Raw genomic sequence first — 72,089 nt, forward strand, 5'->3', positions numbered from 1 at the left:
TAGACAAAATAAGGAACAACTTTCATGTTTACCATTTCCTCAAATTCCCAATGCAACAGGACCCAATGGAACAGTAAAGTTGGGTCACAAAAACTAAAAATTCTACTCTTTTGGTTTTAGGTTTGGAAATGGATTTGGTGGTTAATTCCAACAAGTTTTAAATGTAAAATGTGGTACATTGGGGGTGCTAAAACCAATGTACCTATTTTCAATCCAAAAGTCAACATTTTTGTTGACCAATGAGGTGAATAGTGACACCAAACTTGAAATTCAAAGTTTAAAATTTAGAAATGCATCTAGGGAACTTTAAATTTCAATTGGCAATTAATACTAGCAAATATAAAACTCAAAATATGGGATCTTGGTGTAATTAGAATTAATATATCCATTAAGTATAAAAAAGTCAATATTTTGGTTGACTAGTAGGTGAATAGTAATCAAAATGATTAGTGAATTAAGATGAAAACCTAGAACCAATTCTAAGCTTAAATGCTTAGAATTGTATGACAAATGTAGGCTATGCATCCTAGTCAAAATTGTTAAAAAGAAATTAAGGCCATAAATTTAAAATCCATGAAATATTCATGGATTACTTGAAACATGAAAAATAAGTCACCTAATTGATGTGAATAGATAGCTAGGGCTTATATGCCCATCACAAATGGAATTCATAAAATATTAGTAACTCAACTTGAAATATAAAATTTGTAATTACATAAGTAGATTCTTGAATGTATAAATGAGAAAGGAAAAATGTTTTAAATACAATGGTACATGTGAACCATTGTTTAGAATTGTGATCAATATGAATAACATAATGAATAAATAAATAAACCATATTAATGTATAAATGAGACATTAGTTCTCATTATTGTAGAAAGGAGGAGTATTTTGAGTAAAATGGTATAAAAGGATAATTGATGTGAATTGTGATCATATAAATGATCAAATGAATGTATGAATTATAATTGAAATTTATCATAAAATAATAAAGTCATAAAATACAATATATTAATATTTAATGATATTATGTGCCCTTGTATTGCCTAGACATGTGTGTCAGATTGGATAGTTTGGCATGCCAATAGGGTATTGTCTTAGCAGTACTGCAAAAAGGCTTTATGCCTGTATTTATGGTTTTGTGCCCGTATTCATGGCTTTATACCCGCATTCATGGCATTATGCCAACATTCATGGCTTTTTATGCCTGATTATGTGATATCATGGCTTTTTAGCCATACTGACTGCATACGTGGTTGACGTTCTGCGTCCCATGGTATGACGGTCCGAGGCACCGCGGTGTCCAGTGCCAACGACCCGTTATCCAGTTTAGTCAGCCTGTCGTAGGTTACTTGGGCAGTGTAATTTATTAAAATAAATTAAGACTATTAGTAATTAAAAATATTAGAAATCAAATAAATGAGTTAATAAGACTTCAAAAGAATTAGTTACAATTATGAAATGATCCAAACCACATAAAATTTGTTAAGTAAAATGATAAAAGAGTTGCAAAAATAGGTATAACTTAACTAAATATTTTAAATGTACCTTCTATTGCCATATAAATATAATCTGAGTATTTTTATTAATTCTGTATGTTGTACATTATCACTTTGAATTTTGGAATTAAACGCTTCCAAAGCAAAACAAATGAGAACAAAAGATAATTTATGTTAGACACATTGTATTAAATTAAATTGATTCTTAAATATTCAAATTATGCTTCTTTCTTTCTTTATTTGTATATTTCATTTTCTTGTTATATTATTGCACCACTAAGCAGCAATGCTTAGCGCGATGGATTTGTTCCCTCGCGCAGGTACTTTGACTAAGATTTTTGGAGTCCAGATCTGCAGAAGTGGCTGGAGTATTCAAGGTTGTCACCTCCTCAGCAATGCATGTAGATAGGGCCCATATAGATCATATTTTGTATTTTGTATAAAATGCTAGATATTGCATTATAATGTAGATTAGGAATAGGTAATTAATATAAATGCGATGTAAATGAATAAATTAGCTCTTTCATATGTAATTAGTTTATACATCATGTAAATTATGAAATTTTGTAATTATTTTGTAAATTATGTAAATTAAGGAAAGTTGAAAATTTTGCTCATTGAATTTGAGAATGTTTACATATGAATTGAGTATGAATGGAAATGTATGGAAATGATTATGAAATTGAAATGTATGGATGAGGTTTGAAATATGAGAAAATTATGAGAATGATTGATGAGATAATTATGATTAGCATGGATAAGATTTTATTTTGGAAATATTATTGAAATTTTCAAACAGGTAAATAGTAAAATACGTCAACTGGTAATAAAATAGGGGAAACTCCGCTGGTTTCTCCGATTTAAAAATAATTAATATTAAAATATAATGAGATCAAATTATGAAAGGAATAAAGTAAGATAAGATAGGGTGCTCCGGCACCGAATGTAGCACACTTTGCTCGGCTACACTGTAGTCGGGTGAGGGGTGTTACAAGAGATGTAAACAGGACACTAGAAATAATTTCTAGTGTTCTTAATTCAAGAGATTGATGGCTAATCTCTTTGAATTGATGAGAGATGAAGAAGAATAGATGGAGAGCCTCAAAATGGCGTGACAAAGGAGGAGTGGCTGTTGGTTGTATTTATCTTTTTCATAACAATACTTATATAGCTAGGTTAACACATTAAACCCTTGCCACATGTCACCCTTTGATTAGCTCTAGGTTTAAGTGACCCAATCACATTGTGCCAAGTGTCAAACCTATATTTAATCTTGATTTTAATCATCTTACATGATTAAAAAAAAACATTTGGCAAACTTATGTATAATTCCATGTGTCACTATCTCATGGTGCCACGTGTCATACTGTGAAAATGACCAAAATGCCCCTGTGTCTAAATTTTGAGTTCTCAACCCAAAATAATTATTTCTCTTCTTCTAATCAATTTATATCAAATATAAATTAATTAATTAATCTCTATTAATTAATTTCTCATTAATTAAATTCATATTTAAACACTTTAAATAGAAATTTAACTTATACTATACATCCAATAATCTAGATTTGATTTTAAGTTATGCTAGGGACTTTGCAATTTAATTGCAAACCAAACCTATTTAATTAATCAATTAAACTCTTTAATTAATTAATTAAATCATATTGAAATAGGTGATAACTTGTATATGTGTGTGACTTACTAGGCTCATCACTAATTGGCAATGAGACATGATATCAACTCTTAATATCATCAGAACTCTTTCTTACCATATATGATTTCTCTAAATCATTTTATGCATCTCATAGACCATGGTTAATACCTAGTATAGCATGCTATGGCCACCCAATTAGTAATAAGGTTTACCTTAAATGAACCTATAATCATATGTTACCATGCACTGGAATCTCTCTGTTACAAAATCCCAACTCAAACTGGAGTCATGGTTTATATCAAACTCCATTTGCTATAAATATTATGTTCTCTTTTAATTCTAGTTCTTGATTAAAAAGATTTTCTCATCAGAAACTCTTTTCTGAATAAATCTATCTGTCCTGGCCAGGAACTTGAAACATCAAGAACAATTAAATGAACATAGGATTTTATCTCTATTTACTTAGAGGAACAGATTCCATCTTGATCAACACCTACCTCCATATATAACTAGTAAGAGCCTACACATGCCCATATACCCATACACTGTACAAGTATGAAAGCAGTATCAAACTCAAACTACCTATATACAAGATAACTGTGTTATCTCAGGTCTAAAGATTATATGCATTGATATGATTTATGACAAAACATTGACAAGAGTAAACTCCATGTGCTTGTCATAAGTGTCACTGGTTCGACCTACTTATCATTTATAAGTGCCTATCATGTTTGTCATATGGCATGAGACTCACCATTCCATCTTATTTATATCTCATATAAATAACTTGGTAACAAATATGAATACAATCTTTCTGGATAAGTCATGTCCTTATTATGAAGTATCCTTGATTGTGAACCTATTTATGATACTTTGTACTAGAAATACTGTCACTCATATTCTTAACAACTTAAGAATAGAATTTCTAATAAAATATCAATGGACCTTTTCTATTACACATAAATATATTATGTAAACGGAAAAGTAAAAATGCTTTTTATTAATAAAATATGTACAAGATACATACTAAATAATATGCTCTACGGCATACTACTAACAGTCTTTACTCGAAGTAAGTAAAGTCAGGATTGAAGCTTCAATCAAACACCGTTTTAACTCATCAAAGCTTTCCTGACATTTATTAGTCTACTGAAATTTCACATCTTTCTGATGCAACTTGGTCAGTGGAGATGCTAACATGGAGAATCCCTTCACAAAAAGACGATAGCACCTGGCTAACCCATGAAAACTGCAAACTTCAGTGACATTTCTGGGCGGCTTCCAGCTAAGGATAGCTTATACCTTGCTAGGATCCACCTGGATACCCTTTACATATATAATATGCCCCAAAAACGTAATCTGCTTCAGCCAAAATTCACATTTCGACAGTTTGATATACAACTGTTTCTCCCTTAAAGTCTGTAATACTATCCTTAAGTGCCTGTCATGTTCCTCTGCATTCTTTGAGTACACAAAAATATCATCAATGAACACCATAACAAACTAATCCAAATATGGCCTAAAGATAGCGTTCATCAGGCCCATAAAAGTAGCAAGAGCATTAGTCAACCTGAATGGCATCACCAAGAACTCATAGTGGCCATACCGAGTCCTAAAGGCAGTTTTTGGAATACTCTGCTCCTGCACCCTCAACTGATAGTATCCCAATCTCAAATCAAAATTAGATAATACAATTGCATCCTTCAGCTGATCATATAGATCATCAATCCATGGTAGAGGATATCTATTCCTTATGGTCATCTTATTCAACTGTCTGTAATCTATACATAGGTAAAGAGTACCATCCTTCTTCTTCACAAATAATACTGGTGCTCCACAAGGTGACACGCTAGGGCGGATAAAACCCTTATCTAGCAATTCCTGTAATTGCACTTTCAACTCCTTCAACTCAGCAGGTGCCATCCTATAAGGAGTGATGGAAATTAGATCCACACTAGGCATAACCTCTATTTCAAATGGAATCTCTCTTTTTGGAGGCAATCCAGCCAATTCTTTCGGAAAGACATTCAAAAAATCACATACAGTAGAAATATCTCTTAATTTTGGGCTCCTTACTTGGGTGTCTATCACATGGGCCAAATATGCTTCACACCCCTTTCTAATCATCTTTCTAGTAAGTGCAGCTGAAATGATGTTGGATGGTAATAACTGCATTTTCCCATGTATTACTCCATTTGTGTACTCGGGAAGACCAAAGGTAACTATCTTCAACCTATAGTCGATCATGGCATGATGCCTGGCTAACCAATCCATGCCCAAGATGATATCATAATCTCGGAAGGGCATCTCAATAAGGCCAGACAGAATTGTATATTCTTGGATCACCAAAGGACAATCCTTATACAACCTATTTACTCTGACCTCCTGACCTAATGGACTAGTCACTAGTACATCAAAGTCCATTTTCAAGTAAGGAATAGTAGCAGAACAAGCAATGCTAGCACTAACATATGAGTGTGTGAAGCCAGGATCCAACACATAAACAGCTTGTTAACAGATGGAGAAGGTACCAGCCACAACATCTGATGTCTCAGCCTCATCCCTCTGGCATATGGTGTACACCCTGGCTGGTGCACCACTTTGCTTTGGTTAGATCACTGTGCCCTGGCTGCCAGAAGTGCTACCTCTACCCTTGCCTCGCCCTCTACTAACTGTTTATTATCCTCTGGAAGCAAAACCTTGAGCAGACCCGTCAGTGTTGGTAGGTGGCCCAGATCTGCGGGCACTAGTGCAATCTCTAGCAAAATGCCCACTTCCACCACAGTTGTAGCAGGCTCCTATGGCCTTATAACATACTCCTCCATGTGTTTTGCCACAGGTTTCACAGTTACGGATAGGAAAGGAACCCTTGGATGTTTGTTGACTAGATCTAGGTGGCCTCTGCCTTTAGAATCTTCTCCTATTAGATCCTCTATTACTTGGTCCCCCAAAGCTCTTTCTCTTACTTGAACTACTGCTAGAAGCTTGACTAGAAGTCTTCCCACCCTTATCTTTTTCCTTAGTTCCCTTTTTAATAGCCCTTTCTGACTCAATTTTTTCTAATTCCAGAGCTTGAGATATCAATTCTGATAAGTTCTCATGTCAGAATCCAACCACTTGCAGTCTTAGACTCGGTCTCAATCCGACTTCAAACCATTTGCATCTGTCCTTGCTGGTGGTGAGTAAACTCTCAGCATAGTGACTCAGGCGAGAGAACTAGCTCTCATACTATACCACTGATAAGTGCATAATTTATTAATTTTACTCCCATCACATTTAGTGTTTCTAGTGTGTTTTTATGCCTAATTCAGTTTATTAAAGTATATTTATCATTTAGGCATATTTTTATATAGTTGTTGGAATAATTGTGTTAAATGGAGAAATTTCAGCATTTGACGTTTGCTGTATTTTTCAAGTGTTTCTAAAGTTGTGGTCTCTAAATTGAGTGATGTTTAATCCATTAAAAAGCTAAGATAGAGCACTACAAATGATAAAGAGGGACCAAAGCCCAAATCAGTCTCCAAAATTGACAAAATGAGCTATGGATCTATTGCAAAAGCCTAGACTTAATGTGTCACGACCAATTTTAGTTTTTATTTTGTATCTGGAGTTCTAGACGACCAAATGAAGCAAGCCTAAGCCCAATTGAAGCTTAAGAGCCACCTCTATAACTTCTATGAAGGGCTGGAAGTGAGATGAGGCCGTTTTAATTGTAAAAAATGGCAATGAAGTCGTCATTATGGGCTGGACTGTCTGTCAGAACCAGTCTCGATTTTTAGGCTATAACTTGGGTTTCAGACCTCAGATTTGGGCAAATGAGTACCCGTTGGAAAGCTAAGAAATAGGGCTACAACTTTCCTGAAGAAGGCAGAGGCAGATTCAAAAAGGAATTAGCTGAAAAATGATAGTGATTGCAAAGCTGCCAATCTGTCTCTTTTGAATTTCAAAACTTTTCCAAGTTTGGCTCTCAATACTGAACCTAAACTAAATAAGGTTAATAATTTTGTGCTTCCTCTATTCCCATGCAGGTTGGCTAAGACTAAGAAAGAAAAACAAGAGAAAGAAATTTTGGAGACTTTCAGGAAGGTGGAGGTGAATATACCTTGATGCAATCAAACAAATCCCCAGGTATGCTAAATTCCTTAAAGAATTATGCACTACAAAGCACAAGTTGAGGAATAATGAGAAGATCAGTGTGGGGGAAAGTGTGTCAGCATTAATTCAGCAGAAATTACCCCCTAAGTGTAAGGATCTAGGTTCATTTTCTATTCCCTGCAAAATAGGTGATTCTAGATTTGAACATGCAATGCAGATTTAGGAGCATCTATTAATGTTATGTCAAATTCAGTTTTTCAAACTTTGAATTTGGGTCCTTTGAAAGAAACCAATGTCATTATTCAGTTAGCTGATCATTTTAATGCTTACCCATTGAGAATAGTTGAGTATGTTTTGGTACAGATTGGAGAATTGATTTTTTCTGCAGATTATTACATTCTGGATAAGGAGGATAGTGCTCTCACATCAAAGTCAGCTTTGATTTTGTTTGGAAGACCTTTCCTAAAAACTACGAAGACAAAAATTGATGTGGATGAGGGTGCCTTAACTATGGAGTTTGATGGAGAGACTGTCAAATTTAATATCATTGATGCCATGAAGTATCCTGCTGATGATCATTTTGTCTTTTCTATTGATGTTGTTGATATATTTGTGCAGGATGTTATTGAGTTAAGCATGGAGGATGAGTTAGAAAGAAAATCACAATTGCATGAATTAGAGGAAATTTGCCTTAAGGCTTATGAGAATTCTAGGATCTATAAAGAAAAGACGAATGCATTCCATGATAAACTAAGGAAGTAGTTTGTGATTGGGCAAAAAGTTTTATTGTATAATTCCATATTGAAGCTGATGCTTGGTAAGTTGTATTCTCAATTGATTAGACCCTTTGTTGTTACTAATGTGCTTCCTTATGGTGCAGTTGAAATTCAAAGTTTAGGAACTAACAAAGTGTTCAATGTGACACCCCTTACCCGTGTACAGTATACCCGAGTAAGTAATGCCACACGGTGTACCGGCACACTCTAATATACCTTAATTAATTTATATCATGCTTTTGAATATAATTTATGAAATATAATTTATTTAAGCCATTTATCGAAATTATTATTTATTTGGGGTTCCGAAAATTTTAAAGAAAATCCGGCAGAGTACCGGCTAAAAATGGAGAAAACAGTTCTTCGGAACCTGTGAAAAACACTTCTTATATTCATATTCAATCATCTCAACTCCATTTATCAAAATCTCAACAATTTTCAATTTCAGTTCTCAATCATTCATCTCATTTGATAGTCATGTAACAGTCACAGATCAATATTCACTTTTCCATTTACAAACACAAATTTGCATTATTTACATGAAAATCAAAATACATTACATAAGTTTCATTTACACAAAGGAAAATAAAAATCAATTACAAAATACCAAAATGAAGCCTAGTGTCCTACCAATGCACTGTAGACGGTGAGGTGACACGGACACTATCTGAGCGTGAACTGCCTTACCGAATCTGTGGTCTACTGGGCCCTCTGTCCAAATCTTCAGTACCTACGCGTTGCAAAAGTGACACGCTAAGCATAAAGCTTAGTGGTGCCAATAATACAAGAAAATATAATATGCAAGTAAAAATAATAATTTCCTAGCTATTGTGTTCATAAGAAATGAATAATTACTAACTTATTGTTTAGTCGAGGGCTAATTACGTTTTATGATATTAACTTCTTCATGCATTTTGTTAATTATTTCCTTCATGATCTTGAGCTTCTTTGTATTTTTGTAATCATTCCTGATACTTAATTTTCGTATTTTCTTTAATAATCAGTTCACAGTTATACTTTTCCATGCCCAAGTAACCTATCTTTGGGCATCGATCGATAACGGTCGTTGGCTGGACATCGCGGTGTCTCGGGCCGTCATACCATGGGACGCAGAACGTCAACCATGTATGCAGTCAATATAGCCAAAAGCTATGATATCACATAATCGGGCATAAAAGCCATGAATACGGGCATAAAAGCCATGGATACGGGCATAAAGCCATTAATACAGGCACAAAACCTTTCCTTTCGCAGTACTGCTAAAACAATACCCTATTGGCATGCCAAACTATCTAATCCGACACACATGTCTAGGCAATACAAGGGCACATAATATCATTAAATGTTCATAAGTTTTATTATTTCATTTTATGTTCCAATTATCGTTCATAGTATTTTAATTTTATTTATAGTAGAAGCATAAATCTTCAAATCTCATTTTTATATAATTTATGCATTCATCATACCATTCACGTTAATTGTAATTTACATCAATCGATTTTCATGTACCATTTGTACATCGAAATATTTCCATTTCTCTCATGATGAGAGCAATTAACCCATTTACACATCCATGTGATTCATCTAATCGTTACAATATTTATATGAATTAGTATTCACATTATTACCTCTCATGTACCAATTTTTGTACAAGGTATTATAATCCTATTTGAAACAAAGACGTAAATCCTAATGATAACTTTATCTCATTTATACTCTAAACAATCCATTTGTGTTAATTACATTTTATATTTCAAGTTGTATTACTTATGTAATATGTGTCATTTTGTTTACTATTCACCTTACTAGTCAACCAAAATGTTGACTTTTTCATACAAAATAAATTTATTGAACCTAAGTTCTCAAAGATACCACATTTTGCATTTAAAACTTGTTGGAATAAGTCACAAATACCATTTCCAAACTTAAAACCAAGAGGGCAGAATTTTCAGTTTTTGTGACCCAATTTTACTGTTCCATTAAGCCCTGTTACAGTGGGAATTTGAGAAAATGGTAAACATGAAAGTTGTTCCTTATTTTGTATAGTTGAATTTTCTTTTTTGAATCACTCCATTTGGAGTTTTGTAGCTCCAGATATGGTCCAAAAACCAGAGCTGGCCGGATTGCCAAACTGCAGAATTGACCATATCTACAGTAACATGAACAGTGACTGTGAGTGCATGTTTGAATAGGTTCTGGCCATAATTTGGGGTAGATTTCTTCATGAAAGTTGTTTGTCTATGTCTTAACTTGTTTCTGTAAAAATTTCAGGTCAATTGACCATATCTACAGTGAGTTATGGCCAAATGAACAGTTACTGTTCATTTGGTCATTTCTGCAGGTGCTGTTGCAGGGTGTCCGGATTGGGACCAACTTTTGGTCCTCTTGCTTTGGTCTTTTGGGCATGGTTTCTTCAGCAAAAATGTGCCATTATAAGCCTAGTTTCATGTCCAATTGGCCAAACACCAATTGGACCAACACAGCCAAAGATATGGCAGTCCAATTGGACTAAAATTTCAGTCACTCTGCTGCTGTCCTTAGGCAGCCTACACATTCACTTTGCCATGCTATATTTCAGTCCAAATTGTGGTCAAATTACCTAAAATGGTCACTAATTGACCATTAAAATGTTCTCTAACAATTTCCTAAGCCAAGCCAAATTTTCACTTCTCAAAACCCTAATGTCCAATTCAATTTACCCATACACCTTAATTAGCACACTAGTTCATTATCCATGCATATACATACCTTAAACACCATTTCTAGTCCACTCTAAGTCCATCAAAACAATCAAAATCATTCCTTCCTTAGGGCTGCCGAATTCTATGGTGGACATACACATGAGTTTGGTTCATTTATTTCACAATTTCTTACCTATTACAAATCTCTAACATGGAATTAATGAGTTTTAAATACATATGTGCACTAACCTCTTATAGGGCAGATTTTTCCAAGCCCCAAACTTCACTTTCTTTCTTCTTCTTGGCTGCCAAAAGGTCTTGCAAGGTTCAAGGACAAATTTTAGTGAAAGGTCTCTAGGGTTTTAGGGTGAAATTCATGGGAAATGGGAGTAATGAAAGAAATTTCTATGGAGGGCTATGGAGAAGAGAGTCACGTCTTGAGGAAGAAGAAGAAGAGCAGCAGAATTTTTTTTGGTCTTCTTGGTCTCTTTCATTAGTTAATTAGATGGTTGTTTATATGTGATTGGTGGGAGCTTTAAAATGACATCACCATATGTCATAAATGGGCATTTTTCTCATTTTCTATTCTTTTCTTCTCTACTTATTTTCAATTTAATTTTTTTTAGTAATGTTTATTCATATTTTATGTCATATTAATTATTTACTCAACTGGACAAGTCGGCCAAAAATCACCTCTGAAGGCGAAATGACCAAAATGCCCTCCGTTTGGCTTAACGGGTCAAAATTGTTTGTACCGATTGAAAAATTTTTCTAGGTATTTTCTTGACATTCTAATGCCATGGGAACCTCAATGACCCTTCTCTGGAGTTCCAAAAATTATTTTATGAATTTTTCCCCGGGTCTAGGGCTCCTCGTTGCGAGAACCGCAACTTCCCTCTGGTTACCCATCGCTTGGGCACCGGCTCATTTGACTTGGTTGTATTTTATTTCTAAAATTTTTTACTAAATTTTTCTTATTAATATTTGAGTTAATTATGGTCCCTCACTTTAGTTTAAATATTTTTCCGGACGTTCTAGCTGTCCGGACCGACACCGATCACCGGAACAGTAGAATGTACGGAGTTGCTACCGGGAGGGTATTACATTCAAGGTCAACGGTCATGAACTCAAGCCATTTTATGAGGGGTTTCATGAGCATTCACTAGATTAAGGATCTTTGCCAGGTCGAGCTACCGACGATAAACAAGAGCGCTTCTTGGGAGGCAACCTATGGGTGGCTTGTTAGCCATAATCAGATTTGTTTTCTTTTCCTTATCTTATTTTATTTTCTAGGATTTATTTTTTTCTTTTCTTTTACATTTGTGCTTTATACAATGTAAGTTTTAATTGTGGGGGAGGAGAAATTTGTTGCTATAATTTTTGAAAAAAAAAAATTGTTCTCATAAGCTTGATTCATGATTCTATATTAACTCTCGGAGAGAAGTGCTTTGTCCTTGAAATGACTTTTCTACTTTAGGTTGAATTTTTGAGATTTTAGGCAAGGTAATAGTAACTTTAATGATGGATTTTCCCTCTTCTCCATACCCTAGAGCAATTTTTTTTCTTGCATAAATCATTTAGGCTTGATTTAATGGTAAAATGATTAGTTATGTGTGCTCTAAACTAGTGTCATGCATATTTTAGAACTTTATTTAATCTATTAGGGCACTTTATAATATGTAGATGCATAAATTAGGGGAAATAAAAAGCTGAACTTGAAAATTGCTCTGCTATTTTAGTTAAGCAAACTAACCAGGGGTCTTCATGAACCCAATGTCAATTCTCAGGCTAAAAGCTAGCTAGAATATGAGCAAGGTACTTTTTTGAAGGTGACAGTTTAAATAAAAAAAAAAGTAACAGTGACGAGAGAGAAGTACCAATATCAGGTTCTAAATAAAAAAAAAGTGCCCATTTCTATCTCCCATAAAATTTGCAAAGAACTATAGTTGTTGTGCCTTGATAAATTAGCCTTGTGTTTTGGTGTGTATTGATTTAAAATTTTATGGAACTTTAATTGTGTGAGCTTAATTGATCTTAAGCCTTTTGTTTTGTGTTGGAGAATTATTGATATATTGGTATGGTGTTGATAGAATTTGTTGTGATGGTTATTACTGAAGGAACGGAAGCGTGAAAAACACAAGATTATACCATTGAATTCAAAAATTTTCACCTAGGGTCACAAGCACCATGCAAGATTTATTTTTATCTATTTGATCTCAATGATAAACAACATATTAAAACTCTTTTAATATGTTTTTGGATCTGTATTTGCCATTTAAGATTTTAAAATTAATCAGATTAATTTTAGAACCCTAGATTAAATCAAGAACGATTACACTAACCTCTTGATGTGCTGCAGCGTGTCTGCGCCTTTGAGATTCGTCTTCAGGACACCAGATGTTGTCCCTCTAGCTTGTCCACACCAAGAACACCTATGGCAGCCCTTGAACAGCTTCTAAAGCCTTTTCTATTAATTAGAAATTCAAGTTATGCCTTTTAAGAGATTAGAGATGCAAACAGGACACTAGAAACAATTTCTAGTGTTCTTAATTCAAGAGATTGATGGCTAATCTCTTTGAATTGATGAGAGATGAAGAGAAATAGCTGGAGAGGCTCAAAGTGGCGTGACATATGAGAGGAGAGGCTGCTGGTTGTGTTTTCTTTTCATAACCCCACTTAAATAGCTAGGTTAACACATTAAACCCTAGCCACATGTCACCTTTTGATTAGCTCTAGGTTTAAGTGACCCAATCACATTGTGCCAAGTGTCAAACCTATATTTAATCTTGATTTTAATCATCTTACATGATTAAAAATATTTTTAAAGATTATGTGTTATGCCATGTGTCACCATCTCATGGTGCCACGTGTCACACTGCAAAATGACCAAAATGCACCTGTGTCTTAATTTTGAGTTCTTAACCCAAAATAATTATTTTCTTCTTCTAATTAATTTATATCAAATATAAATTAATTAATTAATCTCTATTAATTAATTTCTCATCAATTAAATTCATATTTAAACACTTTAAATATAAATTTAATTTATACTACACATCCAATAATCTAGATTTGGTTTCAAGTCATGCTAGGGACTTTGCAATTTTATTGCAAACCAAATCTATTTAATTAATCAATTAAACTCTTTAATTAATTAATTAAATCATATTTAAATAGGTGATAACTTGTGTATGTGTGTGACTTACTAGGCTCATCACTAATTGGCAATGAGACATGATATCAACTCTTAATATCATCAGAACTCTTTCTTACCATAAATGATTTCTCTAAATCATTTTATGAACCTCATAGACCATGGTTAACACCTAGCATAGCATGCCATGGCCACCCAATTAGTAATAAGATTTACCTTAAATGAACCTATAATCATATGTTACCATGCACTAGAATCTCTCTGTTACAAAATCCCAACTCAAGCCGAGTCATGGTTAATGTCAAACTCCATTTGCTATGAATATTATGTTCTCTTTTAATTCCAGTTCTTGATTAAAAGATTTTTCTCATCAGAAACTCTTTTCTGAATAAATCTATCTGTCCTGGCCAGGAACTTGAAACATCAAGAACAGTTAAATGAACATAGGATTTTAACTCTATTTACTTAGAGGAACATATTCCATCTTGATCAACACCTACCTCCATATATAACTAGTAGGAGCCAACAGATGCCCATATACCCATACAAAGTACAAGTATGAAAGCGATATCAAACTCAAACTACCTATATACAAGATAAGCTGTGCTATCTCGTGTCTAAAGATTATATGCACGATATGATTTATGACAAAACATTGACAAGAGTAAACTCCATGTGCTTGTCATAAGCGTCACAGTTGGCCTACTTATCATTTATAAGTGCCTATCATGTTTGTTATATGGCATGAGACTCACCATTCCATCTTATTTATATCTCATATAAATAACTTGGGAACAAACATGAATACAATCTTTACGGATAAGTCATGTCCTTATTATGAAGTATCCTTGATTGTGAACCTATTTATGATACTTTGTGCTAGAAATATTGTCACTCATATTCTTAACAACTTAAGAGTAATATTTCTAACAAAATATCAATGGACCTTTTCTATTACACATAAATATATTATGTAAACGGAAAAGTGGAAATGCCTTTTATTAATAAAATATATACAAGATACATACTAAATGATATGCTCTAGGGCATACTACTAACAATCTCCCACTAGCACTAGAGCCATTCATTACAATGCCTTAGACCCATCTTCTCAAGATGTCGGTCTAAGCGAGCTTATGACAAAGGCTTAGTGAATGAATCGTAGGATTTTGGTGATGCTATTTTACTGCATGGCTATATTGCCTTGCCCAACTATATCTCCGATAATGTGGTAGTGCCTTTCTATGTGTTTGGATTTTGGGTGAGACCTTAGTTCCTTAGCCTATATGATTTGCTCCATTGTTGTCACGGTGTAATGGAACTGGCGACTCAATGGAAGGAACTCTGTAAGTTACATCACGAACTTCTTCATCCAAACGACTTCTTTTGCGGCATCGATGCAACAATATACTCGACCTCGATGAGTGGAATCTGCGATCGTGCTCTGTTTGGAACTCTTCCAACCGATTGCACCTCCATTACAAATGAACACATATCGAGGTAGACTTTCTAGCATCGATATCGATTGGAAATCGAATCGGTATAACCATCCAATTGCAAGTCTCCACCTCTATAAATCAAGAATAAATCCTTAGTTCTTCTCAAGTACTTAAGGATATTCTTGGCGACTATCGATGTTCCAAACTGGATTGGATTGATACCTGCTAGTCAAACTAACAGCATATGCGATATCAGGCCTAGTACACAAGATTGCATACATTAAACTTACAATATGTGAAGCATATGGAATCCTGGCCATCTTATCTCTTTCTTCAGGTGTCTTTGGAGACATCTCTTTAGAAAGGTGGATACCATGTCTCACTGGTAACAATCCTCTCTTGGAATCAAGCATGTTAAACCTCTTTAACACCTTTTCCAAGTATAGACTTTGGAATAAACCAATTATCCTTTTCGCTCTATCTCTATAGATGCGAATCCCAAGAATATAGGTTGCCTCCCCTAAGTCTTTCATGGAGAATGTATTTGACAACCATACCTTTATAGTCGTCAACATACCGTATCATTACCCATCAACGAGTATGTCATCCACATATAAGACAAGGAAAGTGATAGCCTGTCACTAACCTTCTTATATACACATGGCTCATCCTCATTTTTGATAAAACCAAAAGATTTAATGGCTTCATCAAAACGGATGTTCCAACTCCTCGAAGCTTGTTTCAACCCATAAATGGATCGCTTTAGCTTGCATACCTTGGAACCATCTTGGGATTCAAATCCCTTAGGTTGTTCCATGAAAATGTTTTCTTCAATGTATCCATTGAGAAAAGCAGTTTTGACATCCAACAGCCAAATCTCATAATCATAGTAAGCAGCTATTGCTAATAAAATCCTAATTGATTTAAGCATGGCAACAAAGCAGAAAGTCTCCTCATTGTCTATTCCTTGCCTTTGGCGAAACCCTTCGCTACTAGCCTTGCCTTATAGGTCTCTACCTTTACATCAGAAACAATTTTCTTCTTGAAAACCCATTTGTTCCCTATAGGTACAATACCTTTAGGTGGGTCAACAAGATCCCAAACTTGATTCTTATACATGGAATCAATCTCGGATTTCATAGCATCAATCCATTTTGAAGAGTCTATATCTGATATAGCTTCTTCATAGGTAAGTGGATCATCTCCATGATCTACTTCTTCATGAGTAGACAACTCTTGTTCTTCTTCAAGAAGAAAACCATATCTCACAGGTGGGTGAGATACCCTAGTTGTTCTACGAGGAACAGTGTAGATGTTTCATCAATGGGTATAGGTTGACTAGATGGATCTATATCCATCGATGCATTGGTTGGTCAGAATTCTCCAATTCTAACTCTATTTGCCTTCCTTTGCCTCCTTCTTGAACAAACTGTTGTTCAAGAAATGTGGCATCTCTACTTATCACAACCTTTTGTGAAGTAGGCAAATAAAAAATAATATCCAAAACTATCTTTTGGATATCCAACAAATCGACCTTTTTCTGATCTGGTCTCCAATTTATCAGTGTTCAGCTTTTTGATATAAGCTGGACAACCCCAAATCTTAACATGCTTAAGACTTGGTTTTCTTCCATGCCATATCTCATAAGGTGTGGAAGAAACTGATTTTGATGGAATCCTATTCAGAATATATAAAGCTGATTCTAATGCAAATCCCCAAAAGGAGATTGGCATATCCGTATAGCTCATCATACTACGTACCATATCCAATAGGGTACGATTTCTCCTTTCAGATACACCATTTAGCTGTGGCGTTCCTGGAGGAGTCAGATGAGAAACAATGCCATGCTCTCTCAAGTATTCATCAAATTCAGTACTCAAATATTCACCTCCACGATCTGATCGAAGAGCTTTAATACTCTTTCCTGTTTGATTTTCTACTTCAGATTTAAATTCTTTAAACTTTTCAAAGGATTCATGTTTGTATTTCATCAAATACAAATACCCAAACCTTGATTTATCATCAAAAAGGTAATAAAATAATGAAAGCCCCTCTAGCCATTTCTTTAAACGGACCACATACATCACTATGTATTAGTTCCAAAATATTTTCGACTCTTAGCCCTTGTCCAACAAAGGGTGTTCTAGTCATTTGCCTTGAAGGCAAGATTCACAAGTTGGAGTAGGCTCGAGCCCAATGAGGATAGAATCCCCATTTTCTCCAGCTTTGCAATCCTATCTTACGCAACATGACATAACCTTAAGTGCCAAATATATTTTGAACTTGAGTTGGTTTTCACCATGGCATTGCATTCATTTAGATTGCTATACTGCGCGATGGAAACACTTTCTTCGGCAATGGAAACACTTTCCTATTGGCGGTGGAGACACTTTCCTTTGCCTTTATCGACTTTAGTCTTCCTTTTCTATTTAGCTATTTTCTTGGAAGGACCAGGAATTTGAGGTTTCTTTCTTATTGCCCTTCTTCTTGTTGGACTTTCCAGTGAAGAAAATGCAACCAAAGCTACCTCTTTTCCTTTATTGCACGGCATATTCTTTTGGGCAATAACCAGCATGTTGAGTAAACCAGCTAAGGTGCATTCTGTTTAGTCATATGGAAATTTGTCACAAAATTCCCAAAAGACTCAGAAGGGATGAAGGATCAAATCCGTCTGTAGTTGGAAATCCATGTTGAAGTCAAGATGTTCCAACCGCTCAATCACCGAATCATCTTGTGGACATGATCCCCAACATTCTGTCCTCGACATCCTCATACGGAATAACTGTTTAGATATCTCATACCTAGCATTCTGCTGTGCTCACCATACAACTCTTGTAGGTGAAGGAGGATCTCACTAGCACTCTGCATGTTCTCATGTTGCTTCAGAACTCATTACTCATGGAAGCAAGCATGTAACACTTAGCTCTCATATCATGCTCCTTCCACTTGTCCAAAGTATCATGTTCCTCTTGTGTGGCCTCTGGAGGTAAGGGACCAGAACATTTGAATATAGAACATATCCTATATGTTCAAGGTTCAGACAAATTTCAAATTTCTTAGCCAATCGCATGATTAGGTCCTGTCAACCTGTTGTGATCAAGTATGCTTGCAAGGATATTGGATGGTGGTGGTTGTTTTGTGCTCATTTTTATCAGAAAATTAATTGCAGAAATAACCAGATTAATTAGTAAATGTATCATGTAATTAACCAAAATGATTATGGTCTTTTAATCAAATTGGTCCTCCCACTAACTTAGCGAATCCTACACTTCCAAAGTAGAAAACGGAAATCCTAGTTGGATGGATTTCTAGTGGGTGATTGAATTCTTATAATTCTATTGATCATCCTCAGGTACATCCATTATTGGAATTACAATAAACTATAAGTGAGCAACTCCTTGCCCATCACATCTCATGTGAGGTTCAATCCTTTTACTAGCCCCTAATGCTCAAAATCTCAGGTACATCCAATATTGACTTATCTTGCATTAGTTAAGTTGATCCCATTGAGCCAGTAATTATGCAAATAATTTTAATGTCCTCAGGTACATCCAATATTGGCCACCAAACCATTTACATATTTACAACATCTCATGCTTAACAATTATTCTTAAGAAAATCTCTTAAATTAATTGCATCTCATGCAACTATTTAAAATTTCTTAAAATAATTGCCCCAATGGAGGGCTTATGTTATAATTACTTTAATTATAGCATTTCCAACTTAATCATTTGTTTGGAAGATTTTATAGCCATCCTAATTACTATTAAGGTCTCACTTTGCACATTATCCATTTAGCATGCATATATCATATAATTGCATACATTCCCATACATCTCATGCATTCATGGATAAGCGAAATATGGTATGATCATGGACTTTCTAAGGGATTCAATTCTGAGCCACCAAGAATTGAATCAGGGCATTCCTAGGTGCATTTCATTCATTCATTTTATAAGAGTTGCTGAAGGAGTACATAATCAACACTTGATATTGAATTCCTCCCACTGGTCCCACCAATGCTCTTGACCTCCTTGAACTTCTTGCAATCCAATATTACATAGTAATCCTTGGCATACCAAGGCGAATTTACAAGAACTTAAATAAATGAAATTACAACCCAAAAATATTACAAACTTAATAATACATGCCCAAAATAAATTAAAATAAATTAATTAATTTACAATCCCAAAGAAACATAAAAGAAATAAATCCAATCACATTGGTCTTTTATAGTCCATGATCATCCATCATGCATATCACTATTTAACAACTAAATAAAACATACATTCTTAAATTAAATTGAATATCTCATATTCAACTTAAAATTCCAGATTTGAATATGATTCAAATAAATTTAAAAATTCAGATTTGAATCTCATTCAAACAAATTTAAAAATTCAGATTTGAATCACATTCAAACAACTTCAAAAATTCAGATTTGAATCACATTCAAACATTTTTTAAAAATCAGATTCGAATAACATTAAAATATTTTTTAAAAAATTATATCTGTATTTTATTGAATCAATTTTAAAACATCAGATTTAAATATGATTCAAACAACTTTAAAAATTCAGATTTGAATCTCATTCAAACAACTTTTAAAATTCAGATTTGAATCACATTCAAACATTTTTTAAAATTCTGATTTGAATCATAATTTAATTGTGTGATTAAAACAACTAATTAAACACTTTAATTAGTCAAAGAATAGGCCTTAGATCATACAACAATTGCAGAATTAAAAGCCAAACCTTGAATCATCCATGGAACCATTGTTGCCGCCACCAATGGTGGCTTCTCCATGTGTGACGCCACATCTCATGATCCAACCAGCAATGAATCTCTTGATCTCATGATCAAACACACAATTAAATTATATAATCAACAATCTAAATGGCAAATATAGTGGCTCTGATAACAATTGAAGGAACGGAAGCGTGAAAAACACAAGATTATACCATTGAATTCAAAAATTTTCACCTAGGGTCACAAGCACCATGCAAGATTTATTTTTATCTATTTGATTTCAATGATAAACAACATATTAAAACTCTTTTAATATGTTTTTGGATCTGTATTTGCCATTTAAGATTTTAAAATTAATCAGATTAATTTTAGAACCCTAGATTAAATCAAGAACGATTACACTAACCTCTTGATGTCTTTGCAGTATGCGCGCTTTGAGATTCGTCTTGAGGACACGGATGTTGTCCCTCTAGCTTGTCCACACCAAGAACACCTATGGCAGCCCTTGAACAGCTTCTAAAGCCTTTTCTATTAATTAGAAATTCAAGTTCTGCCTTTTAAGAGATTAGAGATGCAAACAGACACTAGAAACAATTTCTAGTGTTCTTAATTCAAGAGATTGATGGCTAATCTCTTTGAATTGATGAGAGATGAAGAGAAATAGCTGGAGAGGCTCAAAGTGGCGTGACATATGAGAGGAGAGGCTGCTGGTTGTGTTTTCTTTTCATAACCCCACTTAAATAGCTAGGTTAACACATTAAACCCTAGCCACATGTCACCTTTTGATTAGCTCTAGGTTTAAGTGACCCAATCACATTGTGCCAAGTGTCAAACCTATATTTAATCTTGATTTTAATCATCTTACATGATTAAAAATATTTGGCAAGCTTATGTGTTATGCCATGTGTCACCATCTCATGGTGCCACGTGTCACACTGCAAAATGACCAAAATGCCCTGTGTCTTAATTTTGAGTTCTTAACCCAAAATAATTATTTTCTTCTTCTAATTAATTTATATCAAATATAAATTAATTAATTAATCTCTATTAATTAATTTCTCATCAATTAAATTCATATTTAAACACTTTAAATATAAATTTAATTTATACTACATCCAATAATCTAGATTTGGTTTCAAGTCATGCTAGGACTTTGCAATTTTATTGCAAACCAAATCTATTTAATTAATCAATTAAACTCTTTAATTAATTAATTAAATCATATTTAAATAGGTGATAACTTGTGTATGTGTGTGACTTACTAGGCTCATCACTAATTGGCAATGAGACATGATATCAACTCTTAATATCATCAGAACTCTTTCTTACCATAAATGATTTCTCTAAATCATTTTATGAACCTCATAGACCATGGTTAACACCTAGCATAGCATGCCATGGCCACCCAATTAGTAATAAGATTTACCTTAAATGAACCTATAATCATATGTTACCATGCACTAGAATCTCTCTGTTACAAAATCCCAACTCAAGCCGAGTCATGGTTTATGTCAAACTCCATTTGCTATGAATATTATGTTCTCTTTTAATTCCAGTTCTTGATTAAAAGATTTTTCTCATCGTAAACTCTTTTCTGAATAAATCTATCTGTCTGCCAGGAACTTGAAACATCAAGAACAATTAAATGAACATAGGATTTTAACTCTATTTACTTAGAGGAACATATTCCATCTTGATCAACACCTACCTCCATATATAACTAGTAGGAGCCAACAGATGCCCATATACCCATACACAGTACAAGTATGAAAGCAGTATCAAACTCAAACTACCTATATACAAGATAACTGTGCTATCTCGTGTCTAAAGATTATATGCATCGATATGATTTATGACAAAACATTGACAAGAGTAAACTCCATGTGCTTGTCATAAGCGTCACAGGTTCGGCCTACTTATCATTTATAAGTGCCTATCATGTTTGTTATATGGCATGAGACTCACCATTCCATCTTATTTATATCTCATATAAATAACTTGGGAACAAACATGAATACAATCTTTCTGGATAAGTCATGTCCTTATTATGAAGTATCCTTGATTGTGAACCTATTTATGATACTTTGTGCTAGAAATATTGTCACTCATATTCTTAACAACTTAAGAATAATATTTCTAACAAAATATCAATGGACCTTTTCTATTACACATAAATATATTATGTAAACGGAAAAGTGGAAATGCCTTTTATTAATAAAATATATACAAGATACATACTAAATGATATGCTCTAGGGCATACTACTAACAATTACCTTACTTGCCTCTTCTTTCAAACTTTTAATCTGTTGTTAGAAAATGTTGTGATAGGGTAAAGTTAAGTGAACTTCTAAGTGGAGTTGATTGAGAGTTTAAGTCATGCTTGAGGACAAGCATGGAATAAGTGTGGGAGAATTTGGTAAGTGCATAATTTATTAATTTTACTCCCATCACATTTAGTGTTTCTAGTGTATTTTTATGCCTAATTCAGTTGATTAAAGTATATTTATCATTTAGGCATATTTTTAGATAGTTGTTGGAATAATTATGTTAAATGGAGAAATTTTCAGTATTTGACATTTGCTGTATTTTTCAGGTGTTTCTAAAGTTGTGGATCTCCAAATTGAGTATTTTTTAATCCATTGAAAAGCTAAGATAGAACACTATAAATGATAAAGACGGCCCAAAGCCCAAATCAGTCTCCAAGATTGACAAAATGAGCTATGGGTCTATTGTAAAAGCCTAGACTTGATGTGTCACGACTAGTTTTAGCATTTATTTTGTATCTAGAGTTTCAGATATCCAAATGAAGCAAGCCTAAGCCCAATTGAATCTTAAGAGCCACCTCTACAACTTCTATGAAGGGCTGGAAGCAAGATGAGGCCGTTTTAATTGTAAAAAATGGCAATGAAGTTGTCATTATAGGCTGGACCATCTATCAGAATCAATCTCAGTTTTTGGGCCATAACTTGGACTAAAGACCTCAAATTTGGGCAAATGAGTATCCGTTGGAAAGCTAAGAAATAAGGCTACAACTTTCCTGAAGAAGGCAGAGGCAAATTCGAAAGGGAACTGGCTGAAAAATGGCAGTGATTGCAGAGCTGCGAATCTGTCTCTTTTGAATTTCAAAAGTTTTCCAAGTTTGGCTCTCATCCTTGGGATTAGGTTTTTTTATTATAAAGACCATCTTTGGGCAGCAGCCGACACATCCAACTAGACCTTTAAACACCATAGTAGAAGACCTTCATTCTCCTTTCTCTTTTTACATTTCTTCTTTATTTTTCTTTAATTTTCTATAAGCCATGAACATGAGTGGCTAAGTTCTTAATTCAGTTCAAGAGATTCAAGTTCTTTTACATGATTTGTGAGATCAGGTTCTTAATTTAATTTATGTCTTTTGAATATCTATTGTTTTCTGATTTCATTATCTTTGATCTATTGAATTATTTGCTAAAAAGGCGTATTAGTTAATTGTTTGATGTGATCAATTGCTAGTTCATCTTCATAATCCGTAATTGTTGTGTAAGATTGAACATGAGTAGCAATTAGGTTTTATTGATTATGATCCCATTTTTCGATAATAACCTAAGGAATCAATATGGTGAATTAAATGATTTATGCTTCATAAATTGTTGTTCAGCTTAACTACTTCCTATTCTTAAAGCAGTTATTAATTTGATGAGGATTGTTTAATACCAATTCAGTTAATAATTAGAGTCAACAAGAGTACTGGGCTCGAATTGATGAGTATAGGGAAGTTAGGGATTTTACCTCGCTGTTTGATAAATTTATGTTAAGTATTCAATAAGAGATAATTGTATTTCTTTTGTCTATGATTGAATCAATGCATTGGAATGCAAATTACCTTGAACTGAAGTTTCTTTAATTTGAGAGTTTTATATTTAATTTTAGTTCTTAATTTTTTATTTTTGATTTCTTCTTTAGATTGCAAATTACCCCCCCAACCTTTGTTTCTTTTTCCATAATACAAATGCACAAAATTTAATAATTCAGTCTCTAGGGTTCGACTTAGATTTACCACTTATTGCAGAAAATATTTCATAAATGGTAATTTCAGTTAATTTAATTTCTGGTGGATTCAACAGCTACTAAGAATTTTGGTGCTGTTGCTAGGGACTGGAATTTATTGGATTTCATGTTTTTAGTATTAGGATATTTTGTTATTAATTTAATTTGTGAGTTGTTGTTGTTTTTAGGTTTTCGGAAAAAATTATGGTGTTACTATTCATCGATAGATTTTTGGTTGAATTTGGAGGGCGGGCCATACTTATTTTAAAGGAAATGACGTTCTGATCAAGACCAATCAATTCATAGAATTCCTTGGCCCCACCCTCTTGAGGCCAAATTCCATCATTTTCTAGGGTTTTGAGGCATTTTTCTATTTTTACTTTGATTTTTTTTTGTTTATGACAAGAACTTCTCAATCTGGTGAGTTGATCTTTGATTCAAAAGTAGAAAAAAAGAGCTAAATAGTTGAGAAAATTGGCTAAGCAAGCTAGGTAGATTCCGAGTACATCTGAAGGAGTCCAATCGCCAAGGGAATTAAGTTCGGATTTGGATTCAGATTCAAATTTCAAAAACAAAACCATGGCTGCTAGAACTTTGAAAAAGTTGGCTGCTCCTGATCTAAACCAATAGCCTTTATGTATTCAATACCCTGCTTCAAATGTTGCTTTTGAGTTAAAATCTGGACAAATCCATTTATTACCTAAATTTCATGGTCTCACAGGTGAGGATCCACATAAACATTTAAAGGAATTTCATGTTGTGTGTTCTAGCATGAAACCTCAAGGAGTTTCCGATGACCAGATTAAGCTTCGAGCTTTCCCTTTCTCACTGGAAGGAACAGCTAAGGATTGGTTGTATTACCTTCCTTTCGAAACTATGAACTCATGGAATTGGATGAAGCAAATATTTCTAGAGAAGTATTTTCCTGCTTCCCGTGCTGCCAATATCAGAAAAGAAATTTGTAGGATACGATAGTATAATAGAGAGAGCTTGTATGAGTATTGGGAGCGATTTAAGAAGCTGTGTGCAAGTTGTCCCCATCATCAAATAAGTGAGCAGCTTCTAATTCAATATTTCTATGAGGGATTTCTACCAATGGATCGCAGTATGATAGATGCCGCTAGTGGAGGAGCTTTGGTTGATAAGACACCAGAAGAGGCAAAGAGGCTGATTGCTAACATGGCAGCAAATTTTCAGCAGTTTGGTATGAGAATAGATCACACACCTATGAAGGTTAATGAGGTAAGTACATCTAACCTTGAGAAACAGATTTCTGATTTAACTTCTTTGGTGAGGCAGTTGGCTGTAGGGAATATGCAAATTGTTAAGGTATGTAGAATTTGTTCGAGTTCGGGTCATGGCACTGACATGTGTCCTGCATTATAAGAGGATGAATCAATACAACATGTTAATGCAGTAGGAAATTATAGACAGCCACAATGCAGGTATGATCCCTTTTCTAATACTTATAATCTAGGATGGCAAGATCATCCCAATTTGAGTTATGGGAATCAACTTGTACAAAACCGATACTAGTAGCAGAGACAAGTGAATTAACCACCTCCGCCTCCCTTAAATCAAGGTATGTCACTTGATGAAATTGTTAAGGCTTTGGCTAACAATACACAGCAGTTTCAATAGGAGACTAGAAATAACATTCAAAACATAGAGAGGCAGATTGGTCAGTTAGCCTCATCTGTAAGTAAGCTTGAAGCTCAAGGTTCTAGAAAGCTTCCATCACAAACAATCATGAACCCCAGAGAAAATGTGAGTGCTATAGTGCTACGGAGTGGGAAATGTAACACCCTCACTGTAGTAATTCCATACATTCTACTGTTCTGGTGACCAGTGTCGGTCCGGACAGCTAGAACGTCTAGAAAAACATTTAAACTAAAGTGAGGAGCCATAATTAACTCAAATATTAAGAAGAAAAATTTAGGAAAAATTTTAAAAATAAAATACAACCAAGTTAAAAGAGCCGGTGCCCTAGCCATGGGTAACCCAGTGGGAAGTTATGGTCCTCATAACTAGGAGCCCTAAACCCCAGAGAAAATTCATAAAATAACTTTTGGGACTCCAGAGAAGAGTCATTGAGGTTTCTATGGCATTATAATGCCAAGAAAATGCTTAGAAAATTTTTTAAATCGGTACAGACAATTTTGGTCTGTTAAGCCAAACAGAGGGTATTTTGGTCATTTCGTCTTCAGAGATGATTTTTGGCCAACTTGTCCAGTTAATTAAATAATTATTATGACATAAAATATGAATAAATATTGTTAAAAATTAAATTGAAAATGAGTAGAGAAGAAAAGAAGAGAAAATGAGATAAAAGGCCAATTATAACATCACTATGATGTCATTAAAAAAAAAAATCCAACCAATCATATTTAATCAACACTTAAATTAACAAATAAAAAGAGGATAAAGGATACAAAAAAATCAAAAAAAGTCATCAACCATCCTCACCCAAAACCGGCCGTCCCTCTCCCTTCCACCCATTCCTCCATTAAAGCTCCACCAAAGCTTCACACCCCACCAAATCTCACCATAAAACCACTCAAGCTCTTCACTAAACTTGATCCTCACACCTTAAATCACTACTAGGCAGCAAAAAGAGGAAGAAAAAAGGAAGCTTTATTAGCTTGAAATTCTGCTCCAAGTGGTTAGTGTCCAAACTCTTACTACTTTTGATTTAATTCATGTTTAATGGCATGAAATAAGGTGAAAATGTAAGAAAATAAAATAAAAAATTGTGTGTGTGCACCCCTATAATTTTGGCAGCTTAGGGTTGGTTAGGGTTTGATGATTTTTCTTGATAGCAAAGTGGTTATGAGCTGCCCTTGGTATGAGATGAGTGATTGAATATGTTTGTGTAAGTGAAATGCAAGTGGAATGCATGAATGAACTTGAAAAAAATGTGGACACTTGAACAACATTAGGGTTTGCTCATGTAATGGAACCTTATAATGGTCAATTAGTGACCATTTGAATGTGTGTGAGGAGGAATTGAAGTGAGTAAGGATGTTGGAGTTGAGCTTAGGCATGCTGCCCTTGGTGGCCTGCAGGACTGGGTGGGAGTCTAGCAGGTTTGGGCAGCCATAAATGGAGTTTTATAGGTTCAATTGGTGCAAGGTATATTGGACATGAAACTAGACACATAATGGCACAACTTTGGTGAAGAAACCCTGCCCAGAAAACCAAACCAAGTTAACCTAAAAATTGCCCTAATTTAGGTGACTGCATTCTACCTGGCCAAAATGACTAAATAAATAGTATTTATTCATTTAGTCATAACTCAGTGTAGAAAGTCCAATTGACCTGAAATTTTACCAGCAGAAAGCTAAGACATAGACCTACAACTTTCATGAAGAAACCAAACTCAAATTTTGATCATAACATGTTCAAAAACTAACCTGTAATCAGTGTACAAAATACAAGATGGAGCATGACTTTCCACTTCCTCATCGACCGCTCTCTGTGATGTGGAGCCCATATTCTGATCAAAATAACATATCAAAAGATCTGCATTAGAGTCATCTTAACACTTACAATGCAATGCATGATATGCAATCTATCTAAGTCCAAAAATGCCTAAACCTGGCTCTGATACCACTAAATGTAACACCCCTCACCCGTCTACAGTATAGTTGAGCAAGGAGTGCTACACGGCATGCCGAAACACCTAGTTTGTGATTATCTCATTTCCTAAGCTCAATTTGATTTTAAGAAGTCTTTAATGTAATATTCATATTATGCTGATACTATTTTCATACTTTAATAAAATCAGTGTCTCAAAATAGTAATAAAAATCCGGCAAGGTGCCGTCTGTAAATTGGACAAACTGTCCTTCTAAACCTGTTAAAAATAGTTCAATAAAGTATTCTCAAAATCACAATTTCATTCACTGTCTCAATTTCTCAATAAAGTCAATAGACTTTCACAGTCATTAAACAGTTCCATAATATAGTCCATAATAATTTAAATATATCCAGGAAATCTCCATGTTATTTAATATGTAGAAAATATTACAAACTTTAGAGTTTTCATAATATTACAAAATATAGGGACAAATTTCAAAAATATAACAAAAGTACAAAATACAAGATATCCTAAGTCCTACCATGTATGCAATGCAGTGCAGATGACTCTGGACTCCTGTGCAGATCTGATGTCTCACCCGATCGTAGGTCTACTGGGCTCGCCAGCTGTGTCTCCAATAACTACGTGTTACAAAAGCAACACGCTAAGCAATTTTGCTTAGTGGTGCCAAATATAAAGAAATATATACTAAAATAAAGTAAATGAATTTATGACATCGATATCCTTTACAATTGTTGATTCTCCTTTATTTGCTAACATTTCAATATTTACTAATTTTGGTAGTGTTGTATGTCAGTAGACTGGATTTAGCTATTTGAATTTAATAGTACTTGAATTACTACCCGTGTAGCCTATATACTGACAAGACTGGATAAACGGATATACTGACACTGGGTACCTAGTACCTCAGGCCGTCACACCATCGGTCACAAAGTGTCTCCCGGTGTGCAAATAGTGTGGCTAAAAATCCATATAGTCAATCTGGCAATAAGCCAAGAATAAATACACAATATGTATAGCCGTAGGCTATTAAAGTCACAGTGCGGCATAATAAGCCGTAAAAATACAGTATGGCATGAAGCCATTTACAGAACAGCTGTCAGAATCCTATTGGCATGCCAACCTATCCAAACTAGTAAACTAGGCAAACTAGGGTACATTATAAATTAATTGTTTAATTCATCAATTTTTTTTAGTTTACTAGCCATTATGTAATTCATAAGTCAATGCATATGTTGACCTTTTTAGGTACTATGGATAAGTTATTTCTAGTATCAATATGTTACATATTGTAATTCAATATGCTGCCAATATAGTGCAATTTAACATTTTTATAAGTTGGCATTCATTGCCAAATTGCTTCAAGCATCATTGTATGTAAATGTCAAATTCTCAGTTTTTGGTGTGCTAGATTAGTCTAGCTTAAAGTCCTATTTCTCTTGGTTTTTAGCTTCTGGTCAAAGAAGCAAAATTGTAGCTCTATTTCCTATTACATTTGGGGCAAAATTTCAGGTCATTCTAAGTTGTATAGACAAAGATATGGTCAATTTACTAAAGCTGGACATATTGCACCTTTAGTGCAAAATTTGGTCAATTTTAGGTCACTTTTAGTTCTGGCAGTTTTGGTACCCGAAATTATGCAAGCTATTTGACTTGCTTCTTGTCATTTCTGGGCTTCAGAGCCTTCATAAGAATTGTAGCTCTATGTCTAAGCTATCCATGGTAAAAATTTCAAGTCAATTGGACCTGTTTTGAGTGAGTTATGATCATCCTAATGATTACTGTTTATATGGTCAAAAATATGGGTTGCAAGGTTGCCATTCAGAATTTGGTCATTTTTAAGGTCAGTTTCTAGGAAGAATTTTGGCAACATTTCTGCATGAAATTTGGCCTATTTGGTGTATATTTTCACCCCCCCATTGGCCTTATACCAATTGGGTTCACAGTTTGGCACTTATGACCTAATTTAGGTACTACCATCAATACACAATCTGCACAAGACACTTACACTTCCAATTTGATATTCCTTCTCCTCCTCATTACTTCAATATTCAATCAATGGCACTTCCATATATATATATATATATTGTACACAATTCTAGCAAGCATATTAGGCAGAACACTCAAGTTCTCAATGCACACAATTCACCATTCAAGTTCAACATTCACTTACACCAAAATTCAACATATCTCAATATCAATACTATTCATACACTTCAATATCAATTACACATGCTGCTCATAATTTAATACTATCATATTTTATTAATAAACTTCATATTCATACACAAATTCATGATATTATAGGCTGTCAAACATAGCAGTTTGCCAAAGCATCAAGGTCCCATTTCAAACCCTTAATTCAAGCATTAACATGCACATACTTAGATTTTAACTTACTACATCTTCCATTTGAGTTAATCAACCATAATTTCCATCCATTAGAGGAAAGAAAAACTCAAATACAACAAATATTCATGGCTGCCGAAAATGGACAGTTACATATCTCACTATTCTCTTCATTTCTCTTCACTAAAATACTCACCTCAACCTAAACAAAATGTTTACCAAAGCAAGGGAGAGGTTTAGGACACTTACAACTTTTGGAGCTTATCAAAACTTCACCAAATCTTGTTTTTCTTGCTGCCAATATCTTCCTCAAGGTAAGTATGCAAGCTTTAATTAAGGAATCAAGTGGAAATGATGGCTTGATCATGCACCAATGAAGCTTGCATGTGGGGCGGCAATGGTGGTTTCCATGGTGAATTTCATTTCGGCAAGATGAAGTTGGATGAAGAAGAAGATGATAATGAGTGCAATCTGCTGTCCCAAGGCTTGTTTTGGTGTCCCAATATTCAAGTTAGTGAAGCACTAAGCAATAGTTTAATGGTTAATTAGTTGAAGTTTCCTTATTTGCTCATTTATCTCAATTCTTTTACTATTTACATATTGTATCCCATTTTAATTTTTCATGACATTTCATAAGTGCAATATCATTTATTTTTAATGGACATTGAGGTCAAAAGGAAACTCTTAGTGTCAAATGACAAAAATGCCCCATTTCGGGTTATATTCCTGATTTTTCGGTAACATCGATTTTTGTCTGTTTTTTGATTTTTTGTTTTTCTTTGTACTAATTTATTAATTTTTCTTTGATATTTCTAGTGTCAATTACATTTCAATAAACCTTTGCTTATGTCCTGAAATTTAATTCTGAGGGTTCCCCACGGCCCTGAGGTCGGCAACGACCTTCCCAGTGCAGTCACCCATCGCTGCGGTGCCGGCTCGTTTAACATAGCTTCATTTTCTCTCTCTTTCATTTTTCTTTGATTTTTCTTATATTTTATTTTTATTTATTTCATCATTATATGTCTGTTCACTATCACCGAAGTGTAGTTTCAGACATCCTGACTTGCTTGGACTGATATTTGGCCATTGAAGCAACAGAACGTACAGAACACGTACAGTGGGGATGTTACAACTTTTCCCCTCTAAATAAAAATTTCATCCTCGAAATTTACCTAATGTGAAGAGTTGAGGGAACTGTTGCCTCATTATCTCCTCACTCTCCCATGTTGCCTCTTCTGTGTTGTGGTGTCTCCATAGGATTTTCACTAGTGGAATTGTCTTGTTTCTGAGCTCTTTTACCTCTCGTGCCAAGATTTTAATTCGTTCTTCTTCATATGTCAGGTTAGGTTGTACCACAATTTCTTCTACTGAGATGACATGTGAAGGATCTGATCTGTATCTTCTGAGCATCGAGACATGAAACACATTATGTATCTTGTCCAGCTTAGGTGGTAAGGCTAATCGGTAGGCTACTGGTCCCACACGTTCCATAACTTCATATGGGCCAATGAACCTAGGGCTTAATTTTCCCTTTTTCCCGAATCCTAACACTTTCTTCCATGGTGATACTTTGAGAAATACCTTCTTGCCAACTTCTTACTCAATGTCCTTTCTCCTCAAGTCAGCATAAGATTTTTGTCGGTCTGAGGCAACTTTCAAATTGGCCTTTATCAGTTTCACCTTTTCCTCTGTCTGTTTTATCAGGTCTGGCCCCACTAGCTTATCTTCAACCAATTCAGTCCAACATACAAGTGTTCTGCATTTTCTCCCATACAGTGCTTCATAGGGTGTCATTTGTATACTAGCTTGATAGCTATTGTTATATGCAAATTCTGCCAGTGGAAGGTATCAGTCCCAACTTCCCGCAAACTCAATAATACAACTTCTCAGCATATCCTCGAGGACCTATCACATATATTTAGTTATTACTATCATTATTATCAGTTTATTGTTTGCAATAACTCAATGAGTTTCAGAATTTACTTGGATTATTCTTTCTTATTGTCCATCTATCTGAGGATGAAAAGCCGTACTAAAATTAGAGTTGTATGCCCAAGGATTCTTGTAATTTCTTCCAAAATGTAGATGTAAATCTCGAGTCTCTATCAGATATAATGAAAAGTGAAATTCCATGTAGTCTAACTATCTCACTGATGTACAATTCTACTAGCTTTTCCAGTGAGTACTCAGTTCTGACTGGCAGAAAATATGCTGATTTGGTCAACCTATCCACAATCACCCATGCTACTTCATGCTTTTTCTGAGTGAGAGGTAGACCACTGATAAAGTCCATAGCGACTCCGTCCCATTTCCATTCAGGTATGTTTATGGGCTGTAACAAACCTGATGGAACTTGATATTCTGCTTTGACTTGCTGACATATCAAGCATCTAGTTACATAGTCAACTATGTCCTTCTTCATACCTGGCCACCAGTATCGGAGTTTCAGGTCATGGTACATTTTTGTGCTTCCTGGGTGCATAGCATACACACTGTTATGTGCTTCTCTCAGAATACTGGTTTTCAATTCTTTATCATCTGGAACACACACTCTTTCTTTATAGTATAGGCACCCATTTTCTTTCACTTCGTATTCAGTTTCCTTCCCTTCAGTGATTTTGCTCATAACAGCCATTAATTTCTCATCTATCTTCTACCCATCCTGTATCTATTGTAATAGATTCGGCTTCACTTGCAACTTAGCCAAAATAACTCCATCATGAGTTAAGGACAGTTGGGCATTCAGAGATCTTAATGCTACAATAGATTTTCTACTTAAAGCATCAGCGACTACATTTACCTTCTCAAGGTGGTAGTCAATCACACAATCATAATCTTTCAGGAATTCAATCCATCGCCTCTATCTCAAATTAAGTTCCTTCTAGGTTGGCAGATACTTCAGACTCTTATGGTCTGTGTATATGTAGCATTTTTCTCCATACAAGTAATGCCTCCATATCTTCAATGCGAAGATAATTGCTGTTAACTCTAAATCATGAGTAGGGTAATTCTTTTCATGTGGCCTTAACTACCTGGAAGCATATACGACCACTTTCCCTTCTTGCATGAGTACACACCCTAACCCATTATGTGAGGCATCACTGTAGACTACAAAGTCTTGTCCAAACATTGGCTTTGTTAACACTGGTGCCTCTGTCAACATAGCCTTTAGCCTCTCAAAATTGGCTTGACACTTGTCATTCCAGTCAAATTTCATATTCTTGTATAGTAAATTGGTCATTGGAGCAGCTATCAGGGAAAATCCCTTTACAAATCTTCTATAATATCCAGCTAACCCCAAGAAACTTCTGATCTCAGTTGTATTTCTAGGAGGCTTCCATTCCATCACTGCTTCAATCTTCTTAGGATCCACTCTAATCCCTTCAGCTGATACTACATGTCCAAGGAATGCAATCTCATTTAACCAAAACTCACACTTGGATAATTTAGCATACCGTTTCTTCTCTTTTAGAGTCTGCAGAACAATTCTCAAATGCTCATCATGTTCTGCTTTATCCTTGGAATACACTAGGATGTCATCAATGAAGACCACTACGAACCAATCTAAGTATGGATGGAAGATACGATTCATAAGGTCTATGAATACTGCTGAAGCGTTTGTTAACCCAAATGGCATCACCAGGAATTCATAATGCCTATACTGGGTTCTAAATGCAGTCTTAGGCACATCTGCATCCTTAACCCTTAGTTGATGATACCCTGATCTGAGATCAATCTTAGAAAACACACCGGCTCCCTTCAACTGATCAAACAGATCATCAATTCTAGGCAACGGATACTTGTTCTTCACTGTTACTCTGTTTAGCTGCCGGTAGTCAACACATAACCTCAATGTCCCATCTTTCTTCTTAACAAATAGTACCGGAGCTCCCCACGGTGATACGTTGGGGTATATGAACCACTTGTCTAGTAATTTTTGCAGCTGGATTTTTAACTCTTTCAATTCAGCAGGTGCCATCCTATACGGAGCAATTGAAATTGGAGCTGTACCCAGCATAATCTCAATTACAAATTAAACTTCCCTTTCTGGTGGCAAACTTGGCAATTCCTCAAGAAATACCTCAGAGAAATCCCTTACTGTGGGTATTGTTAGTAGTATGCCCTAGAGCATATCATTTAGTATGTATCTTGTATATATTTTATTAATAAAAGGCATTTCCACTTTTCCGTTTACATAATATATTTATGTGTAATAGAAAAGGTCCATTGATATTTTGTTAGAAATATTATTCTTAAGTTGTTAAGAATATGAGTGACAATATTTCTAGCACAAAGTATCATAAATAGGTTCACAATCAAGGATACTTCATAATAAGGACATGACTTATCCAGAAAGATTGTATTCATGTTTGTTCTCAAGTTATTTATATGAGATATAAATAAGATGGAATGGTGAGTCTCATGCCATATAACATACATGATAGGCACTTATACATGATAAGTAGGCCGAACCAGTGACACTTATGACAAGCACATGGAGTTTACTCTTGTCAATGTTTTGTCATAAATCATATCAGTGCATATAATCTTTAGACCTGAGATAGCACAGTTATCTTGTATATAGGTAGTTTGAGTTTGATAATGCTTTCATACTTGTACTTTGTATGGGTATATGGGCATCTGTTGGCTCCTACTAGTTATATATGGAGGTAGGTGTTGATCAAGATGGAATATGTTCCTCTAAGTAAATAGAGTTAAAATCCTATGTTCATTTAATTATTCTTGATGTTTCAAGTTCCTGGCCAGGACAGATAGATTTATTCAGAAAAGAGTTTCTGATGAGAAAATCTTTTAATCAAGAACTGGAATTAAAAGAGAACATAATATTCATAGCAAATGGAGTTTGACATAAACCATGACTCCAGCTTGAGTTGGGATTTTGTAACAGAGAGATTCTAGTGCATGGTAACATATGATTATAGGTTCATTTAAGGTAAATCTTATTACTAATTGGGTGGCCATGGCATGCTATGCTAGGTGTTAACCATGGTCTATGAGGTTCATAAAATGATTTAGAGAAATCATTTATGGTAAGAAAGAGTTCTGATGATATTAAGAGTTGATATCATGTCTCATTGCTAATTAGTGATGAGCCTAGTAAGTCACACACATACACAAGTTATCACCTATTTAAATATGATTTAATTAATTAATTAAAGAGTTTAATTGATTAATTAAATAGATTTGGTTTGCAATTAAATTGCAAAGTCCCTAGCATGACTTGAAACCAAATCTAGATTATTGAATGTGTAGTATAAATTAAATTTATATTTAAAGTGTTTAAATATGAATTTAATTGATGAGAAATTAATTAATAGAGATTAATTAGTTAATTTATATTTGATATAAATTAATTAGAAGAAGAAAATAATTATTTTGGGTTAAGAACTCAAAATTAAGACACAGGGGCATTTTGGTCATTTTGCAGTGTGACACGTGGCACCATGAGATGGTGACACATGGCATAACACATAAGCTTGCCAAATATTTTTAATCATGTAAGATGATTAAAATCAAGATTAAATATAGGTTTGACACTTGGCACAATGTGATTGGGTCACTTAAACCTAGAGCTAATCAAAAGGTGACATGTGGCTAGGGTTTAATGTGTTAACCTAGCTATTTAAGTGGGGTTATGAAAAGAAAACATAACCAGCAGCCTCTCCTCTCATATGTCACGCCACTTTGAGCCTCCAGCTATTTCTCTTCATCTCTCATCAATTCAAAGAGATTAGCCATCAATCTCTTGAATTAAGAACACTAGAAATTGTTTCTAGTGTCCTGTTTGCATCTCTAATCTCTTAAAAGGCAGAACTTGAATTTCTAATTAATAGAAAAGGCTTTAGAAGCTGTTCAAGGGCTGCCATAGGTGTTCTTGGTGTGGACAAGCTAGAGGGACAACATCCGTGTCCTCAAGACGAATCTCAAAGGCGCAGACACGGCAAAGACATCAAGAGGTTAGTGTAATCGTTCTTGATTTAATCTAGGGTTCTAAAATTAATCTAATTAATTTTAAAATCTTAAATGGCAAATACAGATCCAAAAACATATTAAAAGAGTTTTAATATGTTGTTTATCATTGAAATCAAATAGATAAAAATAAATCTTGCATGGTGCTTGTGACCCTAGGTGAAAATTTTTGAATTCAATGGTATAATCTTGTGTTTTTCACGCCTGTTCCTTCAATTGGTATCAGAGCCACTATATTTGCCATTTAGATTGTTGATTATATAATTTAATTGTGTGTTTGATCATGAGATCAAGAGATTCATTGCTGGTTGGATCATGAGGTGTGGCGGCACACATGGTGGAGCCACCATTGGTGGCGGCAACAATGGTTCCATGGGTGGTTCAAGGTTTGGCTTTTAATTCTGCAATTGTTGTATGATCTAAGGCCTATTCTTTGACTAATTAAAGTGTTTAATTAGTTGTTTTAATCACACAATTAAATTATGATTTAAATCAGAATTTTAAAAATTGTTTGAATGTGATTCAAATCTGAATTTTAAAAGTTGTTTGAATGTGATTCAAATCTGAATTTTTAAAGTTGTTTGAATCATATTTAAATCTGATTTTTAAAATTGATTCAATAAAATTCAGATCTGATTTTTAAAAATATTTGAATGTGATTCAAATCTGTTTTTTAAAAAATGTTTGAATGTGATTCAAATCTGAATTTTTGAAGTTGTTTGAATGTGATTCAAATCTGAATTTTTAAATTTGTTTGAATGAGATTCAAATCTAAATTTTTAAATTTATTTGAATCATATTAAAATCTGTATTTTAAGTTGAATATGAGATATTCAATTTAATTTAAGAATGTATGTTTTATTTAATTGTTAAATAGTGATATGCATGATGGATGATCATGGACTATAAAAGACCAATGTGATTGGATTTATTTCTTTTATGTTTCTTTGGGATTGTAAATTAATTAATTTATTTTAATTTATTTTGGGCATGTATTATTAAGTTTGTAATATTTTTGGGTTGTAATTTCATTTATTTAAGTTCTTGTAAATTCGCCTTGGTATGCCAAGGATTACTATGTAATATTGGATTGCAAGAAGTTCAAGGAGGTCAAGAGCATTGGTGGACCAAAGGAGGAATTCAATATCAAGTGTTGATTATGTACTCCTTCAGCAACTCTTGTAAAATGAATGAATGAAATGCACCTAGGAATGCCCCGATTCAATTCTTGGTGGCTCGAATTGAATCCCTTAGAAAGTCCATGATCATACCATATTTATCGCTTATCCATGAATGCATGAGATGTATGGGAATGTATGCAATTATATGATATATGCATGCTAAATGGATAATGTGCAAAGTGAGACCTTAATAGTAATTAGGATGGCTATAAAATCTTCCAAACAAATGATTAAGTTGGAAATGCTATAATTAAAGTAATTATAACATAAGCCCTCCATTGGGGCAATTATTTTAAGAAATTTTAAATAGTTGCATGAGATGCAATTAATTTAAGAGATTTTCTTAAAAATAATTGTTAAGCATGAGATGTTGTAAATATGTAAATGGTTTGGTGGCCAATATTGGATGTACCTGAGGACATTAAAATTATTTGCATAATTATGGCTCAATGGGATCAACTTAACTAATGCAAGATAAGTCAATATTGGATGTACCTGAGATTTTGAGCATTAGGGGCTAGTAAAAGGATTGAACCTCACATGAGATGTGATGGGCAAGGAGTTGCTCACTTATAGTTTATTGTAATTCCAATAATGGATGTACCTGAGGATGATCAATAGAATTATAAGAATTCAATCACCCACTAGAAATCCATCCAACTAGGATTTCCGATTTCTACTCTGGCAGGGTAGGATTCGCTAAGTTCGTGGGAGGACCAAGTTGATTAAAAGACCATAATAATTTTGGAAAATTATATGATACATTTACTAATTAATCAAGTTATTTCGCAATTAATTTTCCGATAAAAATGAGCACAAAACAACCACCACCATCCAATATCCTTGCAAGCATACTTGATCACAACAGTTGACAGGACCTAATCATGCGATTGGCTAAGAAATTTGAAAATTGTCTGAACCTTGAACATATAGGATATGTTCTATATTCAAATGTTCCTGGTCCCTTACCTCCAGAGGCCACACAAGAGGAACATGATACTTTGGACAAGTGGAAGGAGCATGATATGAGAGCTAAGTGTTACATGCTTGCTTCCATGAGTAATGAGTTACAGAAGCAACATGAGAACATGCAGAGTGCTAGTGAGATCCTCCTTCACCTACAAGAGTTGTATGGTGAGCACAGCAGGAATGCTAGGTATGAGATATCTAAACAGTTATTCCGTATGAGGATGTCCGAGGGATGTAATGTTGGGGATCATGTCCACAAGATGATTCGGTGATTGAGCGGTTGGAACATCTTGACTTCAACATGGATTTCCAACTACAGACGGATTTGATCCTTGATCCTTCCTGAGTCTTTTGGGAATTTTGTGACAAATTTCCATATGACTAAACAGGAATGCACCTTAGCTGGTTTACTCAACATGCTGGTTATTGCCCAAAAGAATATGTAAGGCAATAAAGGAAAAGAGGTAGCTTTGGTTGCATTTTCTTCTGCTGGAAAGTCCAACAAGAAGAAGGGTAATAAGAAAAAGAAACCTCAAATTCCTGGTCCTTCCAAGAAAATAGCTAAATAGAAAAGGAAGACTAAAGCTGATAAAGGCAAAGGAAAGTGTCTCCACTGCCAATAGGAAAGTGTTTCCATTGCCAGTAAGAAAGTGTTTCCACTGGCCAGAGTATAGCAATCTAAATGAATGCAATGCCATGGTGAAAACCAACTCAAGTTCAAAATATATTTGGCACTTAAGGTTATGTCATATTGCAGAAGATAGGATTGCAAAACTGGAGAAAATGGGGATTCTATCCTCATTGGGCTCTGAGCCTACTCCAACTTGTGAATCTTGCCTTCAAGGCAAAATGACTAGAACACCCTTTGTTGGACAAGGGCTAAGAGCTAAAAATATTTTGGAACTAATACATAGTGATGTATGTGGTCCGTTTAAAGAAATGGCTAGAGGGGGCTTTCATTATTTTATTACCTTTACTGATGATAAATCAAGGTTTGGGTATTTGTATTTGATGAAATACAAACATGAATCCTTTGAAAAGTTTAAAGAATTTAAATCTGAAGTAGAAAATCAAACAGGAAAGAGTATTAAAGCTCTTCGATCAGATCGTGGAGGTGACTATTTGAGTCTCGAATTTGATGAATACTTGAGAGAGCATGGCATTGTTTCTCATCCGACTCCAGGAACGCCACAGCTAAATGGTGTATCTGAAAGGAGAAATCGTACCCTATTGGATATGGTACGTAGTATGATGAGCTATACGGATATGCCAATCTCCTTTTGGGGATTTGCATTAGAATCAGCTTTATATATTTTGAATAGGATTCCATCAAAATCAGTTTCTTCCACACCTTATGAGATATGGCATGGAAGAAAACCAAGTCTTAAGCATGTTAAGATTTGGGGTTGTCCAAATTTATATCAAAAGTCAACACTGATAAATTGGAGACCAGATCAGAAAAAGGTCGATTTGTTGGATATCCAAAAGATAGTTTTGGATATTATTTTTTATTTGCCTACTTCACAAAAGGTTGTGATAAGTAGAGATGCCACATTTCTTGAACAACAGTTTGTTCAAGAAGGAGGCAAAGGAAGGCAAATAAAGTTAGAATTGGAGAATTCTGACCAACCAATGCATCAGATGGATATAGATCCATCTAGTCAACCTATACCCATTGATGAAACATCTACACTGCTTCCTCGTAGAACAACTGTGGTATCTCACCCACCGGTGAGATATGGTTTTCTTCATGAAGAAGAACAAGAGTTGTCTACTCATGAAGAAGTAGATCATGGAGATGATCCACTTACCTATGAAGAAGCTATATCAGATATAGACTCTTCAAAATGGATTGATGCTATGAAATCCGAGATTGATTCCATGTATAAGAATCAAGTTTGGGATCTTGTTGACCCACCTAAAGGTATTGTACCTATAGGGAACAAATGGGTTTTCAAGAAGAAAATTGGTTCGATGGAAAGGTAGAGACCTATAAGGCAAGGCTAGTAGCGAAAGGGTTTCGCCAAAGGCAAGGAATAGACTATGAGGAGACTTTCTCTTTGTTGCCATGCTTAAATCAATTAGGATTTTATTAGCAATAATGCATACTATGATTATGAGATTTGGCAGATGGATGTCAAAATGCCTTTTCTCAATGGATACATTGAAGAAAACATTTTCATGGAACAACCTAAGGGATTTGAATCCCAAGATGGTTCCAAGGTATGCAAGCTAAAGCGATCCATTTATGGGTTGAAACAAGCTTCGAGGAGTTGGAACATCCGTTTTGATGAAGCCATTAAATCTTTTGGTTTTATCAAAAATGAGGATGAGCCATGTGTATATAAGAAGGTTAGTGACAGTGCTATCACTTTCCTTGTCTTATATGTGGATGACATCTCGTTGATGGGTAATGATACAGGTATGTTGACGACTATAAAGGTATGGTTGTCAAATACATTCTCCATGAAAGACTTAGGGGAGGCAACCTATATTCTTGGGATTCGCATCTATAGAGATAGAGCGAAAAGAATAATTGGTTTATCCCAAAGTCTATACTTGGAAAAGGTGTTAAAGAGGTTTAACATGCTTGATTCCAAGAGAGGATTGTTACCAGTGAGACATGGTATCCACCTTTCTAAAGAGATGTCTCCAAAGACACCTGAAGAAAGAGATAAGATGGCCAGGATTCCATATGCTTCGGCTATTGGAAGTTTAATGTATGCAATGTTGTGTACTAGGCCAGATATCGCATATGCTGTTAGTTTGACTAGCAGGTATCAATCCAATCCAGGTTTGGAACACTGGATAGCTGTCAAGAATATTCTTAAGTACTTAAGAAGAACTAAGGATTTATTCTTGATTTATGGAGGTGGAGACTTGCAATTGGATGGTTATACTGATTCTGATTTCCAATCAGATATCGATGATAGAAAGTCTACCTCTGGATATGTGTTCATTTGTAATGGAGGTGCGATCGGTTGGAAGAGTTCCAAACAGAGCACGATCGCAGATTCCACTCATCGAGGTCGAGTATATTGCTTGCATCGATCTCGCAAAAGAAGTCGCTTTGGATGAAGAAGTTCGTGATAGAACTTACAGTAGTTCCTTCCATTGAGTCAGCAGTTCCATTACACTGTGACAACAATGGAGCAGTCATATAGGCTAAGGAACTAAGGTCTCACCCAAAATCCAAACACATAGAAAGGCACTACCACATTATCAGATGCAGAAAATAGCATCAGCTGAAAATCCGGCTGATTCATTCACTAAGCCTTTGTCATAAGCTCAGTTAGACTGACATCTTGAGAAGATGGGTCTAAGGTATTGTAATGAATGGCTCTAGTGCTAGTGGGAGATTGTTAGTAGTATGCCCTAGAGCATATCATTTAGTATGTATCTTGTATATATTTTATTAATAAAAGGCATTTCCACTTTTCCGTTTACATAATATATTTATGTGTAATAGAAAAGGTCCATTGATATTTTGTTAGAAATATTATTCTTAAGTTGTTAAGAATATGAGTGACAATATTTCTAGCACAAAGTATCATAAATAGGTTCACAATCAAGGATACTTCATAATAAGGACATGACTTATCCAGAAAAATTGTATTCATGTTTGTTCCTAAGTTATTTATATGAGATATAAATAAGATGGAATGGTGAGTCTCATGCCATATAACATACATGATAGGCACTTATACATGATAAGTAGGCCGAACCAGTGACACTTATGACAAGCACATGGAGTTTACTCTTGTCAATGTTTTGTCATAAATCATATCGTGCATATAATCTTTAGACTGAGATAGCACAGCTTATCTTGTATATAGGTAGTTTGAGTTTGATATCGCTTTCATACTTGTACTGTGTATGGGTATATGGGCATCTGTTGGCTCCTACTAGTTATATATGGAGGTAGGTGTTGATCAAGATGGAATCTGTTCCTCTAAGTAAATAGAGTTAAAATCCTATGTTCATTTAATTGTTCTTGATGTTTCAAGTTCTGCCAGACAGATAGATTTATTCGTAAAAGAGTTTCGATGAGAAAATCTTTTAATCAAGAACTGGAATTAAAAGAGAACATAATATTCATAGCAAATGGAGTTTGACATAAACCATGACTCAAATTTGAGTTGGGATTTTGTAACAGAGAGATTCTAGTGCATGGTAACATATGATTATAGGTTCATTTAAGGTAAATCTTATTACTAATTGGGTGGCCATGGCATGCTATGCTAGGTGTTAACCATGGTCTATGAGGTTCATAAAATGATTTAGAGAAATCATTTATGGTAAGAAAGAGTTCTGATGATATTAAGAGTTGATATCATGTCTCATTGCCAATTAGTGATGAGCCTAGTAAGTCACACACATACACAAGTTATCACCTATTTAAATATGATTTAATTAATTAATTAAAGAGTTTAATTGATTAATTAAATAGATTTGGTTTGCAATTAAATTGCAAAGTCCCTAGCATGACTTGAAACCAAATCTAGATTATTGGATGTAGTATAAATTAAATTTATATTTAAATTTTTTAAATATGAATTTAATTGATGAGAAATTAATTAATAGAGATTAATTAGTTAATTTATATTTGATATAAATTAATTAGAAGAAGAAAATAATTATTTTGGGTTAAGAACTCAAAATTAAGACACGAGGGCATTTTGGTCATTTTGCGGTGTGACACGTGGCACCATGAGATGGTGACACATGGCATAACACATAAGCTTACAAATATTTTTAATCATGTAAGATGATTAAAATCAAGATTAAATATAGGTTTGACACTTGGCACAATGTGATTGGGTCACTTAAACCTAGAGCTAATCAAAAGGTGACATTTGGCTAGGGTTTAATGTGTTAACCTAGCTATTTAAGTGGGGTTATGAAAAGAAAACATAATCAGCAGCCTCTCCTCTCATATGTCACGCCACTTTGAGCCTCTCCAGCTATTTCTCTTCATCTCTCATCAATTCAAAGAGATTAGCCATCAATCTCTTGAATTAAGAACACTAGAAATTGTTTCTAGTGTCCTGTTTGCATCTCTAATCTCTTAAAAGGCAGAACTTGAATTTCTAATTAATAGAAAAGGCTTTAGAAGCTGTTCAAGGGCTGCCATAGGTGTTCTTGGTGTGGACAAGCTAGAGGGACAACATCCGTGTCCTCAAGACGATCTCAAAGGCGCAGACACTGCAAAGACATCAAGAGGTTAGTGTAATCGTTCTTGATTTAATCTAGGGTTCTAAAATTAATCTGATTAATTTTAAAATCTTAAATGGCAAATACAGATCCAAAAACATATTAAAAGAGTTTAAATATGTTGTTTATCATTGAAATCAAATAGATAAAAATAAATCTTGCATGGTGCTTGTGACCCTAGGTGAAAATTTTTGAATTCAATGGTATAATCTTGTGTTTTTCACGCTTCCGTTCCTTTAGGTATGTCAGACAAGTTAAGTTTATCCTGCCTAGTGTCAATCACGCATGCCAGATAGGCTTCACACCCTTTTCTCAACCATCTCCTTGCAACTGTAGCTGAGATGACATTGGACAAAAAATCTGTCCTTTCACCCACAACTGTTATTTCTTCATTCTCAGCAGTTTTCAGAGAGATTCTCTTCAATTTACAATCTACTATTGCCTAATGATGGGATAACCAGTCCATTCCCAAAATCACATCAAACTAATGGAAAGGCAGATCGATTAAGTCTGCTGAGAACTCTTTCCCTTGAATCTTCAATGGACAGCCCTTATATACCTTGTTTACTACCACACTGTGGCCTAGCGGATTTGTAACTAGGATGTCTTGTTCACTTTCCTCTACTGGTATTCCCTTTTCTACGGGCAGCTTGATACAAATATATGAATGAGTATATCTAATATCCACTAATGCATGCACAGAAGTATTATAGAGGAGGAACGTACCCTTGATGACATCTGGAGCATCCTGTTCCTCCTATGCCCTTATAGCATAGGCTCTGGCTGGTTTTCTACCTTCTGCTCTCTCCACAGACTCTGACACAGGTTTCTATGAAGTACCGGCTGCCTCAGCCTTACCCGGCTTTCTACCTTTTGGAGCTGGAGGGGCAGGTCTATCAGTTGATACCGGAGTGGATGTAGCAGTTTTGTTAGGACAATCTCGGACTAAGTGGTCTATAGATCCACACCGTAAACAAGCACCTATCATCCTCCAACATTCACCATTATGCCATTTTTGGCAATGTGGGCAAGCAACAGATACTGTTGGGGCTGGTCCTCTAAATCCTGTCCCTGGAGAGCTAGCCATTGAAGGTGTGGACTGGCCTCTCCTCGGTACAAACTGAGATTTGGGCCTCTGTGACTGACCCTGACTTGGTGCTCTACTGAAACTCTGAGTAGGCGAACCTCTGAATTTCTTACTAGGGGCAGAAGATGTACCGGTCTGACCCTGACCTCTTTTCTGCTGTCTGTCCCTTCTGTTCTGCTCATTCATTCTAACTTTTTCAACCTTTAGTGTAGCTTCCACAAACTTGGCAAACTCTGTAATCCCCAAGGCTGTAATCATTACTTTAATGTTATCATTGAGTCCTTTCTCAAATCTCTTACATCTCTCTACCTTATTAGGGACTATTTCCCGCCCATAGTGGCTCAGTCTGACAAATTCTCTTTCATATTCAGCCACTGTCAGCTGTCTCTAGCATAGGGTAATAAACTCCCTTCTCTTCTCTTCTAGGTATACACTGTCTACATACTTCTTCCTGAACTCAGTAAGAAAGAAATCCCAAGTTATTTGTTCTGGTGGCACCTCACTAGTTACTGTATCCCACCACTAGTATGCATTATCTTGCAATAATGATACAGCAGCTTCTAAATTCTGCTCTGGAGTACAATGAAGTTGTTTCAAGACTCTTTCAGTTCTGTCCAACCAGTTTTCAGCTGCGACAGAATCATTTTTCCTTTTGACTAAAAAATCCACTACTCCAAACTTCCTGAGTCTCTCCATATGAGATTTTTGATGTGGAGGTGGTGGTCTCTCCATATGAGATTTTTGATGTGGAGGTGGTGGTGGTGGCATAACTCCTGCCATCTATCTAAAGAACTTAGCCATTTGCTGAAATGTGGCTGGTGCATTTGGTACTGGTGGAGCAGGTTCCCTCCTGTCTCCTGGTTCAGTCATAGATGGAGCATGACTTTCCACTTCCTTATCGACCGCTCTCTGTGATGTGGAGTCCATATTATGATCAAAATAACATATCAAAAGATCTGCATTAGAGTCATCTTAACACTTACAATGCAATGCATGATATACAATCTATCTAGGTCCAGAAATGCCTAAACCTGGCTCTGATGCCACTAAATGTAACACCCCTCACCCGTTTACAGTATAGTCGAGCAAGACGTGCTACACGGCGTGCCGAAACACCTAGTTTGTGATTATCTCATTTTCTGAGCTCAATTTGATTTTAAGAAGTCTTTTATGTAATATTCATATCATGCTGATACTATTTTCATACTTTAATAAAATCAATGTCTCAAAATAGTAATAAAAATCTGGCAAGGTGCCGTCTGTAAATTGGACAAACTGTCCTTCTAAACCTGTTAAAAACAGTTCAATAAAGTATTCTCAAAATCACAATTCCATTCACTATCTCAATTTCTCAGTAAAGTCAATAGACTTTCACAGTCATTAAACAGTTCCATAATACAGTCTATAATAATTTAAATATATCCAAAAAATCTCCATATTATTTAATATGTACAAAATATTACAAACTTTAGAGTTTTCATAATATTACAAAATACAGGGCCAAATTTCAATAATACAACAAAAGTACAAAATACAAGATATCCTAAGTCTTACCATGTATGCAATGCAGTGTAGATGACTCTAGACTCCTGTGCAGATCTGATGTCTCACCCAGTCATAGGTCTGCTGGGCTCCCCAGCTGTGTCTCCAATACCTACGTGTTACAAAAGCAACGCGCTAAGCAATTTTGCTTAGTGGTGCCAAATATAAAGAAATATATACTAAAATAAAGTAAATGAATTTATGACATCGGTATCCTTTACAATTGTTGATTCTACCTTTATTTGCTAACATTTCAATATTTGCTAATTTTGGTAGTGTTGTATGTCAGTAGACTGGATTTAACTATTTGAATTTAATAATACTTGAATTACTGCCCGTGTAGCCTATATACTGACAAGACTGGATAAATGGATATACTGACATTGGGTACCTAGTACCTCCGGCCGTCCCACCATCAGTCACAAAGTGTCTCCCGGTGTGCAAATAGTGTGGCTAAAAAGCCATATAGTCAATCTGGCGATAAGCCAAGAATAAATACACAATATGTATAGCCATAGGCTATTAAAGTCACAGTGCGGCATAATAAGCCGTAAAAACACAGTATGGCATGAAGCCATTTACGGAACAGCTATCAGAATCCTATTGACATGCTAACCTATCCAAACTAGTCAACTAGGAAAACTAGGGCACATTATAAATTAATTGTTTAATTCATCAATTTTTTTAAGTTTACTAGCTATTATGTAATTCATAAGTCAATGCACATGTTGACCTTTTTAGGTGCTATGGATAAGTTGTTTCTAGCATCAACATATTACATATTGTAATTCAATATGCTGCCAATATAGTGCAATTTACCTTTTTTATAAGTTGGCATTCATTGCCAAATTGCTTCAAGCATCATTGTATGTAAATGTCAAATTCTCAATTTTTGGTGTGCTAGATTGGTCTAGCTTAAAATCCTATTTCTCTTGGTTTTTAGCTTTTAGTTAAAGAAGAAAAATTGTAGCTCTATGTCTTATTGCACTCGGGGCAAAATTTCAGGTCATTCTGAGTTGTATAGACCAAGATATGGTCAATTTACTAAAGCTGGACAGATTTCACCTTTAGTGCAAAATTTGGTCAATTTTAGGTCACTTTTAGTTCTGGCAGTTTTGGTACCCGAACTTGTGCAAGCTATTTGACTTGGTTCTGGTCATTTCTGGGCTTTGGTGTCTCCATAAGAATTGTAGCTCTATGTCTAAGCTATCCATGGTAAAAATTTCAAGTCAATTGGACCTGTTTTAAGTGAGTTATGGTCATCCTAATGATTACTGTTTATATGGTCAAAAATCTGGGTTGCAAGGTTGCCATTCCGGATTTGGTCATTTTTAAGGTCACTTTCTAGGCAGAATTTTAGCAATATTTCTATATGAAAGTTGGCCTATTTGGTGTCTATTTTCATCCCCCATTGGCCTTATACCAATTGAGTTCACAGTTTGGCACTTATGACCTAATTTAGGTACTGCCATTAATACACAATCTGCATAAGACACTTACACTTCCAATTTGATATTTCTTCCCTCCTCATTACTTCAATATTCAATCAATGGCACTTCCATATATATATTGTACACAATTCCAGCAATCATAGTGGGAAGAACACTCAAGTGCTCAATGCATACAATTCACCATTCATGTTCAACATTCACTTCCACCAAAATTCAACATATCTCAATATCAATATTACACATACACTTCAATATACTCATACTTCAATATCAATTACACATGCTGCCCACAATATACTCATACCTCACTAAGCCTTAGCCACCCTTGATTAAAATGTATTTCCCTTGTAGCCAACTTGAAGCCTATGTTCATCCCTTAAAATTTATTGCTTATCCATGTTATTTACCTAGCCCCTAACCTAAACACCTACCATAACCTTCTGAGGAAGCAAAATGCATAAAGAAAATGAAGAAAGGATGTGGAACTAAAAAAAGAATGCGAGTGTGCAATTGAAACCAAAGAAAAATTTACCTTTCAAACCCAGCAAAAGTAATGAGTTTGGGGGAGAGGACAGAAAGGAAAAAGAAAAGAAGTCCCAAGATAAGTATCATGGAAGCATGTTTGGCAATATAAAAAGCCAAAAGCCTTTCCTCTCCATGCAAAATATGTAGAAACAAACTCAGTATACTTGGATTTTATGCATACATGCTATCCTTATATTTGCATTCCCTAAAAACCTTTTCATTGGCAACCAAGTTTATCCCTCTAGCCCCATTACAGCCCTTTTAAAGACCTTTTGATCTTTTGAAAAAGCACATGCTACATTAGTGGAGATAGAAAATTGAGATATGCCTATGGAGTTAGAATTGAAATACTTCATCTCAATTACTCACGAAAGAGGCAGATTTGGGGAGTTAGTGTTTCTTAATTCTATTATGATAAAACGGGTTGTTTATGGCTTATTAATGGTCTTGTATAGAGGAATAATTAGTTGAAACATCATGAAACGAGGTGAAGTTCCAAACAGGCCGCTATTAGAACCCTTATGCCTTGAAAGAGGAAAAATGGTATGAAGGTTGGAGGAGTTCAATTCTATGCTTATTAAATTAATGGTTGTATTCCTAAGTATCCTTGGAAATGTATTTTAAAACAAAGTTTTTCTTTGCTTGAGGACAAGCAAAAGTTTGAGTTTGGGGGTATTTGATACACTTAAATTGTATAAATGTTTTTAAGCACATTTACATTCTATTTCACAGCATTTAGGCAAGTATTTTCATGCATAATAGTTGATTTCATTAGTTTTCGTAATTTCTATTGTAAAGCCCTTAATTCCATGTTTTCTGCATCATTTCAAGTGTTTAGGTGAAGCTACAGAAGTATAGGAGTGCAAGAAAAGCTTAAAGGAGTCAAGAGACAGAGAATTGCTACTGATACAAAGTACACGAGTCGTGTAAAACCAAGCCCCAGTCCCGTGTAAATCTCTGCCAGAAGAAAGCCAAGAGAATCGATGAGAAACACAAGTACACTGATCGTGTAATCAGACCCATGTAATCTGCAGGGACCCGTGTAAGTCTCTACCGAGCGCAAGTTCGAAGAAACTTATGGGAACAAAAGTACACGGCCCGTGTAATTAGGCCCGTGTGGTTGGCATAGACCCATGTAACTTTCTGTGCCAAAATAAGACCACGCGATTCTCCTCCAGCAAGTTACATGGCCCTACCTTGTGGGACCCGTGTAGTGACACACAGGTAGTGTACTATGCTGCAGCCAATTTTATAACTCGAATTTCCCTCCTATTTTCGGATAAAAACGAGACTCCAAAGGCCCTTTAGACTCAGAGCAACCTAACCCTAAAGCAACCAATATAAAAAGAAAAGAAAACGTCAAAAAAGGGGGGGCGAAGAAAGACAACTGTCGCGGGGAGACGACTGAAGGCTGCTGCTGTCGGGTTCTGCATCAGTACCAAAAGAAGTTCTCCAATTGAAGTTCCATAAGATCAAAGCTGCAAACTATCTTCGGTTCCTTCGATTCATCTCCCTAGACAGATTTCTATTGCTTTATTTCTTTACATGGTTTTCTTTTTACTGGCTTTACTTTTTATCATGATGTTTGCTGAACTCACCATGAGTGAGTAGTTTCCTTATTTTGGATTTAGGAGAGTAATGCTTGTAATTATTATTATGGATGAACATTAAGTTTTATTTACTGGATTTGAGATTCGTTTCTTGATTTAATTTCTTGTGATCCTAATGCATGCTATGTGATGGTACCCACTTAGACATGATTATAGATGTTGATTGAATGACTGAAAGGCGAAGATTAACATTAGAAAATTAAGATCTTGAACTTAGGAATTCTGACCTAGACATAGGCTGATACCTTTGTGGAACCTAAAAATTGGTCAAAGGTCTTAAAGGATTTTAATTAATTTGATCACCAAGAAAGTGGGGTTTGAATTAAGTAAAATACACCCTAGATGCCTTGAGAGAGGATTTAGGATAACTTAGGGCTAATTTCCATCAAAGAAAATGAACCTTCATTCAGTAAATAAACGAGATAACATCCCTAATAAGATTCAAGTGTGAAATCTTAACTCCAGGATTATTCTCAAAATAGATTACTTCATTTTAAGTTTACTATTCTAGTATTTAAAGTTAACAAACTTCATTCCCTAAATATTCGATAGCCTAGACAGTCAAAATTACTGTGTAGATTGGTACTTGCTAAACAAAGGTCCTCGTGGGAACGATACTCTACTTATCACTTTATTACTTGTTAGCAATCCGTGCACTTGCGGGGTTGTAAAACCAAGCAAACAGCCATGTGTCACAATCTCATGGTGCCACATGTCACCCTGTGAAATGACCAAAATACCCTTATGTCTTAATTTTGAGTTCTCAACCAAAATAATTATTTCTCTTCTTCTAATCAATTTATATCAAATATAAATTAATTAATTAATCTTTATTAATTAATTTCTCATTAATTAAATTCATATTTAAATACTTTAAATATAAATTTAACTTATACTATACATCCAATAACCTAGATTTGGTTTCAAGCCATGCTAGGGACTTTGCAATCTAATTGCAAACCAAACCTATTTAATTAATCAATTAAACTTTTTAATCAATTAATTAAATCATATTTAATTTGGTTATTACTTGTGTATGTGTGTAACTCACTAGGCTCATCACTAATTGGCAATGAGACATAATATCAACTCTTAATATCATCAGAACTCTTTCTTACCATAAATGATTTCTATAAATCATTTTTTGCACCTCATAGACCATGGTTAACACCTAGCATAGCATGCCATGGCCACCCAATTAGTAATAAGGTTTACCTTAAATGAACCTATAATCATATGTTACCATGCACTAGAATCTCTCTGTTACAAAATTCCAATTCGAGCTGGAGTCATGGTTTATGTCAAACCCCATTTGCTAGGAATATTATGTTCTCTTTTAATTCCAGTTCTTGATTAAAAAGATTTTCTCATCAGAAACTCTTTTTTGATTAAATCTATCTGTCCTAGCCAGGAACTTGAAACATCAAGAATAATTAAATGAACATAGGATTTTATCCCTATTTACTTAGGGTAACAGATTCCATCTTGATCAACACCTACCTCCATATATAACTAGTAGGAGCCAACACATGCCCATATATCCATACACAGTGCAAGTATGAAAGTAGTATCAAACTCAAACCACCTATATACAAGATAACTGTGCTATCTCAGGTCTAAAGATTATATGCACTGATATGATTTATGATAATACATTAACAAGAGTAAACTCCATATGCTTGTCATAAATGTCAATGGTTCGGCCTACTTATCATGTATAAGTGCCTATCATGTTTGTTATATGGCATGAGATACACCATTTCATGTTATTTACATCTCATATAAATAACTTGGGAACAAATATGATTACAATCTTTCTGGATAAGTCACGTCCTTATTGTGAAGTATCCTCGATTGTGAATCAATTTATGATACTTTGTGCTAGAAATACTGTCACTCATATTCTTAACAACTTAATAATAGAATTTCTAACAAAATATCAATGGACCTTTTCTATTACACATAAATATATTATGTAAACAGAAAAGTGAAAATGTCTTTTATTAATAAAATGTGTACAAGATACATATAAAATGATATGCTATAGGTCATACTACTAACACTAACTGTCTTCACAACCACTTCCATTAGGGTTACCCATCGCCGTTGGTTCGGCTCATTTAACCTATTTGCAATTTATTTCTTAAATTTTTCTTCAACTTTTCTTATCAATATTTGAGTTATTTATGACTCCTCACTCTAGTTTAAATATAGTTTCAGACATTCTGACTATCCGGACAGACATTTTTCACCGAAACAGTAGAATGTATGGACTATCTAAAGTGAGAGTGTTACAGTTCTTCCCCTCTAACAAAAATTTCGTCCTCAAAATTTACCTAATGCAAACAGTTGAGGGAACTATTGCATCATCATCTCTTCACTTTCCCAGGTTGCCTCTTCAGTGTTGTGGTGCCTTCAAAGCACTTTCACCAGTGTAATCTGCTTATTACTCAATTCCTTCACTTCCTGAGCCAGAATTCTTACTGGTTCCTCTTCATATGTCAAATCTGGTTGTATTTCAATTTCTTCCATTGAGATGACATGTGAAGAGTCTGATATGTACCTTTTCAGCATAGATACGTGAAACACATTATGGATCTTATCCAGCTCTGATGGTAAAGCTAGCCTGTAGGCCACTGGACCCACACGTTCAATGACTTCATATGGGCCAATGAACCAAGGGTTAACTTACCCTTTCTCCCAAATCTCAATACCTTTTTCTATGGTGATACTTTGAGAAACATCTTGTCGCCAACTTCATATTCTATGTCTTTTCTCCTCAAGTCAGCATAAAACTTTTGTCTATCTGAGGCAACTTTCAAATTAGCTTTGATTAACTTCACTTTCTCCTCAGTTTGTTTCACCAAGTCTTGTCCCACAAGTTTATCTTCACCCAGTTCAGTCCAACACAATGGTGTTCTGTACCTTTTCCCATACAGTGCCTCATATGGAGCCATTTGAATGCTACTCTAGTAGCTGTTGTTGTAAGCAAATTCTGCCAGTGGAAGGTATTTGTCCCAACTTCCCTCAAACTCAATAACGCAACTCCTTAGCATATCCTCAAGCACCTATCACATATTTCATGTTATTACTATCATTTCAATTTAATGTGTACAATAATTCAATGAGTTTTAAGATTTACCTGAATCACTCATTCTGACTGTCCATCCATTAGAGGATGAAAAGCCGCGCTAAAATGGAGTTGTGTACGCAAAGCTTTTTGCAACTTTTTCCAAAATCTGGATGTAAACCTTGAATCTCGATCAGATATAATGGAAATTGGGATTCCATGCAGTCTAACTATCTCACTGATATATAATTCTGCTAGCTTTTTCAATGAGTAGTCAGTCCTAACTGGCAGAAAATGTGTTGATTTAGTCAATCTATCTACTATCACCCATACTGCATCATATTTCTTCTAGGTGAGTGGCAGACCACTAACGAAATCCATAGTGACCCAGTCCCATTTCCATTCAGGTATGCTTATGGGCTGCAACAAACCTGATGGAACTTGGTGTTCTGCCTTGACTTGCTGACATGTCAAGCATTTAGTCACATAGTCAGCTATGTCCTTCTTCATACCAAGCCACCAATAATAAGGCTTCGAATCACGGTACATTTTTCTACTTCTTGGGTGCATAGCATAAACACTGTGGTGTGTTTCTTTCAAAATGTTTTTCTTCAATTCCCCATCATCTGGTACACACACTCTTCCCTTGTAGTGCAAACACCCATCTTCTTTCACCTCATATTCAGTTTCTTTCCCCTCTATGATTTTGCCTATAATAGCCATTAGTTTCTCATTTACCCTCTACCCATCTTGTATCTGCTGTAGCAGGTTTGGCTTTATTTGCAACTCAGCCAAAATAGCACCATACTGAGCTAAGGACAAACAGGCATTCAATAATCTTAATGCTACAATGGACTTTCTGCTCAAGGCATCAGCAACTACATTTTCCTTCCTAGGATGAAAATCTATCACCCAGTCATAGTCCTTCAGAAACTCAATCCATCACCTCTGTCTAAGGTTGATCTCCTTCTGGGTTAGCAAATACTTTAGGCTTTTGTGGTTTGTGTGTATTTAGCACTTTTCACCATATAAGTAGTACCTCCATATTTTCATTGCAAATACGATTGCTGCTAACTCCAGATCATGGTAGGGTAGTTCTTTTCATGTGGCCTTAGTTGCCTGGAAACATAGGCGACTACCTTCCCTTCTTGCATCAGAACACACCCTAACCCATTATGGGGAGTATCACTATAGACCACGAAGTCTTTTTCCAATATTGGCTGTGTTAACATTGGAGCCTCTGTCAACATAGCCTTTAACTTCTCAAAACTGGCTTGACACTTGTCATTCTAGCCAAATTTTACATTCTTATGTGGCAACTTAATCAATGGAGCAACTATCAGAGAAAACCCTTCACAAACCTTCTATAATACCCAGTTAGCCCTAAGAAACTTTTGACTTCAGTTGCATTTCTGGGACGCTTCCCTTCCATTACTGCTTTAATCTTCTTGGGATCCACCCTTATATCATTAGCTGATATTATATGTCCAAGAAAAGCAATTTCACTTAACCAGAATTCACACTTAGACAGTTTAACATACAGTTTTTTCTCTCTCAGGGTTTACAGAATAATCCCCAAATGCTCATCATGTTCTTCTTTGTTCTTAGAATACACTAATATATCATCAATGATGACCACTACAAGTTTATACCATTGATGTAACACCCTCCCGATAACCACTCCGTACATCCTATTGTTCCGGTGACCGGTGTCGGTCCGGACAGCTAGAATGTCCGGAAAAATATTCAAACTAAAGTCAGGAACCATAATTAACTCAAATATTAACAAGAAAAATTTAGTAAAAATTTTAGAAATAAAATACAATCAAGTTAAACAAGCCGGTGCCCTAGCGATGGGTAACCGGAGGGAAGTTGCGGTTCTCGCAACGAGGAGCCCTAAACCCGGGGGAAAAATTATAAAATAATTTTTGGGACTCCAGAGAAGGGTAATTGAGGTTCCCATGGCATTAGAATGCCAAGAAAATACCTAGAAAAATTTTTCAATCGGTACAACCAATTTTGACCCGTTAAGCCAAACGGAGGGCATTTTGGTCATTTCGCCTTCAGAGGTGAATTTTGGCCGACTTGTCCAGTTAAGTAAATAATTATTATGACTCAAAATATGAATAAATATTACTAAAAATTAAATTGAAATGTGGTAGAAAAGAAAAGAAAAGAAAAATGAAATAAAAAGCAAATTATGACAAATTATGATGTCATTTAAAAATTTCCTCCAATCACAATAAAATAACCAATTAGTTAACCAATAAAAGAGACTAAAAATGGGCTAAAGGAATTAAAAACCAGCTGCTCTTCTTCTCCTTCTTCTCCACCAAAACGTGAACCCTTCCCTTCCACCCTCCATTGGAGCTCAACCAAGCAAGCTTGATTTCCTACCTTGTCTCACCATAAAATCCTAACCTAGCTTCACTAAAACTTGCCCTAGCACCTTGCTAAAGCCTTTGGTAGCCAAGAAAAGCCAAGAAAGTGAAGGAATTGCTTGGGAAAATTCTGCCCAAACAAGGTTAGTGCATATATACATCTAAAGTTTTTTAAATTCTATGTTAGAGACTTGGAATAAGTAGGAAATTGTGACTAAAATGAATGAAATCTATGTCTATCCATGCCCTAGGTTTCAGCAGCCCTATTGAATAAAAAGGAATGAGTGTTTTGAGGGACTTAAAGTGGACTAGAGATCAAGATTAAACCATGTATGCATGTGATTATGGAATGAGATAGTTAATTAAAGCATGTTGTAAAAATTCATATGGAAATTAGGGTTTGGAAAGGTGAAAGTGTGACTTGGCTTAGGAAATTGTTAGGGCACATTGTAATGGTCAATTAGTGACCATTTTAGATGTGTTGACCATAAATGGGACAGAAAAATGAAATTGCAAAGTGAGGATTGCAGGCTGCCTAGGACAGCAGCATAGGGACTGAAAATTCAGTCCCTTTGCACTGCCATAACTTGGGCACTGATAGTCCAATTGGTGTTTGGCCAATTGTACATGAAAATAGGCTTATAATGGCACATTTTTGCTGAAGAAACCATGCCCAAAAGACCAAAGCAAAAGGGTCAAAACTCAGCCACAATCCGGATGCCCTGCACTGAATTCTGCAGAATTTGCCAAATGAATAGTAACTGTTCATTTGGCCATAACTCACTGTAGATTTGGTCAATTGGCCTGAAATTTTTACAGCAACAAGTTAAGACATAGACAAACAACTTTCATGAAGGAACCTACCCCAAATTATGGCCAGAACCCATTCAACCAAGTGACTCAAGTTACTGTTCATGCACTGTACATATGGTAAATTTCTGCAGAATGCATATCCGCATAGCTTGGGTTTTTGAGCCATATCTGGAGCTACAAAACTCCAAATGGAGTGATTCAAAAAAGGAAATTCAAATAGACAAAATAAGGAACAACTTTCATGTTTTACATTTCCTCAAATTCCAACAGTAACAGTGTCCAAATGGAACAGTGAAGTTGACTCACCAAAATTGAAAAAAATCTGTTTGTGTTGAGTTACACTTTGGAATGGCAAAAACACTTAATGCCAACAAGTTTTAAACACCAAATGTGGTATGTTGGGAGTGCCAAAGTTGATGTACACATTTTATTCTAAAAGTCAACATTTTTGTTGACCAATGATGAATAGTAACACCAAAAAAATTGAAATTCACAAATTGACAAATTTAAGAGTTTCAAATGCCCTAGTATACCTAACAAGATTGGTTTGGATAGTTTGGCATGCCAATAGGGTTCAGTTAGCAGTACTGCACATGGCAAAAATGCCATTCTGTGATTTCATGGCTTTTAGCCATTCTAACTTTGTATTGAGACTTGGCCTTGTGCCGGATATTATTTACAGCTTGTTAGCTGTTCTGTTGCACACCGGGAGATACGTATGTGACCGATGGTGTGACGGCCCGAGGTACTAGGTACCCAGTGCCAGTTTACCCATTATCCAGTCCAGTCATCTAGTGTAGGTTACTTGGGGCAACCAAATGAATAAAAGTGAACAACGTAAATGAAACAATGAATATATCAATACCAAACAAAGAAAGCATACACATTCTATACACATTTATTTTCTTGCTATTTTCTTTTATTATATTATTGCACCACTAAGCATTATTGCTTAGCGCGTTGCTTTTGCCACGCGTGAGTCTTGGAGATCCCGATCGCGAGCCCAGTAGACCACAGGTCGAGTGAGTCCATCCGGCGATTCGCTCGATGTCGTGTCACCTCGTCACCTGCAGTGCATTGGTAGGACACTAGATGTCATTTTGTCATTTTGTAATTAACTTTTTATTTTCTCATATGTATTTGGGATTTATGTAATTTATTTTGAGATTCATGTAAATAATAAATATTTATGGTCATGTATGGTATTAATTTGAGTATTTAATGGTTGTTTATATATGAGAACCCTGAGAAAGGGATGTTTTGAGAAATGAAAAGGTTGTTGAGACCTGAAATTGACAAATTATTGAGATATTGATATTGAGTTTTGTTGATAATATTGGAGTTGAGTATGAATGAAATTGTATATTGGAAGTGTTTTTAACAGTTCAAGAAGCTTTTCTCCATTTTTAGCCGGTACTCCGCCGGATTTTCCTTAAAATCTTCGGAACCTCAAATGAATAATACTTTTGATAAATGGTTAAACCAAATCATATTTCATAAATTAACTTCAAAAGCATGACACAAATTAAGTAAGGTATATTAGAGAGTGCCAGTACACCGTGTGGCATTACTTACTCGGATATACTGTACACGGGTAAGGGGTGTCACATTTAGTGGTATCAGAGCACGGTTTAGGCGTTTCTGGGCCTAGATTGATCCCATACCATGCATTACATTTGTAAGAGTCGAGGTGACACTAATGCAGATCTGTTTATCTTTCTTATTTTGAATAGGATATGGACCCTTCATCTCAGAGAGCCGTTGAGGAGGAAGTGGAGAGTCATGCTCCACCTGCAGCAGCTGAGACTGGGGGCATGAGAGAATCTGCTCCACCAGCTCAAGCAGAGCCTGCTCAGCCTCCACAGGCCATGTTCCAACAAATGGCCGACTTCTTCAGACAAATGGCCGGGGTAATGCCAGCACCACCACCACCACCAGCTCCACAGCAGAAATCACACCTGGAAAGGCTAAGGAAGTTTGGAGCTGTGGACTTCTATGGCAAGAGAGAAGATGACTCTGTTGCAGCCGAGAATTGGTTGAACAGAACGGGCAGAGTCTTAAAACAACTCCACTGCACCCCAGAGCAGAACTTAGAAGCTGCTATATCCTTGTTACAAGACGATGCCTACGGATGGTGGGACACTGTGTCCAGTGAAGTGCAGCCCGAAGCTGTAACTTGGGACTTCTTCCTCTCTGAGTTCAAGAAGAAATATGTGGGTACTGTATACCTGGAAGAGAGAAGAAGGGAATTCATTAACCTGAGGCAGAGACAGTTGTCAGTGGCCGAGTATGAGAAGGAGTTTGTTCGGTTAAGCCGCTATGGAAGGGAAATAGTCCCTAACGAAGCTGAAAGGTGCAAGAGATTTGAAGAGGGACTGAATGACAATATCAAGATACAGCTCACTGCCTTGGGAATCACAGAATTTAGCAAGCTAGTGAAAGCTGCAATAAGGGTTGAAAAAGTGAGAATCAATGAGCAGACCAGAAGGGAGAGACAGCAGAAGAGGGGACCAGGTCAGTCTAGTTCCACCCCTGGATTTGGGAAGAAGTTTAAGGGTCCTCCTGCACAGAGTTCGGGTCAGCCACAGGGTCAGGGTCAGTCTCAGGGGCCCAGACCACAGTTCACCCCTAGGAGAGGTCAGTCCACACCATCAGTGGGCAGCTCTCCAGGGATGGGGTTCAGGGGACCAACCCAAGCATCTTCTGCGTGTCCACACTGTCAGAAATGGCACAAGGGGGAATGTTGGAGAGTAACTGGTGCTTGCTTGAGATGTGGGTCGACAGAACATCAGCTGAGAAACTGCCCACGCAGAACTACTACAGCTGCTCCAACACAAGCAGACAGACCTGCTCCTGCACCACCAAGGGGTAGAAGGTCTGGTAAATCCGAAGCTGTGGGACCATCTCAGAGGCCTACATCTGAGCCAGCAGAGAGGCCAGATAACAGACCACCTGCCAGAAATTATGCCCTGAGAGCTCAGGAGGAGCAAGATGCCGGGCGTCATCGAGTGCGTTCTCCTCTACTACACTGTGCATGCATTGGTGGATCCAGGATCCACTCATTCATACATCTGCATCAATCTACCCGTAGAAAGGGGATCTTGGTAGGGAGAGTGACCAAGACATTACGGTCACTAATCCATTGGGTCACGATGTGGTAGTGAACAAGGTATACAAGGGTTGCCCTTTAAGGATTCAGGGGTATGAATTCTTGGCAGACTTGATTGAGTTACCCTTCCATGAGTTTGATGTGATTTTGGGAATGGACTGGTTGTCACGTCATCAGGCAATAGTTGATTGCAAATTAAAGAGAATTTCTTTGAAAACCCCTGAGGGTAATGAGATCACAGTTGTAGGGGAAAGGACAGATTTCCTGTCCAATGTCATCTCAGCCACTGTTGCAAGAAGAATGATGAGAAAAGGCTGTGAAGCCTACCTAGCACATGTGGTGGATACTAGGCAGGCTAAGCCAAACTTGAGTGACATACCCACAGTGAGAGACTTCCCAGAAGTATTTCCTGAAGAGTTGCCTGGTTTGCCACCAGAAAGGGAAGTCGAATTTGCTATTGAGACACTGCCAGGTACAGCACCCATTTCCATTGCTCCTTATAGGATGGCACCTCTTTGAATTGAGGAGTTGAAAACTTCGGTTGCAAGAGTTGCTAGATAAAGGGGTTCATACGCCCATGTGTCACCATGGGGAGCTCGGTCTTTGTTCGTGAAAAAGAAGGATGGGACTTTGAGACTTTGTATTGATTACCGGCAGTTGAATAAAGTGACTGTGAAGAACAAGTATCCGTTGCCTAGAATTGATGATCTATTTGATCAGTTGAAGGGAGCAGGAGTATTTTCTAAGATTGATCTCAGATCAGGGTATCATCAGCTGAGGGTGAAAGATGTAGATGTGCCCAAGACTGCATTCAGGACCCGGTATGGGCATTATGAGTTTCTGGTGATGCCCTTTGGCCTAACAAATGCACCAGCGGCATTCATGGACCTTATGAACCGTCTCTTTCATCCACACTTAGATCGGTTCGTAGTGGTCTTTATTGATGATATTTTGGTGTATTCCAAGACCAGTGAAGAACATGATGAGTATTTGAGGATTGTTCTGCAAACCCTTAGAGAAAAGAAGCTGTATGCTAAGTTGTCCAAGTGTGACTTTTGGTTGAATGAGATTTCATTCCTTGGACACATAGTGTCAGCTGATTGGGATTAGGGTAGATCCCAAGAAAATAGAAGCAGTGATGGAATGGAAGCCTCCCAGAAATACAACTGAGGTCAGAAGTTTCTTAGGGCTAGCTGGGTATTACAGAAGATTTGTGAAGGGATTTTCCCTAATAGCTGCTCCAATGACCAAGTTGTTACACAAGAATGTCAGATTTGACTGGAATGACAAGTGTCAGACCAGTTTTGAGAAGTTGAAGGCTATGTTGACAGAGGCACCAGTGTTAACACAGCCAGTGTCAGGAAAGGACTTTGTGGTCTACAGTGATGCCTCACATAATGGGTTAGGGTGTGTATTGATGCAAGAGGGGAAAGTGATCGCCTATGCTTCCAGACAGCTAAGGCCACATGAACAGAACTACCCTACCCATGATCTAGAGCTTGCAGCAATTATCTTCGCACTGAAGATATGGAGGCATTATTTGTATGGTGAAAAGTGCTACGTTTACACAGACCACAAGAGCCTAAAATATTTGCCAACCCAGAAGGAGCTCAACCTTAGACAGGCGATGGATTGAGTTCTGAAGGACTATATTTGTGTAATTGATTACCATCACGGGAAGGCAAATGTAGTTCTTGATGCTTTGAGCAGAAAATCCATGAGCGACCTTGAGATCATTGAATGCCCGTCTATCTTTAGTTTGTGATGGAGCTATCTTGGCTGAGTTGCAGTGAGGCCAAACACCTACAGCAGATTTTAGATGGGCAGAAGGTAGATGAGAAGCTAATGGCTATTATGAGCAAAATCCCAGAGGGAAAAGCAACTGACTATGGGGTGAAAGCTGATGGGTGTCTGTATTACAAAGGAAGACTGTGTGTACCAGATGATGGGGAATTGAAGGCCAATATTCTAAAAGAGGCACACACTAGTGTATATGCTATGCACCCAGGAAGTACAAAGATGTATCATGATCTGAAGCTTCAGTATTGGTGGCCTGGTATGAAGAAAGACATAGCTGACTATGTGACTAAATGCTTGACATGTCAGCAAGTCAAGGCAGAACATTAAGTTCCATCAGGTTTGCTACAGCCTATACGCATACCTGAATGGAAATGGGATCGGGTCACCATGGATTTTGTAAGTGGTCTACCTCTCACCCGGAAGAAACATGATGCAGCATGGGTGATAGTTGATAGATTGACAAAGTCAGCACACTTTCTGCCAGTTAGGACTGACTACTCACTAGAGAGATTAGCAGAATTGTATATCAGTGAGATAGTTAGACTGCATGGAATTCCACTTTCCATCATATCTGATCGAGACCCAAGGTTTACATCGAGATTTTGGAAGAAGTTGCATGAATCCTTGGGTACACAACTCCATTTCAGCACAGCTTTCCATCCTCAGACGGATGGGCAATCTGAAAGAGTAATCCAGGTAAACAATTGAAACCAATGAAATTGATACAAATATTGAATTGAAATGATAACAATAACGTGAAATACTTGTCAGGTCCTTGAGGATATGCTGAGGAGTTGTGTCATTGAGTTTGAGGGAAGCTGGGATAGATACCTCCCACTGGCAGAATTTGCATACAACAATAGCTACCAAGCTAGTATTCATATGGCCGTATGAAGCCTTTGTATGGGAGAAAATGTAGAACTCCAGTGTGCTGGACTGAATTGGGCGAAGACAAACTGGTAGGGCCAGACCTGGTGAAACAGGCTGAGGAGAAGGTGAAATCAATCAAAGCCAACTTAAAGATTGCCTCGAGATGCATGTAAATCTTATGCCAACCTGAAGAGAAAAGAAATAGAATATGTGGTTGGCGACAAAGTGTTCCTCAAGGTGTCACCATGGAAGAAAGTGTTGAGGTTTGGAAGAAAAGGTAAGTTGAGCCCTAGGTTCATTGGCCCCTATGAAGTCATTGAACGTGTGGGTCCAATGGCCTATAGGCTAGCTTTACCACCAGAGCTGGAAAGGATCCATAATGTGTTCCACGTGTCCATGCTCAGAAGATACCGCTCAGATCCTTCACATGTCATCTCCAGAGAAGAAATTGAAATACAGCCGGATTTGACATACGAAGAAGAACCTCTACGGATCTTGGCTCGGGAAGTGAGAGAGTTGAGAAACAAGCAAATTCCATTGGTGAAAGTGCTATGGAGGCACCACAACACCGAGGAGGCAACTTGGGAAAGTGAAGAGACGATGAGGCAACAGTTCCCTCAACTGTTTGCATCAGGTAAATTTCGAGGACGAAATTTAAATTAGAGGGGAAGAGTTGTAACACCCTCCCGATAACCACTCCGTACATCCTACTGTTCCGGTGACCGGTGTCGGTCCGGACAGCTAGAATGTTCGGAAAAATATTCAAACTAAAGCCAGGAACCATAATTAACTCAAATATTAACAAGAAAAATTTAGTAAAAATTTTAGAAATAAAATACAATCAAGTTAAACGAGCCGGTGCCCTAGCGATGGGTAACCGGAGGGAAGTTGCGGTTCTGAACGAGGAGCCCTAGACAGGGAAAAATTATAAAATAATTTTTGGGACTCCAGAGAAGGGTAATTGAGGTTCCCATGGCATTAGAATGCCAAGAAAATACCTAGAAAAATTTTTCAATCAGATACCAATTTTGACCCGTTAAGCCAAACGGAGGGCATTTTGGTCATTTCGCCTTCAGAGGTGAATTTTGGCCGACTTGTCCAGTTAAGTAAATAATTATTATGACTCAAAATATGAATAAATATTACTAAAAATTAAATTGAAATGTGGTAGAAAAGAAAAGAAAAGAAAAATGAAATAAAAAGCAAATTATGACAAATTATGATGTCATTTAAAAATTTCCTCCAATCACAATAAAATAACCAATTAGTTAACCAATAAAAGAGACTAAAAATGGGCTAAAGGAATTAAAAACCAGCTGCTCTTCTTATCCTTCTTCTCCACCAAAACGTGAACCCTTCCCTTCCACCCTCCATTGGAGCTCAACCAAGCAAGCTTGATTTCCTACCTTGTCTCACCATAAAATCCTAACCTAGCTTCACTAAAACTTGCCCTAGCACCTTGCTAAAGCCTTTGGCAGCTAAGAAAAGCCAAGAAAGTGAAGGAATTGCTTGGGAAATTCTGCCCAAACAAGGTTAGTGCATATATACATCTAAAGCTTTTTAAATTCTATGTTAGAGACTTGGAATAAGTAGGAAATTGTGACTAAAATGAATGAAATCTATGTCTATCCATGCCCTAGGTTTCAGCAGCCCTATTGAATAAAAAGGAATGAGTGTTTTGAGGGACTTAAAGTGGACTAGAGATCAACATTAAACCATGTATGCATGTGATTATGGAATGAGATAGTTAATTAAAGCATGTTGTAAAAATTCATATGGAAATTAGGGTTTGGAAAGGTCAAAGTGTGACTTGGCTTAGGAAATTGTTAGGGCACATTGTAATGGTCAATTAGTGACCATTTTAGATGTGTTGACCATAAATGGGACAGAAAAATGAAATTGCAAAGTGAGGATTGCAGGCTGCCTAGGATAGCAGCATAGGGACTGAAAATTCAGTCCCTTTGCACTGCCATAACTTGGGCAGTGGTAGTCCAATTGGTGTTTGGCCAATTGGACATGAAACTAGGCTTATAATGGCACATTTTTGCTGAAGAAACCATGCCCAAAAGACCAAAGCAAAAGGGTCAAAACTCAGCCACAATCCGGATGCCCTGCACTGAATTCTGCAGAATTTGCCAAATGAACAGTAACTGTTCATTTGGCCATAACTCACTGTAGATTTGGTCAATTGGCTTGAAATTTTTACAGCAACAAGTTAAGACATAGACAAACAACTTTCATGAAGGAACCTACCCCAAATTATGGCCAGAACCCATTCAACCAAGTGACTCAAAGTTACTGTTTATGCACTGTAGATATGGTAAATTTCTGCAGAATGCATATCCAGACAGCTTGGGTTTTTGAGCCATATTTGGAGCTACAAAACTCCAAATGGAGTGATTCAAAAAAGGAAATTCAACTAGACAAAATAAGGAACAACTTTCATGTTTTACATTTCCTCAAATTCCAACAGTAACAGTGTCCAATGGAACAGTGAAGTTGACTCACCAAAATTGAAAAAAATCTGTTTGTGTTGAGTTACACTTTGGAATGGCAAAAACACTTAATGCCAACAAGTTTTAAACACCAAATGTGGTATGTTGGGAGTGCCAAAGTTGATGTACACATTTTATTCTAAAAGTCAACATTTTTGTTGACCAATGATGAATAGTAACACCAAAAAAATTGAAATTCACAAATTGACAAATTTAAGAGTTTCAAATGCCCTAGTATACCTAACAAGATTGGTTTGGATAGTTTGGCATGCCAATAGGGTTCAGTTAGCAGTACTGCACATGGAAAAAATGCCATTCTGTGATTTCATGGCTTTTAGCCATTCTGACTTTGTATTGAGACTTGGCCTTGTGCCGGATATTATTTACAGCTTGTTAGCTGTTCTGTTGCACACCGGGAGATACGTATGTGACCGATGGTGTGACGGCCCGAGGTACTAGGTACCCGGTGCGGTTACCCGTTATCCAGTCCAGTCATCTAGTGTAGGTTACTTGGGGCAACCAAATGAATAAAAGTGAACAACGTAAATGAAACAATGAATATATCAATACCAAACAAATAAAGCATACACATTCTATACACATTTATTTTCTTGCTATTTTCTTTTATTATATTATTGCACCACTAAGCATTATTTCTTAGCGCGTTGCTTTTGCCACGCGTAGGAACTGGAGATCCCGATCGCGAGCCCAGTAGACCACAGACTGGGTGAGTCCATCCGCGATTACGCTCGATGTCCGTGTCACCTCGTCACCTGCACTGCATTGGTAGGACACTAGATGTCATTTTGTCATTTTGTAATTAACTTTTTATTTTCTCATATGTATTTGGGATTTATGTAATTTATTTTGAGGTTCATGTAAATAATAAAGATTTATGGTCATGTATGGTATTAATTTGAGTATTTAATGGTTGTTTATATATGAGAACCCTGAGAAAGGGATGTTTTGAGAAATGAAAAGGTTGTTGAGACTTGAAATTGACAAATTATTGAGATATTGATATTGAGTTTTGTTGATAATATTGGAGTTGAGTATGAATGAAATTGTATATTGGAAGTGTTTTTAACAGGTTCCGAAGAACTGTTTTCTCCATTTTTAGCCGGTACTCCGCCGGATTTTCCTTAAAATCTTTGGAACCTCAAATGAATAATACTTTTGATAAATGGTTAAACCAAATCATATTTCATAAATTAACTTCAAAAGCATGACACAAATTAAGTAAGGTATATTAGAGAGTGCCAGTACACCGTGTGGCATTACTTACTCGGGTATACTGTACACAGGTAAGGGGTGTCACAATTGAATTCAAAAATTTTCACCTAGGGTCACATGCATCATGCAAGATTTATTTTTATCTATTTGATTTCAATGAAAAACAACATATTAAAACTCTTTTAATATGTTTTTGGATCTGTATTTACCATTTAAGATTTTAAAATTAATCAGATTAATTTTAAAACCCTAGATTAAATTAAGAACGATTACACTAATCTCTTGATGCACTGCAGCGTGTCTGCGACTTTGAGATTCGTCTTCAGGACACCAAATGTTGTCCCTCTAGCTTGTCCACACCAAGAACACCTATGGCAGCCCTTGAACAGCTTCTAAAGCTTTTTCTATTAATTAGAAATTCAAGTTCTGCCTTTTAAGAGATTAGAGATGTAAACAGGACACTAGAAATAATTTCTAGTGTTCTTAATTCAAGAGATTGATGGCTAATCTCTTTGAATTGATGAGAGATGAAGAAGAATACAAAAAAAGCTTCAAAGTGGCGTGACAAAGGAGAGGAGTGGCTGCTGGTTCTTTTTTCTTTTCATAACCACACTTAAATAGCTAGGTTAACACATTAAACCCTTGCCACATGTCACCCTTTGATTAGCTCTAGGTTTAAGTGACCCAATCACATTGTGCCAAGTGTCAAACCTATATTTAATCTTGATTTTAATCATCTTACATGATTAAAAAAAAAACATTTAGCAAGTTTATGTGTAATCCCATGTGTCACACTGTGAAATGACCAAAATGCCCCTGTGTCTTAATTTTGAGTTCTCAACCCAAAATAATTATTTCTCTTCTTCTAATTAATTTATATCAAATATAAATTAATTAATTAATCTCTATTAATTAATTTCTCATTAATTAAATTCATATTTAAACACTTTAAATATAAATTTAATCTATACTACACATCCAATAATCTAGATTTGGTTTCAAGTCATGCTAGGGACTTTACAATTTAATTGCAAACCAAACCTATTTAATTAATCAATTAAACTCTTTAATTAATTAATTAAATCATATTTAAATAGGTGATACTTGTATATGTGTGTGACTTACTAGGCTCATCACTAATTGGCAATGAGACATGATATCAACTCTTAATATCATCAGAACTCTTTCTTACCATAAATGATTTCTCTAAATCATTTTATGCACCCATAGACCATGGTTAACACCTAGCATAGCATGCCATGGCCACCCAATTAGTAATAAGGTTTACCTTAAATGAACCTATAATCATATGTTACCATGCACTAGAATCTCTCTGTTACAAAATCCCAACTCAAGCTAGAGCCATGGTTTATGTCAAACTCCATTTGCTATGAATATTATGTTTTCTTTTAATTCCAGTTCTTGATTAAAAGATTTTCTCATCAGAAACTCTTTTCTGAATAAATATATCTGTCTTGGCCAGGAACTTGAAACATCAAGAACAATTAAATGAACATAGGATTTTATCTCTATTTACTTAGAGGAACAGATTCCATCTTGATCAATACCTACCTCCATATATAACTAGTAGGAGCCAACACATGCCCATATACCCATACATAGTACAAGTATGAAAGCAGTATCAAACTCAAAATACCTATATACAAGATAACTGTGCTATCTCAGGTCTAAAGATTATATGCACTGATATGATTTATGACAAAACATTGACAAGAGTAAACTCCATGTGCTCGTCATAAGTGTCACTGGTTCGGCCTACTTATCATTTATAAGTGCCTATCATGTTTGTTATATGGCATGAGACTCACCATTCCATCTTATTTATATCTCATATAAATAACTTGGGAACAAACATGAATACAATCTTTCTAGATAAGTCATGTCCTTATTATGAAGTACCCTCGATTGTGAACCTATTTATGATACTTTGTGCTAGAAATATTGTCATTCATATTCTTAACAACTTAAGAATAATATTTCTAACAAAATATCAATGGACCTTTTCTATTACACATAAATATATTATGTAAACGGAAAAGTGGAAATGCCTTTTATTAATAAAAATATGTACAAGATACATACTAAATGATATGCTCTAGGCCATACTACTAACAATCTCCCACTAGCACTAGAGCCATTCATTATAATATCTTAGACCTATCTTCTCAAGATGTCGGTCTAACTGAGTCTGTGACATAGGCTTAGTGAATGGATCAGCGGGATTTTCAGCTGATGCTATTTTTTGCATGGCTACATCGCCTCGCCCAACTATTTCTCTGATAATGTGGTAGCGCCTTTCTATGTGTTTGGATTTCTGGTGAGACCTTGGTTCCTTAGCCTGTATGACTGCTCCATTGTTGTCACAGTGTAGTAGAACTGCTGACTCAATGGAAGGAACTACTGTAAGTTCTATCACGAACTTCTTTATCCAAACAGCTTCCTTTGCAGCATCTGATGCAGCAATATACTCAGCCTCTGTAGTGGAATCTGCAGTCATGCCCTGTTTGGAACTCTTCCAACTGACTGCACCTCCATTACAAATGAACACATATCCAGAGGTAGACTTTCTATCATTGATATCTGATTGGAAATCAGAATCAGTATAACCATCCAATTGCAAGTCTCCACCTCCATAAATCAAGAATAAATCCTTAGTTCTTCTCAAGTACTTAAGGATATTCTTGACAGCTATCCAGTGTTCCAAACCTGGATTGGATTGATACCTGCTAGTCAAACTAACAGCATATGCGATATCCGGCCTAGTACACAATATTGCATACATTAAACTTCCAATAGCCGAAGCATATGGAATCCTAGCCATCTTATCTCTTTCTTCAGGTGTCTTTGGAGACATCTCTTTAGAAAGGTGGATACCATGTCTCACTGGTAACAATCCTCTCTTGGAATCAAGCATGTTAAACCTCTTTAACACCTTTCCAAGTATAGACTTTGAGATAAACTAATTATTTTTTTCGCTCTATCTCTATAGATGCGAATCCCAAGAATATAGGTTGCTTCCCTTAAGTCTTTCATGGAGAATGTATTTGACAACCATACCTTTATAGTCATCAACATACTTGTGTCATTACCCATCAACAGTATGTCATCCACATATAAGACAAGAAAAGTGATAGCACTGTCACTAACCTTCTTATATACACATGGCTCATCCTCATTTTTGATAAAACCAAAGGATTTAATGGCTTCATCAAAATGGATGTTCCAACTCCTCGAAGCTTGTTTCAACCCATAAATGGATCGCTTTAGCTTACATACCTTGGAACCATCTTGGGATTCAAAACCCCTAGGTTGTTCCATGAAAATGTTTTCTTCAATGTATCCATTGAGAAAAACAGTTTTGACATCCATCTGCCAAATCTCATAATCATAGTATGCAGCTATTGCTAATAAAATCCTAATTGATTTAAGCATGACAACAGGTGAGAAAGTCTCCTCATAGTCGATTCCTTGCCTTTGGCGAAACCCTTTCACTACTAGCCTTGCCTTATAGGTCTCTACCTTTTAATCAGAACCAATTTTCTTCTTGAAAACCCATTTGTTCCCTATAGGTACAATACCTTCAGGTGAGTTAACAAGATCCCAAACTTGATTTTTATACATGGAATCAATCTCGGATTTCATAGCATCAATCCATTTTGAAGAGTCTATATCTGATATAGCTTCTTCATAAGTAAGTGGATCATCTCCATGATCTATTTCTTCATGAGTAGACAACTCTTGTTATTCTTCATGAAGAAAACCATATCTCACTGGTGGGTGAGATACCCTGGTTGTTCTACGAGGAACAGCTGTAGATGTTTCATCAACGGGTATAAGTTGACTAGATGGATCTATATCCATCTGATCTGTTGGTTGGTCAGAATTCTTCAATTCTAACTCTATTTGCCTTCCTTTGCCTCCTTCTTGAACAAACTGTTGTTCAAGAAATGTGCCATCTCTACTTATCACAACCTTTTTTGAAGTAGGCAAATAAAAATAATATCCAAAACTATCTTTTGGATATCCAATAAATCGACCTTTTTCTGATCTGGTCTCCAATTTATCAGTGTTCAGCTTTTTGATATAATCTGGACAACCCCAAATCTTAACATGCTTAAGACTTGGTTTTCTTCCATGCCATGTAACACCCTCCCGGTAGCAACTCCGTACATTCTACTGTTCCGGTGACCGGTGTCGGTCCGGACAGCTAGAACGTCCGGGAAAAAAATATTTAAACTAAAGTCAGGAACCATAATTAACTCAAATATTAATAAGAAAAATTTAGTAAAAATTTTAGAAATAAAATACAACCAAGTCAAATGAGCCGGTGCCCAAGCGATGGGTAATCAGAGGGAAGTTGCGGTTCTCGCAACGAGGAGCCCTAGACCCGGGGGAAAAATTATAAAATAATTTTTGGGACTCCAGAGAAGGGTTATTGAGGTTCCCATGGCATTAGAATGCCAAGAAAATACCTAGAAAATTTTTTCAATCGGTACAGCCAATTTTGACCCGTTAAGCCAAACGGAGGGCATTTTGGTCATTTCGCCTTCAGAGGTGATTTTTGGCCGACTTGTCCAGTTAAGTAAATAATTAATATGACATAAAATATGAAGAAACATTAATAAAAATTAAATTGAAATTGAGTAGTGATGAAAAGAAAAGAAAAATCCATAAAAAATGCCAAATATGACATCATTATGATGTCATTTGAAAGTCTCCACCAATTATAATTAAACAACCATATTATTAACTAATAAAAGATACTAAATGAAGACCAAATTAACCAAAAATACAGCAGCCACCTCCTTCCTCAAAACCAGCCAAAACGTAGAGAGAGAGAGAAGATAGGGTTTCCACCACAGCCATTCTTTGCAAGCTTTCATTCTCATGCTTCCTCACCATATTTCCTCAAGACCCCAACACTAAAATGAATCCTTGGACCTAGAGGAAGTGTTTGGCAGCCAAGAGAGTACAAGAAAAGTGAAGATTAAACTTGGGAAAAAAGTGCCACTTAAAGGTTGGTCCATTAGATACCTAAAACTCTTTATTTTCATGATTAGTAACTTGAATTGAGTAAGAATTTGTAACTAAAATGAACAATAATTATGTGTATACATACCATAAATTTCAGCTGCCCTATTGAAGAAATAGAAATGAGTGTTTTTTTGGACTTAGAGTGGATTAGAAATGATGTTTAAGGTACATATACACAAGTATAATGAATTGATATGCTAACTAAGGTAATATGGGTGAAACTTGAACTTGGGCTAGGGTTTGGGAGTGAAAAAATTTGATTTGGCTTATGAAATGGTTAAAGAACATTCTAATGGTCAATTAGTGACCATTTGAGGTATGTTGACCATAATTTGAGGTGCATTAAAGTGTTACAAACTGAAATGGTAGGCTGCCTTGTGAGTGTAGCAGGGTGGCTAGAATTGCAGTCCACTTGGACAGCCATAACTTTGGCTGTGTAGGTCCAATTGGTGTTTGGCCAATTGGACATGAAACTAGGCTTATAATGGCACATTTTTTCTGAAGAAACCATGCCCAAAAGACCAAAGCAAGAGGACCAAAACTTGGCCCCAATCCGGATACCCTGTAACAGCACCTGCAGAAATGACCAAATGAATAGTAACTGTTCATTTGGCCATAACTCACTGTAGATGTGGTCAATTGACCTGAAATTTTTACAGCAACAAGGTAAGACATAGACAAACAACTTTCATGAAGGAACCTACCCCAAATTATGGCCAGAACCCATCCAACCAAGTGATTCCAGTTACTGTTCATGTTACTGTAGATATGGTCAATTCTGCAGATTGGCAATCCGGCCAGCTGTGGTTTTTGGACCATATCTAGAGCTAAAAAACTCCAAATGGAGTGATTCAAAAAAATAAATTCAACTAGACAAAATAAGGAACAACTTTCATGTTTGCCATTTCTTCAAATTCCCACTGCAACAATGTCCAATGGAACAGTAAAGTTAAGCTACAAAAACTGAAAATTCTACTTCCCTTGGTTTAAACTTTGAAATGGTATAAATGCTTAATGCCAACAAGTTTTGAATGCCGAATGTGGTATATTAGGAGTGCCAAAGTCAATGTACATATTTTCTACCCAAAATTCAACATTTTTGTTGACCAATGAGGTGAATAGTGACACCAAAAACTTGAAATTCACAAATTAAAGAATTTAAAGGTTTCAAATGCCCTAGTATACCTAACAAGATTGGTTTGGATAGTTTGGCATGCCAATAGGGTTCGATTAGCGATCGCACATGGCAATATGCCATTCTGTGATTTCATGGCTTTTAGCCATTCTGACCTTGTATTGAGCTTTGGCCTTGTGCCTTATATATTTACAGCTTGTTAGCTGTTCTGTTGCACATCGGGAGATGCATATGTGACCGATGGTGTGACGGCCTGAGGTACTTGATACCCAGTGCCAGTTTACCCGTTTATCCAGTCCAGTCGTCTAGTGTAGGTTACTTGGGCAACCAAATGAATAAAAGTGGACAAAGTAAATGATATACAAATTCCAAACAAATAAAACATATACATTCGTTACATATTTAATTCCTGCTATTTCTTTTTATTTTATTATTGCACCACTAAGCATTATTGCTTAGCGCGTTGCTTTTGCCACGCGTAGGTACTGGAGATACAGATCGTGAGCCTAGTAAACCGCAGACTGGGTGAGTCCA

The 72,089-nt window shown here is 35.9% G+C and overlaps 1 non-coding gene across 1 annotated transcript; it reads right to left on the reverse strand.

Moving 5' to 3' along the window:
- Positions 1-25,017: 25,017 nt before the first annotated feature.
- Positions 25,018-25,124, reverse strand: LOC131183617 (small nucleolar RNA R71). The gene has a single exon (XR_009151659.1). It is a non-coding gene; the product is annotated as a small nucleolar RNA R71 (small nucleolar RNA).
- Between the last annotated feature and the right edge of the window lie 46,965 nt (positions 25,125-72,089).

This window comes from Hevea brasiliensis, chromosome 9 (genome assembly GCF_030052815.1).
Source record: "Hevea brasiliensis isolate MT/VB/25A 57/8 chromosome 9, ASM3005281v1, whole genome shotgun sequence".
Lineage (NCBI taxonomy): Eukaryota > Viridiplantae > Streptophyta > Magnoliopsida > Malpighiales > Euphorbiaceae > Hevea > Hevea brasiliensis.